At 44.3% G+C, this 72089-nt stretch overlaps 1 protein-coding gene across 1 annotated transcript; it reads right to left on the reverse strand.

The window, feature by feature from the left end:
• Positions 1–5820: 5820 nt before the first annotated feature.
• PCDH7 (protocadherin 7) lies at positions 5821–56245 on the reverse strand. Its single transcript, XM_086964003.1, has 2 exons — positions 51845–56245; positions 5821–6637 (listed from the first exon to the last, which is right to left on the reverse strand). The coding sequence occupies exons 1-2, from the start codon at positions 54908–54910 to the stop codon at positions 6602–6604; spliced, it is 3102 nt and encodes a 1033-aa protein (XP_086820129.1). The 5' UTR covers positions 54911–56245; the 3' UTR covers positions 5821–6601.
• Between the last annotated feature and the right edge of the window lie 15844 nt (positions 56246–72089).

The raw sequence follows: 72089 nt of genomic DNA on the forward strand, positions 1-72089 counted from the left end.
TCATTTAATTTTCTGAAATATAGGTAAGAAGAGTTTATAATCTGTAGGTTATCAGTGCTGATTGTCATGTCATGTGTACCTGCACACATCTATGACAAACCTAAGTCTAATAGGATACATTAGCATGGTGATGCAAACATAGTAAATGCTTAAGATGCAAAATTGTATGACCAATAACACATTATTTGTTTTAAATAAACAACAGATAACATTTTCTCCAAGTGGGATAGAGAGTAATTATTAGTTCAAGCAGTTAAATGTTAGAAAAGGATCAATAAAATCAATGCAAATTTCATAATTATATGTATTTTGAATAAATTATGTTTGCATTTTTATTTATATTTAATTTAATAAAACATTGTGGGGTATAAACAGAAATGTCAGTTAAATGGGTTACACATAAGTGGCCATTTTATTCAAAATGCCAGCAGTTGAAACTTAAATTGCTCCATTGCAGCTCAAAGATAGATAGCTCTTATTACGGTGTAAGGTTACACTTTCTAATGGGACCTTCATACCTAATTCCAAAGACTTTACAATAGATCATCTCTATGATGCCTTGAATATACAAGCACAGAGGGAATTAATTAGGAGCATTTTACACATACATATAGAAAACTCTTGTTGAACTATACAGTAAGAAAGAAGGGTATTGTGTGTCATTTAAAACACAGCTGAAATGAAATCGAAAAAAGCCAAACCATAACTTGCACACCAAATGCAGTGCTAGTAGGCTCACATTTGATATGACAGATGCGATCACAAATGTCAAAAAGCATCTTTCATATGGAATTACATGTCACTTTACCCTTGACACTATGAAAGAGTTGAGCATGAATGAATGTCATAATAATTAGTCGGTTCTGTTTATGTTGTTATTTAATTATGTTGAGGTTTTTAAGTATTGGTACTTAATGGCATAAATGTTGCGAAAGCATAAGTATGCTTTTGGTGTGCAAGCTATGATTTTAATGGCTACTCTGCAAACTATGGATTATGGCCCTAATCAGAATGTTCTAATTTGAGGTATTTTTCAGTTTTATTGTACAGAGATAACTTCACCTTAACTGCGTTGTTTTTTCAGTGAATTTCAAAAAACAAATTAAGCCTACATTTAGGTGTTATAACCAAAGCTAACTATGACTTCCCTTTACAACTTATTTATTGCCATATGAATTTTTGTTTTTTTATCATATATCACATTCAACTGCTTCATGCTCCAACCTCTTATGAATGAACAACCTCAGCTATACATAGGGGTAGGCAACAGAGCCAGGATTTTGCCCAGGCCTTACGCCCAAATGCCTTGGGCAGGTTATTTCCACTATGCACTGCTTGGCTGAATGCCCTTATTGTACTCCTGGCTTAGTTATTTGTCTGAATGGTACAAAGGCAACCCACACCTACTCTTAACATTTTGAGGAGTCATGCCTAAAGTACCTTTAGAGTAAGTGCTGGAAAAATACTTTGTACTACTTTAGATATAAAGTGTAGTCCCTTACCAGTACCACAGTCAAGTGTGAGAATATGTTTGTTTCTCAGGAGTGTAAAGGAAGATTTCTTATTTCCCTGATTAGTAAATACTTATTACAGACAGGAGAACTTTATTAGGCTGCGATTCAGTGGGTAAAATTCATTATGGTAGCTTTTTTTGCCAGATTTAGAGTTTGGCGGTCAGGTTACTCCATCACAAAAGTGACGTATATCCCTTCCGCTGGATTACAAGTTCCATTAGATATAATTCACTTGTAACATGGTGAATGGAATAACCATTGTGTTTGTAATGGAGTAGCTCATCCACCAAACTCTAAATCACATCCTTTGTCTGATTTATTTAAAATAGAAGATCTAATGTGATATTTTTAGTAGTGGGTAATTGTTGAAGGTAAGAGGTTTGTATGGAGTATATGACTTGGAAGTTCTACAAACAATATAGCTTATTTCATGAAAGAACTTAGGGATGTTGTTGTCATTTAAATGTAGACATGTGTCAATGTGGTTTCAAATATGAACATATAAATTGTTCTACCAAGATTTTTGCTTTATTCGGTGGATGTATGGTTCAAGCAAGTGAAATGAATGTATAAATATTAGAATCAAGAACCATGTTATCTTCTTTAATCAATGGCCATTTTCCAACAAAGGATCATTTAGTTTTAGTGATACCGTGTTGTGCTGCTTTATTTATCCTGGTCTTATTTTTCATTATTAGTGGATATGATGAAAATATAAGTTACACTAGATTGTATGATTGCAGGTGTGAATAAATTCTAAGATTAGAAATGCAACAATATGTTATGAAGGATGGTTAATGCATGTTTGAAGTGATCAATTTTGGTTTGTGAAAGTTATCCAGTTTATGGTATTATTTCCCTTCGGTATGGGTTTGGTATGGGCCGTGGCAATAATCGATACAAGGGACAAATTACACTAAATTATGAGTCTCAAATATGATGCAGAATGATTGATGATGATGAAATACAATTATTTGGCTGTTTAGCACTGTGCAGGACAAGATTTTAACAAAGTAGCACTGTAAATTACTTTAATACTGTATGATGTAATACATATTTCATAATTGTCCTTGACTCTCCGCTTGCAGGCTACTTTATTTTGGGAACTGTTATAGACTGTGCATTGATTAGACCATCAAATGTTAAGTCAATCAAGAAGATGACCAGGTCTTTTTCTTTTTATTTCCTCTCAAAGTCTTTGTAAAGTTTTCTATTTTTACCCAACAAGTCATTTAGCATCGAACTGTATTTTGTAATTTCCCAATATGAATGAAACTTCCTTTCCTGAAGTATTCAAAGGATCACCTGACATGCATTTGGTGTTTGAGGTATCCATTGGATGATGGATATTATTTAATACTTTCATGGCAGCCATATTTTGTGAGCAACTGTGAGAAGGAAGTTTATGAATCCACATTAAAAAATGTACTGTACTTTGTAGGTTGCATCTTAGGGCCTGCTTCACTTCTGCTTGCTGGTATTTAGTTTTTTTAGTACTTCTGAATGACTCCTGAATTTCATAAGTAAATCAGGTTCAAGCCAGAGGTACTTGAGATAAGACACAGATGCACATTGCAAAACATGTTGTCCACCCTACAGTCTTTGCTCTTCTTCTATATATCAAGCACCAACATGATGCATTTTCTTTTCATGCTTATGATTGTGGTATCATTATTGAAACTATAACATGTTAGACACAGCCTGTCTGGTGACTCTTTTGGGATGGGTAAATGGGTGTTGTTTTTAAACACAATGGTCCAGAAACTAATAGCTTTAGAGTCACAAAACACTTTTAGATTAAGGTCTCTACTATATTCTGTAGAGCCATATATGAACTGAAATGGTGTCCAACATCATAAATTTATGTTCGAAGATAGGTTTTGCAATATTTGACTGTTCTGTTTGGTTGTGAAGGGTCAGTTACACTGCATATTGATTACATGATCAGATCAATTATCTGTGGTGTGCTGTTGGCAAAATAAACACAAATGATGTACCACTAGATGAGAAATTATGTGTTTTACTCCAGGATGGACTGTTCCAAGATGTATTACATGTTAGAGGGTTGGGTCAATTCTGGCTGACAAGTGGAAGTTCCCTAGCAATGTCAGCAGATTAGGTTTTGCCTTAATGGCAATGGATCTCACTAACACATTTGCTCTTTTAGCACTAAATTCTGACAAGGCAGACACACAATCAGAAGAATATCAGTACACAAGCTGGTCATGCAGAGTTTATTAAGGTGCACAAAGGTCCATTTTCAAACCTGTAAAAAGTATTCAGTACATTCTCTACAAAAAATGTGCCATTCAACATAACTTCAAGGTACAGTCCAGCCAAAGTAGGTAGAATCCCAAAATGAATTCAAAATGCTAGCCCTACAACCCAAAACTTATAATTTCACCAGGAACAGGTCCATCTCAGTTCAAAATAGGAGGGCTAGACGCAACTTTAAAAGCATGTATGATGTATATATATATATATATATATATATATATATATATATATATATATATATATATATATATATATATATAAATTTTATGCTGTATTGCTGAAATATTAGAACCTATCCTTATTGATGTCTTTCAGAGGTAAAATCAGATTAATCAGTACCTCATTGGCAAGATCACAATTGTAAACAATCCTGCCACTCTCTTGGATGTTAAAGTCTAAACAACATTTTTCCTGTTTTACTCTTCTCCAAAGAAATTCTCTAGTTCTCTAGAATTGTTTGCTACTGTTGAAAAGACATTGCAAAACGTAGATGTTCATAATTACCATATTACTTTTCCCTTTTTGGTAGATTCTCCAGTCACATGGTAGCATATATCTTAAAGATTTGCAAGCATTTTGTATAACAAAGTGTTTTGATGTTAATTTCAATCAAATATGCAATCGTTTTTCTTCATTTTTCTAATGCTCTTGCTGGCCTATTATATACCGGACATGCTTCTGACAAAATCCCTCTATTTCATGCTTTGGCAATGTTTATGGATTATCAAATGATGCTCTCAATCTGAGAAATAAATACAGGCACAGGAGAGCATGTTTGATCTATAAATATGTTTATGACAGAAGTAATAACATAGTGTAATGTATGGTTTATGAACATTGCATGTATTTGTTTGGAAGGATAACTTTCATAAAAAGGAACATGCTTATGGTAAGCAATACATTTATAATGCTGATAATGAGTGCTGAATTTATCAAATAGTTTTGAATAATTCGTTTTGCAAAAGGTGAAATTGTCTCTACTGTATTGGTAAGCTGTGTTATTGGGGTCTGTGTACATTGTCTTCAGTAAGCAATTCTAAGAAAGTGTCTTAGAATGTAGAAATCTATCAGTCTGATTCACTATTAACAATCCTATTTCTCTAAGTGTGACATACTCTCAACTAAAATTTTTGTGAACTGGCCTCCCTACCATTTTAATACTTTTAATGGTTATTTCACTAAATGAGGCTACTTTTATTTTGGTTTTCATGCAAAGAAGAGGATTTATATGCAATATACATGAGAAACATGTATTCATCTTTTTTTATTTTGTTAAAGATTACAGTTACTTTAAACACATAAAATTTTGTGCTTAGTGCCTACTTAGTTGTATTTATTTCACACTTTTCACCTTTTAGAAAATTAGTTGAATGATTAGTGTACCTTCATGTGTGGTTTTGGGAGGAAGTTTGTACACATACAGTTGTCAGTGAAATAGTACTGTTTATCAAGGCAAATACTTACATTTCCTTATTTAAAGAAAATAACTTGTACTTTGGAGTTACTATAGTGTTGAATGTCAAATGTAACCTGATATTCAGTTCCAGAGATTTTCCTTTGGGCTAAATATTTGGGATATTGTTGGGTAATTGTCAACCATTGGGTAGTTCTGCTGAAAGGTCAGTAAGCCTAATATGAATGATCATTGTTGTAATAACATTTAATGATTAATAAAACAATATTATGAAGCCAAAGGGAAATCCTTACTAATGTTGTTCAATAAACAATTCACTAAATATGAATTTGAAGCTATTATGAATACATCAAGGCTTTTAAATCCTTAACATTGTAATAGAAATATTATAATCTGTCCTTGATCATTTGCATCAAAAGTGGATCACGCAGTCTCAGAAATATAAAAATAAAATTGTGGAACATATTTTGGTGGCGTAAAGTATAAAATACATGTGTGGCATTAATGGTAAATGCATAGTCACATTGCAAAGTAACCTTAAATAGAACTCTTATGGGCATTATAAATCCAATACTTTATGTATCTGTAAAATTCAAAACAATGTGGGAAAACTAAGCAATAAATTACCATTTTATTAATAAAATTCTGGACATCAAGGGATATACAGCAGAACCCATTTTCTTTTATTCTTTGCCATTAATTATCTATTTAGCAATACAGTACATTTTAAAAGCACAGTAATGCATTTCTTTTAACATGCATGCCTTCAGATCACATTTTTTCTTTTGTAATTTACCCAAGTGAATCAAAAACAGTAAATGTCCCATTCTGTTAAGTAAATATACACATATAGCAAATATATTTGTAAAGATATGCAAATTTTCAAGCACTTTTGGTAAAAAATATATCTTATTTCTGGAGAAATAGTCAAGCTCTCCAATTTGTGGTCTTTAAAGTCCAGTATGCAAGAGGGCATATGTAATAAATCACATTGCCATTACCATACAATAAAGTGTTCAGTAGCAATAGCACTTACAAACATTAACATAGATTGTAGATCTAATAAGACCCATAAGTAATAAATACAGAATATAGTGTGTTACCACATTTTAGCGTCTTTCTGCTTCTTTTGATTTTCCAGGTCTGATTTCCACTTCACAGTCCTTTTAATCAGCTTGTGATTGTTAAGTATCTCACTGTGCAAAAGTTATTAAATTTTGTTTTAATAAATGATTGGTGTCAAGGCTTCCCAGAGTTCCAGATGAAAATGACTTGTTGATCTCGTCTGAGCTCTAGACAGTAGTGTACAACTACTACCATATTTTATCGTCACTCCATATGCAAAGTTGTCCGAAAAGTACACTTTCTATCTCAGTGAGAATGATATCGTTCACGATCACGGCTGAGGTTGAAAGGTTGAGTGTGCAGTGACCTGTGAATAAATAGAGGTCTTTCAGTTTCAAGCGTAATTATCCTCAACAAATGAGGATTCACATTTTAATATAAGAATTATAACATGTCATGTAATCAATTATTGCCATTTCTGACAGTCAGTATTACATTTGCAAAATCACTCTTTAGCCATGAAAGCTGAATGCTGTTACTTAGCTCAAGCAGAATGATGTAAATATTAAATCTGTAGTTGTGGTAATGAAGCAACAGCCAGTATTTGCAGAGCCAACTTTGCAAATGGTGACAGATAAAGTTTCATAAACAGAGGTAAGTAGCGTACATGTCAGGAAACCAATCATCCATGTTATCTAATTTTACATTATCTCTGAAAATATCTGACCCTTGGTATTCATTGAATATTTTAAAGTACTTTACAACCTGAATGCAGTTGTATACAGTGCCCATTTTGAATTTACTAATTATCTGAATTAAAAATTTGAAACATAAAAGCCAAAGTGTTATATGTGACATGCTTGCAAATCCTCAGATTAGTCAATCATAATCAATTTAGAATCAAGGTATTAAACATATATAAAAAGAAATACAAGAAAAAGAAAACGTAGTGTTTACCATCCAAAATACAGTAAAAGCTAAAAAAGTGATTCTGCGTGATGTGGGTAATGGAAAAAATAAAACATGTTTTTCTTTAATGCTAATTATATATTTGATTTTTACATTTCTCACTAAAAAGATAGGTGCACCTTATTGCAGCATAAGATCGGTGCACATTGACAACATTTTTAAGAAAAACACAAAAGTAGCAATTTATTTATTGTTTAATCCGATTCTTAACTACTTTGAAAAATTTCTGATTTGTGTCTGTAGTGTATTCTAACTTGAATAATGTAGCAAACAATACAGCATTCTGGAAATTGTGAGCCACTTAAACATGTGCTTCTTATTAAGATGTATTTTTTCAGAAACATTACTAATTCATTCACTGTCCATCATTTTAGTTTCTGTTTTATTCTTTACCTTTCAAATAAGGTTTTCGATACGCAATCATAATTTCTGTAACTTATTTGCCCTACATTACCCAAACTCCTTAATTGCCTAAGTTATGCCTGTTGTGTTATTAAAAATCTCCCAACCTTAGAAACACTGCACTAGCCAGCAACACATATTAAGTCAACTACATAGAACAAAGTGCATTAGGATGTGTCGGTTCTCACTTGAAAGAGATTATCAAATGTATAGTTTATCATAAAGATGTGCTTTGATTTAGCTTCACATAGTCTAGCATGTTCCTTAATTAATTATTAAATATCATTATCATAGTTAAATCTGTTAGTTGGTTTCCAGGTGAGTGTACATCTCCAGCAGGAAGAGGATTTAAAATCTGTCATGTGTACCTGACACAAAAGAAGAAGCCAAGATCCTTTTAACTATATCATATATATATGTATATATATATATATATATATATATATATATATATATATATATATATATATATATATATATGTACTCCTTGCAAACACCCTCATCCGCTACTATACTCTTTCTGTATCTTATTGTGCAACTAGGATATTTTAAATAAGCATTGTTGTCATAAAGTGCTTAACAGCCTTTATGAAACTTTTATTTGTGCATTATGCAAAATTTCTCAAAAGACCAATGCTTCACATTATTTTAACCCTGTGAGGTCAACTCAACATTCCAACAATTTATATTGATAAAATGAAATGTCGCAAAGTGACATGAATTTTGGAATATAACCAGGAAAAAAACTTGTGCAACTGTCCTTTTTCTGGCATGCATGTCAATTTCTTGCATGGACCACATTATCCATTATCTACACCGAAATTAGCAGATTTTGCTCAAGTCTTTCTAACTAACATGGCTCAAACATTATTACATTTACTCCATAGTTCATACAACATGAAATACTGACATGGAGACGTAATAACAGTTAGTTAATCACCTTCAGTTGTTGTTTAATGCAATTAGCCCTTTAAGCCAGTGTGCCCTGATTATATAAACATTCCCATTTGCTGGGCTGTTGGAGGGACTTTTGTCTTCAGCAGGAAATACAAATCCTAAATAACTTAAATGCAATTTAAAAAGTATCAACAGAAAGATTCATTCTGTATCAATGGTCTCATAATCGCACCATTTCCACTAATTCATTTTCACATCACAGGCACTGCTCTCAACGCTTCAGTTATATACTCAGACCACTCAGACTCTACACTTTTTACATTGCATCTCTTTTTAAGACCCCAAGTCTTGAATCCCAAAGTATCTGCCATTGGCATACATACATGAATCTAAAGTCTAAAATCCTGTTTTCAAGAGCTATTTTAATGCAAAAGAGGTGTGGAATAGTTACAGTAGAATTTAGGAATGTCTGACATATAATTTGGTCCTATCCAGGTACATAATTCAATTGGCGCCGAGCTTATTTTTACACCACAAAATGGTATTGATGCAAGTGCTACCTTGATTCTGAATCAGCTCATTGCTAGGTGATACAAACTTATTTAAATTCTGACTGTGCTTAATACATGTCACTAAATTACACTAATATTGAGGAATAGTTATATTTAAGTATATTGGGAATTAAGGATTTAACAACAAATTAAAATACATACAAAGGATAACGGAAAAGATGGTAGCATTGGATTGTAAGCCAAAATAGTATTAATGTCCTTGTTATATTAAAGGAATTTGAAAAAACTCAGTGCATGATAATTGCAAACTCACAACTGTGATAAGACAAGTGCAAGGAAGTAAAGATATTGATGATATTATTCTTTCAAATCACCACAAAGATTCCAGTTTGTTAAACTATTATGAAAAGCTGGGGAAAGACAGTACTCGGAGAACGTAGAAGAAGAGTAAAACAAAATTATGGCACCAGTAGATAGAACATTGGTGAGCTTCATTAATATTTTTTCAAGTTTTGGGGGCAAGGTATCTAGAAAGGTAGATAAGTGAGAACCAAACAGATAGTGACCAATAATATATATAATTTCTACTGAGATTGCATTATGAAAAAGAAAGGGCTTGAACAGCATAGTTTGCCAAAGATCACGGAAAGATATTTTTTAATGAGGCAAAGCAGAAACAGAATTTTCAGCAAAAAGTGGGAATGAGTAATTAAACAATCATATATTAAAATTATACATAATATAGAGATTGTTGTATGTCAGCAGAAGTAGATACTGGCAGATGAGAATAACTTTGGCAGCTTAGTTGTAGCTGTTAATTTGAAATCTTATGAATAACTATAGAAAAGCATCTAATGTTACAATTATAAAAAGCTAATTGGAGTCAGATGGCGGCATAGTAAAGTTTCAGACTTTTCTGATTTGCCCAGTATGTAGGCTGTTTTTTATGTTTTTACCTTCAAGGTTGTGAAAGCAGTATTGATTACCAAATTAAACATTTCTGACAACCATGCTGGGTTGCCGACTTAAGATGCAGTATGTTGTTCTTGAAATGTTTGAAAATGCAGCAGTTTCCTAATCACATAGGCTTAAAGTTGAAACTGCTGTGATGTAATTTTGTCAACATTAAGTACCACATTCAGTGCCCCAAAGATCATTTTTTGTTTCATATATTCATACATTTTAAATTAAAATAAAGTCTATAGTTTATCAAAGGTTTAATGCTGGCTGAATATTGAAGGTATTATGTATGAGGTAAATCATATGTATGCAAAAAATGGAAACAAACCAAATCTCCAACTAGAGTTCAACCTGCTTTCAAAGAAAATTCTCACAACACTCTCAGTACATATGTCAATGTCTTTAACTCACTTTTTCAGTGATCTTTCATTTTCCTTTACTATAACACATGCCTATTGTTTTAAACAATATAACTATTTTTGTCAGTGATATGACATTTCCAGCATGCGCTACACTTATCGATTCTTTGTGTTGTATTTTTTCATTGAGACAGAATCATACAATATAAACACAGTTTTGAAATCAGACTATATAAGTACTAAGCAATGTAGTATGGTTCTGAACATCCCACGCATTAAAAAAGCTCGCATGGGTGGCAAAGCGTTCTTCCATCTAGCTCCCCTCTATTGGAATTAACTTCCTATTCACTTACGCCAATGCACCGACTACCTGGTATTTAGAAATCTGCTAAAAACCCTAATGTTTTGAGTCAGCTCTCCCTGGTTGGTTACAGCAGTCATAGCATGGAGATACCCCTGATGGGGTGATTTGTGCGCTTTCTACATTATTAAATATCAAATATCAAGAGGGAGAGAAGAGAAAAGAGAAATGGAGTATGGGGAGAAGTCAAGTTGCACATAGAACTAAGAACCATGAAGACCCACTAACCCATTGCAGTTCTTTCCTCCATGGGCAGGTGCTGATGGGGGTTGGGGCAGGGGGCCCTTGACTTGAGAGAGTGGGGCCCGGGTAGACAAGCCCTGTAAGGAAGGGGAGGAGGAACGTTGCTTCTCCAGTGATTCGGTGATGCAGACAGCAGGGCCAGAGGGAGGGATAGCCCATGGTAATGGAGGGAGAAGCCTCTTGTTACCAGGTCAGGGAGTTCTCACTCCCACTAACTAGAGGGGGTGCATCCCAGCCAAGCGGTATAGCTGATGATGCAGGTTATTTTGTTGGTTTCCCACATTGAGTGGGGCACGCAGGCCTACGAATCTGCGTGTACGCGGGAGAAAGGGAGAAGGATGGGGAATGGGATGGCGAATGGGTCAGGAAAGAGGGGGCGAAGGAAGGGGCAACATAGTGGTAAAAAAGATGGGGGGAAGACTAGGGAGGAACAGTTATGGATTATAATGTACCTTCAATAACAACAATGTATGAAAATCTGACTGACCTGAAAACCTAATTTTGCATCTGTTCAATTACAATTTGTGCATTTACAACTTTATTCTCCAAACTTCAACATATACAAAGTTGACCTTTGTTTTCTGATACTGTCTTCACATTAAGGATAGCAGTATCTCCTCAAAATATCTTTTGCAGCCTCACTATAACCTGACACCATCTCAGTTCCATACTGCATTAAAATGATATGCAATTTCATCACTTTAGCTTGTTAATGACTGAGGAATTTAATCCTCATTAACCATCACTTTACTTTCCGATATATTGAGTGCAGTCAATATGAACATAGTTGGCAATTCAAGCAAAATACACTGAAAAGCCTGCCAAAACAGACAAAATTTAAAAAGCAATACCCAAAAAACTGGTGGCATATATGAAGGACATTTACACAAACGGTTATTTTCATATCAGTGCCTATATTTCAAATTGAAATCATTTTATGGTTGTAAGAGATGATTCAGTAGCATTTCAAAATCCATATATATGTTTATTTAGTTGGCTAGGCCTGGAAAATTGGAAATAGAATGGATATATTTAGAAAAAGGAAAGACCACAAAATATGTATGTTGTTCCATGTTGATAATTAAAATAGATCCTCCGGTATGGTGGTCTTGTACAAAGGTAACCCTTTTCTGCAAGGAGAACCTCAGTCAAATAAAGGGGGTTTTCTAACAGTGAAGACAAGTAAACAGGTGCTATATGGCCTGCCATTGTCAAGCAATGAAAAACGTCTGTAAGCCTTATACTGGAAAATGACTTATGCCCTGAACGAGGCAGCATGGGACCGGAGACTGTGCTAAATCTTCAGAAGGATGTGATTCCTAAGATTTGTCATCCATTAATTGTTCAAACTTAGTAATTTGAGAAAGTGTCCATTCCAAGTAAGAGCATTACAACCACTTGATTACAAGGTATGTGGGATGGAGTGATTTAAGGGAACATTTGGCTAATGCTTGGTGGGTGGACCACTTTACATCTTTTTAGGAGGGCTTCTTGGAAGCAGGTGTTGGGAAGGCGGGGTTATGTTGATCAGTTCTATAGCTTGTTGATTGAGATCTTGCTTTTGTTTGAGTCAATATTTATTTTCTGTACAATAATGTAGTGAAATGGGTGCATTACTATTGACTGTACAGCATACAGTAAATTGATATGATAATAAGAGAAAAACATTTTGTTTTATTTTTTTGTTTAATATTATAAGTTATTAAAATTCTAAAAAATTATGTTCAACATGAATGCAGGTACTGTCACTATTGAAATGTGTGTTGTGTTGACGAGGACTTTAACTTGTGTATCTCCATCAGGTTTGACTAGGACGCTCATTAATTATAAATCTTCTATTCAGAAAGCATACCAAGTTCTACAATTGTTTACAGTCAGATGGGAGCTTCACAGTAAACATCACAGTTTTTTGTATTAAACAAAGCCAAAAACTACATTGAGCCTAGTGAACAAAAAACTAATTGTGGTCAATCATGGAAATATGTATTTTGAATATTTAGGAATGCATAAAAAAAAATAATGGATAGTCTCTCAGATATCTGCATCGGGTGTAAATGGACCCATGTTTTTGTAATTTCTGCCTATGTGTAGAATGGTTAACTGTGTGCTTCTTCACAGAACATAAACATCTTCGGAGCCGATTACGATCTCGTCTAGAAAGCATTCCTACCGAATATGTCCAGGAATGCTTTCCAGATGACTCAAATCGGGTGATTCGAACGAGCGATTTGAATGTATCCGGATGCTTCCAGATACAATTTGGTCGGACTCCCATTGACTTCAATGGGAGCCTTTGTTCCAAAGGAGGGTAACAGGCTCCCATTGAAGTAAGGGATGGCTGGGGAAAACGTTTCACCCTGTGCAATGCACACCATTATGCCTACCACACTGTGGATGGTTGGAAAGTGTGGTTCCTTGGGTACCCCCACAGGCCCGATTTGGAGGGCCCCACATGAACGGGGGCCTGCTATCGGCCAGATTCCGGCAGTCGATTCATTCGAGAGAAACCGATTTGGAACGACTGGCCAAATCGGTCATCGCTTGCTCGGAAAGCAACCAATGGAGCTCTATGGTTTGGCTCCGAAAGACGCAACCTATCTGAATGCCTTTCGGAACCAATTCGAACAGCCCTACTGGTTTAAGGGCATCGTAATCGGTTGTTGGAAACTGTGTACGATTCAGTCCGCAACATTGGTTCCAAACCAGATTATGACAACCCAAATCAGATTCAAATCCCTTCCGAACAGGATTGTAATCGACCCCTAAGTGGGATTTCAGCTCTGGTGTTAATGTGTACTGGAACTGTGCCCACCAAAAAAAGCAAGCTGGTTGTGTCATAGTGCAACTAGATCTGTTTGCACCTAGGGATCTGAAAGACCATCATTGGAGATCATAATAACTTATGAAGCCTCTTGACCCATTTTTCAGAGTATAAATTAGAGTTTGTGTCAACCATTTCCTCTGGACACATTCACTATTCATACATATGCCGCTAGCATTATCTCGCATGGGGAAAATGGATTTCACCAGTAGCTGTTATCTGCTGCCACCTTCAATATTACAGCATGAGTCTCAAGGACCTTTTTGCAATTATTATATATTCTGTTAGGACACAAGGCGATGCAAACAGTTAACACTTTTTGTGCAATGGCACACATTATATAATGACCACACTGACACCATTGCCTGAATTTGAGAATCCCTTTAGTGTAGAAATGAGAATGAATAAGAGGTTTGTGCTCCATTATTATTAGCTTTCTATCAAAAACAGTGATCTTCAGAATCTGTCCAAACACTTTGAATTGGTTTCAGGTAAAAACACAAGTTTGTCTGTGAGAATTCAATCAAATCGAAAGAGGACACTTTGCTCAATAACAACAATATATACATAGATAAGCATTGCCGTTTAACCTATAAATAGGTATATTTGTGAGAACAATATTGTTCATCTCAGATTCGTTTGGCATCTTTTCACATTTTAAAACGTTCCATTTTAAATCACTGTCATTAATGTAATCTGCATTCCTAGATTCAAAACTTTTTATCAAGAATGAAAAACTAAAAATATGACTCCATCCAAAATCAATCAAAAATACTTCTTCACAGTTAAAAATCAAAAGCAAAATGTTGCCTCTAAGTCTGCAATATGGTTTGTTAGTGTTGAATGAAGAAGTAACATTGAAAACGTGGGTGAACAGAGAGGCCTACATTTATTCTGCTACGTGGCTAAAGAACAGGTACAGATATCAATTCACTTTATCATTACTTTTTGCAGAGAACAACAGAAAATATCAGCACCAATAGCAAAATATTATTGCACCAAATCACATTTTACAGATAAATTTTGTGTAGGCCAATTTCAAGTGTTTTATCAAGTTATTTAAGTTTTTTGGTCACAGAATCTAAAATACATACTTTTAAGAAGAAGGGACGACAAATTCACACATGGTCCAGATAGTTTTTATGTTCTCCAAAATCTAAACCATGCAAAGTACACACTTACTTCCAAATCAATACCTACACTCAAATATCGCAGAGCCCAAGTCATTTCCCCTGGCTCCCAATTATTTTATGACACTTGCGTTCATATAATTAGCAATAAGCTGTTCACTTTTGATTTTAAAATGATGTAGGAATGGGTTTGCATCTATTAACTCCCACAATCAGTGCATCCAACTACAGATGATAGAGCTGATTAATCAAGGTATTCGACCTATGAAGGGCTTGTTTAGAAACACTGTTTAACATAAACACTCTCAAAGTGATAAAACCAAAAATCGAATGTGTCAAGTCCTACGACGAAACCAAAGTAAGTATTTAGGGCCTCATTTATGAAAAGTGACGCATCGCTGCGTGAAAACAGCGATGCATCACTTTTCACTGTGCCCTCCTTGCGACAACAATGATGCGTCATATGCGTCATATTTACAGTATGACGCATCATGGCGCAAGGAGTTACAGATACCTCAGTATTTCTGGCGTATCAGTATGGCGCAAAAGTGACGCATTCCTGGAGTGTGTCACAAAAGTGACGCAACTCCAGCAATGTGTCCTTTCACATGGGGCAAGCCCCATGTGAAAGGGCCTGCGTTAGTCTTACGCCTGCTGTGAGGCAGGCGTAAGAAATTGGCGCATTTGTGTCCTAGAAGTGGCGCAGTGAAATCTTATAGATTTCACTGTCACTTCCATGACCCTTTCTTGCGTTAAAACACCCCCCTTGCATACAGTACTCCTGGCGCAGATATAATGTGGCGCAGGGGTTTACAAAGTGACGCATCTACCTAGATGCGTCACTTTGTAAATATGGCGCAACAAGGTGCATTTTTGACGCCACTGGTGAGTCACAAAAAGTGAATACTTTGAAAGAAGGTCTTTCAAATAAAGACAAACTAAAACCATGATTAATTTGCCGCTTATTGCAAACCCTTGGGGTTCAACAGAACATTTCTAGAAAACCTGCAAAATAAGGAACACATGCAAATATCTACGTGCAACAGCAAGTGACCAACCGGCCAAAAAACAGGAAACCCTAATTTGAAGAAAACTTCAGTTGAAAAACGATCAGCGGCGTCTGGCACAGACAAGTGTGGTGAGCACCGGGAGTGGGGTGGAAGTCAACAGATAACGGAATAGGTATGATTAAATAAAAAAAGAATACCTATTCCATCGTCTGTCCGCTTCCCCACCTCTCCCTGCCCTGCCCCACCCCACCCCACTGCGCACCGCACTTACCTGTGCCAGCCGCCTCTGAACACAATACCACTTTAATTGAAATAGATGTAATTCCTGCCAGTATACAGGCACCACATGAACTCTCCTTTAAAATACTTCATACCTATACAATAGTTAAATAGCTGCATTTCTGGGAATGCATATATACCCCAAATATAAATTATATCTCATGGTTCATGGAAATTCTAATATTTCCTTGAAACATTGAGGATTGTACACTGAAACACTGTTTCAGTTCATCAGGCAGGTATGCAACCGAGGGTACATGTCTCCCAAAAGTTACACACGATGCTCACCTCCCAGAGCTAAAGTAAAAAGATACGTATAAATGTGATACACAAATGGTTGTGAAACATAAGTATTTAAAGTTACTAGAATCTAAGAACAACAATAACCTTACCCTGCTAGTAATTCAAATGTATGGTACTTGATCGTGATGTTAAATTGTCTTTCCCTGGTAAGTATTTCAAGGATAGATTTGTGTGCTAATACAGCACGTGCTACAAATACTCCTACCTAAAGCGAAGCATGTTGCTTGTAGTCTACGGAAATATATTATTCAAACTGGAGTCTGAGAAAGGAAAAGCAAGAGCATGAATAATGGGACCCTAATCGCATTATCAAATAATATCAGATCACTCGAAGCACAATATTTTCCATCAGCCAAGATAGGTTTTTGGTTCCAATAACCTCCTGTTTTTCAGGGCTTGCATGTGTGATCATAACATTTCAACTAGAGTTTAATTTAGCCATTAGCTTCTATTCTTATGCAGTTGACATATTTTTTGTTAGTATGATAATATTCCCTTGGCCCATGCCTTGATATGTAGCCACACAAAAAGATGATGGACCGAATGGTGAACACTGTTAAACATTCACCCACAGTCACAGATCTGGTTTGAATCCATGTTTTTTTACTCACCATGCCACAGCAGTTTTGACCCAGGCCATGTGCAAATCAGGTCTTGACCCTGATTCCCATTGGAACAGTCCAGCCTGAACTGCCAGGCCAGGTCATCCCTGGACCTAAAAGCAAGAGTCCTGGGACCGGTTTCGGGATATCACCCCTCATCAGCCACGCTAGCTTGAATCCAGTGGCACAGTTCGAATGCGACCCACGTCTTGGCATACACTTCCCACTTAGGGCGAGTATAGCAAAACAAATCTCTGTCTATAATACTAAGACATTTATGGCTGGTAGAAAATTAGTTACTTACCTGTACACTATGGTTCTCCAGTATTATCTTTCATAGATTCACATGCTTGTATCTTCCCCGTTATCATGGTGGGAGTCTCACGGTAACAGAATGACCACAGCAGTACCATAGAGAGAAACTGCATAGAAAAATCCCATACTGAATGATCTTAGTTGGTAACCAGACCTCATTATTGTTTGGTCCAAAACTCAGCCAATCAGTTGCCAGCCCTGACATCACATTCCCCAGCAGAGATATCCTACTTCAGGTTTCCAGCCCCAAGTGAGAGACAGGATATATCCGGAGGTAAAATGTTCAACCTGAGAAACTAGGGAAGTGGGCGGGCGTATGTGAATCTATGAAGGATAACACTGGAGAACCATAGTGTACAGGTAAGTAACTCGTTTTTTCTCCAGTATTGAATCTTTCATACATTCACATGCTTTTATCAGATTAGCGAGCAGTACAAATACCCCCTGCGTTTCCAGGATAGAACCCTAATATTTCTGGGCTCTGCTCCTAAACATTGGAATATATATAGCTTTGGACATCATACAGTATCAATATATAGTCCCTGCTAGCAAAGCATATGAAAAAAAAACAGTACTCACAGAAGAGGACTAAAATAGCGTCTAAGTTATAAATATATATATATATATATATATATATATATATATATATATATATATATATATACACACACACAAACTATAGAAAACATATAGCGGGAAAAATACCTTATTGAAATACATGATGAAGGACTGCTTGTCCCACGGCTGCATCTTCTTTCCATGCAGTATCTAGACAATAATGTCTAGTGAAGGTGTGTACGCTTTTCCATGTCGCTGCTCTGCAGATGTCTACAAGTGACACTACTGCAAACAGAGCCATTGTAGTCGCCATCATTCTAGTAGAATGAGCGTGCACTCTGGAGTGTAGAGGGTTTCCAGCTTTCTTGTGACATATAAGAATAGCAATGTTATCCATCTTGAGATACATGATCTGGATAAAGCTAGGCCTTTCCATGGCTCGGAAAAGGCTACAAAGAGCTGCTTTGTTTTCCTAAACAACTTTGTTCTGTCAATGTAGAACTTCAAGCTATCCTGGCTGATGACGGCTGATAGCCGGAAACCTGTCCTAGGATGCTTGATTTCCGGTCCAGGGAAGACATGGCTTGGCAGATCAGGCTGGACTGTTCCCATGAGGCACAGGGTCAAGACTGATTTGCAAATGGCCATGTCTGAACTGGGGTGGCGTGGTGAGCAAAATAACAATGGATTATACCCAGATCTGTGACTGGGGGTGAATGTTTTGCCAATGTGCAACATTCCATCCATCACCTTGTGTGTTTTAATGTAGAACTTCTAACATAGTTTAATGTCCAGAGAGGGTAGGGCTCTCTCCGCTGCTGTAGTAGGATTGCCCAAAAATGTGGGCAACACTACATGTTCATTGAGATGAAAGATTGTAGAAACCGTAGGAATTAATTTTGGGTTTGTTCTCAATATGACTTTTTCCTGCCAAAACTGAAGAAATGGTTCTGCAATTGAGAAAGCTTGAATCTCGCGGACCCTCCTAGCTGATGTGAGGGTCAACAGCGAAGCTGTCTTCCAAGATATGAACTGTAAGTCCGCTTTATGCACTGGTTCAAACTGTGGTTTCATGAGCTGTGAGAGCACCGTATTGAGGTGCCATGGGATCAGAGGATGCTGAATCGGGGGAAACACTCTAAAAAGTCCTTTGAGAAACTTTTTTATCACTCTTTGTGACCAAAGCGATGGTTGATCAAGAACCCTCCTATATCTTGAAATTGCTGCCAAATGTACTTTCAAGGACGCATGAGAGAGACCTGCTTTGGACAAATGCAAGAGATATGGAGGGATTTGTTCCAGAGAGGTAGTGAAAGGATGTAGAGACTGAGATGCACACCACGGGCAAAATCTCTTCCATTTTGCTGAATATGTCTTGTTTTTTAAATAGCCCAAGACTGAGAAAGTATATCTCTGCATTCTTGAGAGATGTTTAAGGATCGGAATTCATGTTGGTGAGGTTCCATGCCGATAAATTCAAAGATGTCAAATTTGGGTGGAGAATTTGCCCATTGTATATAGGGATCAGATCCTGTGAAATCGGAAATTTGATTCTGGGGGCTATTGATAATTGAAGAAGCTCTGAGAACCAAGCTTGCCTCGGCCAAACTGGGGCTATCAGAATTAAGTGGCATGGCTCTGCCCTCATTTTCTGAGGTACTCTTGTTATCAGAGGGAATGAAGGGAATGCATATGCGAACATTCCCGTCCAACGCAGATGTAGTGCATTGCCCCATGATCCTGCCTGTGGGAAGCTGCTGGCGAAGTGTTTGCATTTTGAGTTGTGCTGGCTTGCAAAGAGGTCCAAGTTGGTGTGCCCCACCGACGAAACACTTTTAAGAGTTGAGAATGAGCTAACTCCCATTCGTGACAAACACTGACTGATCTGCTCAGGGTATCCGCCCTTGTATTGCTTATGCCTGGAATGTGTTGCCCTTAAAGAGAGATGTTGTGAAGTAATAGCCATTTCCAAATTTCTTGTGCCTGTTATGATAGAAGCTTTGATCTTGTGCCCCGTTGTTTTAAGAGGTAGAACATTGTCATTGTACTATCCGTTCTGATCATTACTATAGCATTATGTTTCATGGGGAGGAAAGCTTGCAAACCCAGGAACACTGCCTTCAGTTCCAACATGTTGATATGTAGTTGGGCTTCCTGTTTGGACCAATGACCCTGTATTTCAAGGTCTTGAAGATGTGCCCCCCAACCTTGAAGTGAGGCATCTGACATCATTACGTAATTTGGGTGCTGGGGCTTGAAAAGCATGCCCGTTACTAAATGTTTTCTGATCTTCCAGCATGATAGGGCTTCTCGAATTTGAGGAGAAATGGTGATCCGATCTTCGATTGTATCCATTGTTTGTCTAGGAGTTCCTGTAGAGGTCTCATGTGCAGTCGGCAATTTGGAATCAATGGGATACAGGAAGACATCATCCCCAACAAGGACTTGAACTGAAGTGTACTTTTTTGACTGCAGGATTGAAGCCAGATTTAAGATTTTTTGAGTTTGCTCCTCCGATGGATAGGCTTTCGCTACCCTTGTGCGAAGCTTAGCTCCTAGGAATTGAAGGGTTTGCGAAGGAACAAGAGACAACTTTTCTAGGTTTATTCGCAGGCCCAGGCAATGAAAGAGATCTGTGCAGCATTGCAGGGAGATCTGGACCTCCTTGTAAGACAATCCTATTATAAGACAATCATCCAAATATGGTAACATTTGGTGTCCCTGTAGCCTCAGGTAAGCTGCTACCGGTGTCATGCCTTTTGTAAAGACCCTTGGAGTCGATTTTAGCCCAAAGGGCAACACTTTGAATTGGTAGTGGTGCCCTTCCACTACGAAATGCAGATATTTTCTGTGATGCACATGAATCAGAATATATATGGAAATAAGCATCTAAAAGATCCAGGGATGTCATGAAATCTCCTCTCCATAAAAAATAAAGAACATTTCTTGAAGAGATAGCATGCGAAAAGGAATTTTCTTGATGAATTGGTTCAGACCTCCCAGGTCCAATACCTGCATACATTTCGAAGTTTGTTTTTTCTTTATCAAAAATAAATGTGAGTAAAAGCCTTTCCCTTGCTGAGGAAATAGGACTTCCTCTATTGTCCCTTTTTCTATCAGAGATAATACTTCTGCTCTGAGAGCTGATAGATGCTGTTGCTATCAGTAAACAGGGGGTCGTTTTGGGGGCTTTTACACAAATTCCAAGGTATGGCCTTGATGAATTACATCCAGTACCCATCTGTCTGTTGTTATCGACAGCCATTGTTGTGAAAAAAGAGAAAGATAATGGTCGTTGCTGATGTCTGACCAAGTGATTGGCGCCTTGATAAAGTTACTGGCGTCTACGGGCTTGCTGCGCTTTTCCCCTCGCAGCGTTCTTTTCCCTGGATTGTTGGTGATAAGATTGGTTTGAGAAACAATATTGCTGGTTACTGGAATACTGTCGTTACCCCTGCTGATTGTAGGGCTGGTACCTGTTAGACTGGTTTGAAGACCTTTGGTTATATTGGCCTCTAAACCCTCTCTTTTGAAAGGACTGGAATCTGCCCTGTTGAAGAGACCCCAGCGCCCATACAGTGTCTGTGTCAGCCTATATACCCTGGAGAGCATCATCAATATGTTTATCGAATAGATTCTCTCCATCGAAAGGCATGTCAACAATTTTTGCCTGCACTTCCGGTCTAAAGGAAGTGGCTTTCAGCCATCCTTGCCGTCTGAGAGCTACCGCTACCGCCATCTGACGAAATGCCACCAAAGAAATGTCCATGGCGATATCAATGGACTCGAAGGCCGCCCTAGCTCCGTCCAGTAAAATAGCTGATGCTTCTTCTTTTTTATCATCCGTTAGGTGAGCCAACAGTGGTGCTATATCTGACCACATCTGTCTGTTAAATCGACTAATTAAAGCCAAAGCATTTGCCGCTTTAATGGAAGACGCTGCCATCACTGCAAAACGCTTCCCTATGACGCCCATTCTTCTTCCTTTCTTTGTCAGGGGGAGCTAAAGATGTAGAGACAGGATTGTTTGATTGTCTCTGAGCGGCCTGCATCACCACTGATTCTGGCCACGGATGTCCAATCAAACACACAGGAAAAGATTCCAAAGCACGGTATTTCTTTTCAATCCTGGGTACCGAAGCCGCCACAAAGGCTGGTGTTTTTTAAATCTTCAAACCTTCGGTCCAGATGTGCTGAATAATCAGTATTGATCTTATGGACTTTCTCGAGTCCTCCTTGAAATCATATAGGAAACATTCTGTTTCCTGTACCGGCAGCGGGAATTCAAATCTTTTAGCCGCTTTTCCATTATATCATGGAATACTCCAATGTCTTGTGGCGGAAAGTTTGCTGGTGAAGGAGATGGAGATGGAGTTGTAGGTAAAATATACTCATCCCATTCCACACCCACCAGAGTATCTTGAAGAAGTTCTCCTTCTGGCTGGTCATCTCCATCACTCTCCGCAAAATCATCCCTTATTATAACAATTGGAGGAGATCGCAATTTTTGCACTTTAGGTTTATGTTGAACTACCGGCCCTTTGGTAGGAGTATCTGAAGTATTTGCAGCAGGAGCATTAGCCTTGGGAAAACGACAATAGTGGTCATTAATCATTTGACGTAAGTCAGTCAACAGAGAAAAAGGCATTGAGATGGATTCTTCCCACTCTTCAGTATGCTGTTATTCTTCTTCCTCATAATCATTAGACTGATTCATATCCCTTAGGTTCTGCTCCTGAACAATCTTTGAAGGAGTAAACCTCTTGAACCTCCTGGCACTCTTCCTCATCAGTCTCCTGACTCTTAATCTGCAACTCAGAGGGGCTGTAAGCCACGCCTGTAGAACTTCATCATCCGATTCTTGTAGCAGAGTTGATGGAGGAAGAGGAGAAATTTTTGCCCGCGCCGTATAATCAGTAAATTTCTTGACTGTCGATGAGCCCATCGATGATTGAATAGATCTTATAGAGATTAAAGTCTTCAACTTCAGTGATTAAAAAACCATTGTCGACGGAGCTCCCATCGTCGATGCTCCCGTCGTCGAGATTCGAAAGGTCATCGACGAAGTCGTCAAGGGAACTGTCGTCGAAGGAACTGTCATTGTCGACGAGGTTGTCGTCACTGGGATCGTCAACGAGGATAATGCTCTTCCCCTCGACGGAGTCGTACTCGAACCCTTTGTCGACGGCGTAGTATTGGTCTCTGCCGTCGACGCTGCTGTCGTCGTCGAGATTGTTGTCGTCGACGGTGTTGTCGACGTCTTCACAGAAACCAGTACTGGGGACGTCATAGTCTTCGTCGACGGAGCTAAAGACACTAACCTTGCCGCCTAAGGGTTTCTCTAGAGGAGTTTGAGGGAGAGAAGATGTTTCTTTTCCCTTAGATTTTTGCTTTTTAGGATCCACTAATTCCTCTGAAGTAGAAGACTTCTTCTTTCTAGAAGCCTGGCTAGTGGATTTTTCCTCTGAGTCTGAATCTGAGGTGGCCTTCTTCTTTTGAAGCCACAACAGAAGACGTGCCTCTCTATCCCTCAAAGTTTTTACTGAAAATGTCCTGCAGTGTTTGCAGTCCTTAGCCACATGCTTTGGATGAAGACAATATAAACAGTCTTTGTGAGGATCCTCAGAATAAAGTCTAGCTTTCCCACAAGATCTGCAGGGCCTGAAAAGCCTCTTTTTAGAGCTTTCAGACATGATTAGATACTAGATGGAGCACAGTACCTTAAATCCAGAAAGAAAGTTGTCAGTTGGAAAGGTCAAAAGTTCACACAGGAACAGAACTGAGCAAGGCTCAGGGAGACTCCTCACACAAAGGCAGTTGGAAATCTGAGGTAGGATAGCTCTGCTGGGGAAGGTGATGTCAGGGCTGGCGACTGATTGGCTGAGTTTTGGATCAAACAATAATGAGGTCTGGTTACCAAATAAGATGATTCCCTATGTGATTTTTCAATGCAGTTTTTCTCTATGGTACTGCTGTGGTCATTCTGTTACCGTGAGACTCCCACCATGACAACGGGGAAGATGCAAGCATGTGAATCTATGAAAGATTTCATACTGGAGAATCTGTGTCATAATTGGACTATGTTCATTTTTGGCTGTGAGTGGACCCGAATAGTGCAGCTGGAAGTTAAGCTGTAGGATGTGCTGCAGGGAAGTAGCACAACAAAGTTCCAATGGTAATCAATGGTTGCTGTAGACTAGGAACTGTGCACGATATAAGGCTGACTGGGATGGAACACGTGTTAGATATACCAAGTAGCTTGGCCCCGCTTGGGGCATAAAAGAAGGGGAGTTACAAAACGTACCAGTCTGAAAAGGGAATTTATTGTTTTTCAGAAGAAAACCACTTTTCTGAACTGGGCAAACGTGGACTTCAGTCTAACACCATGGAACTGCCAGTCGGACTCTTTTCGACGTAAATGCCCTAAAATTAATGAAAAAGAACTTACCTTGCATGCGGCGTCCGGGGCTCCTTCTTCCCGTTGATGCACCGACTTCTTCAGACGAATGCGCATGCGCTGACGCCCGCGCATTTCTCGCAAAAAATTTGCATGCGCGGGCGCCCGCGCATGCGCATTCGTCTGAAGAAGTTGGCGCCTCAACACAGGTAACACAGGTAGAGGGAGCCCCGGGACGCCGCATGCAAGGTAAGTTCTATTTCATTAATTTTAGTGCATTAATATTAAAAATGGGATTGTAGAAGAGGGCGGGAGGGAGGCGGGCGGCACATAGTGGGCTATGAGAAGTGTGTGGGTGGGCGTAGCACCCACCCCACTTCGCGGAGCTTCGCGTAGCCCCACTTCGCGCACTACGCCCACCCCTAGTTAATTTACTTTGAGGCGTTTTGCTCCTCGTGGTCAACCGCCATTCTGTGAAGGCGTATGAACCTGCTATTTGTGAGGCTCCCTGTTTTTGGCAAAACTGAAGGTTTCCGTTTCCCCATAAACGGTGAGGCTGTGTCTCTCTTGGGTGGGAATTTCGGGGAGTAGATGGGCTCTGCGTCTGCATTCTGATGCCCTTGCCTACTGCCTGAAATGTACTCACAGCATTTTGCAAAGTTCAAATATAACAACATGCAAATACATTTTTAACTGCTTTGCGCTGGTTTGTGTCCATTGGTCGTGCTTTCCCCGTGTGGTTGTGGGTTAGCGGCTGGTGTTCCCTGGTTGGGGATTTGCTCCTTGTTCGGCTCTGCTTTGGTTTGGGGCCTTGCAGGGGGCTTCTTTTGGGCCACTACATGAGGTGTCTTTTCGGTTCTTGACGTTCAGGGTGCTTTCCTTTTCGCTATTGCCTCGGCTCGGATATTTGGGGGAGTTGGGCTCCATAGCTTTGTTCTGGGTCCTTTTTGCATTTTTTTCCTGTTTGGGTTGTTCTGCAGCCTGATCCTTCCTTTGTGCCCAGGATTCCTTCCTTGTTTCACTCCTCGGGGGATCTGTTTTTTTCTATTTTTCTGTCCAGATCGTCTTTCTGGGGTTCTGGTGCGGCTGCTCTGTTTGGCGAGCTCTGGTGGTGTGCTTCCTTTGTGCTGTCTTTTCGTGGGGTGGTTTCCTTTTTTGTGACCTTTGGGCTGGCTGGTTGAGGTCTAATGCCTTTTGGGGCTACTATGTGTCACTGCGTTTGCTGTGGGGCCTGGGTATGCGGTTTGTAGTGTGTTGGCGCCTGGGCCGGTTCATGGGTGATCGACACGTGGCGTGGGCTTGCTTCCAGGGGGCTTCCATGGGCGTGTTCTGCGGGGTGGTGTTCTCCTCACGCTTTTTTGTCCCTTACTTATTGGGTGATGGGGACGCGGTGTAGCATTCTGCTCAGGTTGTGTGACTTTCTGCTTGTGCTGATAAAGTCAGTTTTTGCTGCTGAGTGAAGCTGATTCTTGCTTTGGTATCTGCTCATGTAGTTAAGACTTGGACGGGGACGGCTGACGGCTGATGAGGAGGTAATGACTGGTTACTTACCGGTAATATTCATAACTCTGAGTCATAGCCCTCCCCGTCCCTGTCCAGGTTCCCATCCCTCCCTCCCTGTTCGGCTGCTTGTGCTTGGTGGTACAGGATGTGGATAGGCGGATCACTTGATTATATGCCTCAGGGTGTGGGTGGGGCCTGGAGGGAAGGGATGGGTTTTTAGTTGCCTGGGAGTTTCTGGTGGGAGGAGCTTTGCTCGTGTAGTTCAGACTGGGACAGGGGGGGCTACGACTCGGAGTAATGAATATTACTAGTAGGTAACCAGCCATTATTTAGTATGCAGCTTGTATTCATTAGAATTGGCTTAACTTAGCACCTCATAATCAAAAACACAGATGTCACAGAGAAAAGAGACTCAGCACTTACATATCGAGAAAAGCATGAAGATGTTCAAGTGCCTAACAAAACAGCACTACAAAAACTATAATATGTAATAGTGATATTGGTCTTTGAAATACATTATTCCAGGTATGATCTGTATGGTCACTTGGCATTATATCCACTTTGGAAAAGGCACACCTCCTTCAATGGCACCTAAAACCATGCCTGCTTAGCTTTTGTATGCTGGATTCAATTAAGCAAAACCTTTAGGTCAAAATCGCAGGTCAAAAAGCATAAAAAGCAACCAACAGCACTTAATATGCAGTGCCAATGAAAAGCGACCTGAGTAAAAGGACATAGAGAGCTTTGCCCTCTATCCTCACTGTTCATGTAAAGGAATTACTCAACACATGCACACCTAACCAAGAAACCATTGTTGAATCCTCTAGGCAGAATACACTATTCAATGGGGCATTAATGGCGGGCTGGCTAGTAAGTATGTTGCATTACACTGAATGCAGAACTGACACAGACATGCCTAAGCCGTGGATATCCCCAAACCACACGTCATAGTCTAACTCCAATGGAGAAATAGTCTTTTCCAAGCAACGTTAGAGCCCTAAATCGGCCCTTCATTCATTAAAAAAAACAGAAGCACAAAACATTGTAACTCAGGTCCCGCTTCCAAGAGAACATGAAAACAAAGCTGAAAGATAAATCTAGATATATCTTTAAACTACTAAATACACCCCTACTGACTGAGTTAATCAAGTTTATGCTTTGTATATGCAATACCATAAAATAACATGATAAATTAGATATTAAGGGCAGTAAAGAGGATTTCAGATGCAATGAAACATTGATGGCATCAGTCAAGGCCTCTCTGGAGTTCCGATACTCATTAGGCTATGAAGGCTGCATGTACGTGGCCATTGAAATAGCTATTACAAATGTAGTACAGCTCTAAAACTCTTATGATTTACATTATAATTCTGCATGACTGATCCTTTATTACTTCATCCTGAAGGCAACTGGTATGGCCTTATAGCCCTTTAGTCCAAGACAAGGTCATGCACACAGGATGCTGCATCTGCTTCATGCTAGATAGAAGACTAGATAAAGCTATATCTTTTGTTGCCTTCTATGTAAGGTATTGATAAATATTTACAATGAACAACCTACAGATGCATATTCATTAGCACAATGTATACTGACTGCATCAAGTAGAAGACTGCAGAACGATGTAAGTTGTTTTTGTGATATTGTTAACTGGCGGATGCTGCCTCCTGTGCACTTTTGATTGGGGGGAGGGTCATTCAAATTTAAAATTACAAAGAATGAATTTTTAATTGATTTTGAGACTGTGGTTGGACACAACCTCAGCTGCTGATAAGTATAAAAGATTTTACAGCTGCACAGAGGTCGGCTTATGTTGAATGCTTCCATACTCGATATCCCACAGAGGAGGCTTACTATAATTCACGGGGCTGTGGAATGTAGGAACTCCCCTTTACATCCACTGCTATAACAACACCCAATATCAGATTTTTCATAAGACAAAACAATTGTTTAAGTGTTTTGGAACATAAAACAAACTAGGCTGATATGTAGTAAGCTTAATGTTTCATGCAAGTAAGTCAGATGTAGCAAGATACACATCTAGGATAGTTTTGTTAGTTACTTGGTGTACCAATGCAAGCAAACAACAAAGGTTAGAAGTCAATGATATTAAAGGTGCAAACCAAGCTGCATTAAAAATATATATTAATTATTCAATGCAACAAGATGCAGATTAAAGTTTAAATTAACAAAATAATGAAAACAGTTCCTAAAATGATTATGAGTGCTTAATCTAATTGGTCACAAAAATTTCAATATAAAACAAAAATTCTCAGAAAGCACAAGAAGAAGAGAACATACTCAACAACATCTTATTTAATAGATGAACGGGAAGGATAGATGAAGTTAGCAGGAAAACTTGAGCAGATTTACTTGCCGCTTGCAACACTTTTGCGCAGCCATTGCATCACTTTTGTGATGCAGCGGTGGTGTAAACAATGCGCCACGTTGCGGCCAATTTACAACGTGATGAATCTACGGAGATGCGTCACCTTGTAAAGCCCTTCATCACATTTTACCTGCGTCAGGTATAATGTATGCCGAATGGGTGTTCTCACGCAAAAAGCCATGTAGAACAGATGCCGTGAAATTTACAACATTTCACTGCGTCACTATACGCCTTCACTGCGTCAAAATCCTTATGCCTGTTCAGACCAGAAGTAAGGAATGACACGGGGCTCTTTGAATGGGACTCACCTATCTGTTATGGAGCATTGCTGGAGTTGATTCACTTTCATGAGCAACTACAGCAATGCTTCACTGATGCAGCAGTAGATGCATCAGAATTTCTGATGCATCTGACACACCTTGTGCCATGGTGCGCCGTATTGTCAATACAGCGCATCCATGGAGTGACAAGGGTTTCACAGGCTTGTGCAGGGAAACTGACACATCTATAAAGATGCGTCAGTTTCTTGTAAATCTGCCCCCATGTTTTATAAAAAGTGAACGGGCAGATTTCCAAGCCCCTTGCAACACTTTTGCGCTGCCGTTGCATCCCTTTTTGTGACGTAGTGCCGGTGTAAACAATGCACCACGTTGCGGCCAATTTACAACATGACGCATCTAGGGAGATGCGTCACCTTGGAAAGCCTTACACCCCATTATACCTGCGTCAGGTATAATGTATGCAGAGTGGGCGTTCCTATGCAAAAAGCCATGTAGAACTGACGCAGTAACATTTATAACATTTCACTTCGTCACTTTACACCTTCACTGGGTCATAATCCCTATGCCTGCTCAAATTGGGCTTACGGAATTATGCAGGACTTTTGTGAATGGGACTCACCTATATGTTGTGGAGCAACTCCAGCAATGCGTCAATTTTGCTCCAACAGAAATTCTGATGCATCTGTCAATCCTTGTGCCATGGTGCGCCGTATTATAAATACGGCTCATCCATGGTGGCGCAAGGGTTTCGCAGGCTGGCGCAGGGAAACTGACGCATCGACACAGATGCGTAAGTTTCTTGTAAATCTGCCCCAAAGTATCCACTGAAAGATGAGCGCACACAAAAATATTCACTATTTGGCCTCAGGAATGCCAGGGATGCTCAAAGATGCTGATGAGATGGTATGAAGTCTGTTACCTTGAGTGATGTATGCTGCGTCTCTGTGACACCTGAAGACAGAAGGAACCGCAATGCCACCCTCTCGCCCTCCCCTCCGGGCCTGTTGCATCTTTAAGACAAGCTGTTTCCCCTACAAGGTCAACAGGAATAATATCCAGACATATCTGGCAATGAAATTAACCACTTTGGGGAAAAAAGCATCACAACATGAGCCAAAACATCACCAGATAGGAGATGATGCAAGAAGGAAAATACAAGGTGCAGGCCTTCACCATCCATGCACACAGGATTTGGAATAGCAGCCCCATTTCAGGATGAACCTAAAGACGCATCTCTTTATATAACATTGCCACCATGCACACTAGTTTTTACCATTAACTACTTTCCAGTTTTGCCACTCTTTTGACTCTTGCTCTTGGTCAGTGCTGCATGGATTACCTCCTAGATTCATGCATACATATTCTTACCACTAAGTGGGAGGAAGTTGATAATTTCACTTCCAATTCATGAAATAAGGCTTAGGAAGCTGACCAAATTCAGAAAATGTTTCAATCACAAACAGTGGGCACAGTTTCCGATTAAATCTTCTAAAGATGTAACCCTTTGATTCATTGTGATTAAACAACAGCGAATCCTTGTATTTGGTCCTTATATTGTCTACAAATGTTATGTTTTGAATATTGTTTCTTTTTAAGGAATTTGGACTGGGACCCTCTCTCTATGTAATACATTGAAAACATACAGCAAGTGGAAAAGGGTGCAAAATGTCACTACTCAACAAAATTAGGAAGGCTGGGAAAAAAGCCAAACCAAAATAATGTAAAATAAATAATCTCCTGAACACAATATCAAATTGAGGACATTTTCCTCTTCTAAATTCAAAATTGTCACATAAGGTATTTGTATAATAATTTCTTTCAGAACATTCATTCAGGGAGAATAACATATTGTATAGGATCCATTCTATATGTTTTATGACTAAATAAGAGTTGTTTTCTACCGAAAGACTAATAATTTCATCCTGCAATCAAATGACCCAAAAATTGTTTATAAATACAGCCGAGCCTTCGAAATCTCCGCATGGCTTATTTTTATGTTTACAGCGTTACACTTGCCTTTTAAATTGCCCGTGCAGCAGCATAAATCAGGAAAACAGCACTGTCTTTTTGTGGGGTGAAGATAAATCCTAAATCAATTTCAGTGTGTCAATATGCTGATTAAAATGATTAAACACAAAGCAGACCTCACAGTAGACAAGCACGCACTCTGGATTCACACCACTGCATAAATACGCCTTTGTTGTTTGCATTTGAAATAAAAAGAAAACGAAAAAAACTGGCGTGAGATAAGAACAACTTTCAAGCACCTGACGATATAAAGAGCTAAAGTGACCTGCACCCATTGTGAGGTGAAACTTTATCCCTAGCCTGGAATAGCGAGGCTACTGAGACCTATCAATTACCTAGTCTAATTATATAAATGTGAATGTTATTACTTTCAGCAGCTGAATTGCAGGTCAGGAGCCCTGATAGTTGCCTATTTACTAGTCATTTAAACAGCGTGAACGTATTCCATTACCTCTACACAACAAAACCACCTGTCAATACTGAAACAAGATGACTGCCCAAGTGCTCCCTGCATGTTCTCTCTAATCGTGAATGATCTTTTTACTCTCTTTCTACAGATAGAGAAACCATGGAGCCTGGGCCAGCCTCAGCGCAGGTGGCACCCGGTGCTACAATCTTTTTGGTACCCCCCATCTGACCTCCTCCTCGGATTCCCTCACTACTGCCCTGCAAACATGCCCCTCGTCTCGCCCTAGCCCCTCTCTCAAACTAATTTTACTTATTTTAAACCCTTGCATGCTTGTGACGGAACCGTTCCGTCACAAGCCTCGGGTGAGCTGTGCTTGTGACGGAACGGTTCCGTCACAGCCTGCTCGCCGCACCTGCGCGGCGCGAATTCCGCGCCTGCGCTGATGAAATAATGGGCGGGCGGGCTCGTGACGGAACCGTTCCGTCACAAGCACAGCTCACCCGCGAGCCGTGACGGAGCGGTTCCGTCACAAGCATGGAACCGCCGTGCGGCCGCCCCACCCCCTTAGCGCTGCGGCAGAATAGCCGCCGCAGCAAAGGGGTAAAAGCGCTGGTAAAGGCTGGCTTTACTAATCCAATCAGTAATTCACATAAAATACAGATCTGTTCTTTGCAGCAGGCACATTGACCCTCTGCTCTACCTTTATGGAGAGCCGAAACATTAATTACAATAGTTATCAAGACATTTGTATTGCTGCCTGAGAGGTAGACCTACAAGGAACTCTGCCACCGGTGCAAATCCTTTATTATTGCATAACACAGCTCCCTCCCTGAGGCCAGGGCACTCCCTCCATGCCAGCGCCCGGTGCACCACACCCTAAAACTGATCCTGCACGAAGCCAACACCATGCTATAAAGCATGGCTGCGTTATTGTAAACTTTTACCAAACTCCTCATGTTGATCAATAGGGCCTTGTACAGGAAGTTCGTAATAAAACCTCCACCCACTCAATTGCAAAATAGCCCTTGCATTTCCATATGATGCTACTTCTAAAGAAAATAAAACGAGTCAGTAATGTACCTTGATGATCGGCTCACTAACAGAATGCAGCTTGAAGATGACTAAAGCGCATCAACAAAGCAGACAACATCAAGGCAGCGACACATACTACAAGATAAAAAACTGTTGAGGTTATATATTAAAATACATTCTATTTCCGGAACAAACGTATTATTATCTGCCTACGGTACGGCTCTTTCTGTGATTGCTCGGTTGAATTATAAACCGGTGGAATGGTCCCCTCCTCAAAGTAATTTTGAGTAGTTAGCAAGTAATAGCTCAAGATTTTGCAACGTCGCATTATTATTGCTTTATGAAAATCCCAAAGTGGAAGGAGCTTTACCAGATGTAGATCCCTTATTAACTGTGCCTAGGTACTCAAATTGCACCTCACCAATGATAGTAAACTAGGGCAAATGTATCTGGAGTTCATTTGTACCTCTGCGTGAGGTACAGAGAAATGTTCACAGGTTATTTTCAGTGTTTCAGTGAAGGTTGCTCAAGCATTTTGTTCCATCACTTTTTTGTTTTCACACTCCATATTAGCGCAAAGCATTCGCAGCATCCTGTTAAAGACAACACAGTTGCAGACCATATAGAGTTTGGCAGTCAGGTTGTCAAGACGTCATTGTTTTAGAGGCCACGCCTTCGTCATACCGGCTGCAATCCGGCTGCCAGATTAAAACATGTCCATCACTGCATGGTACGAGCTACATTAGGGAAAAAGTACTCTGGTGGCATGTCTGCATGCCATCATCACATGGTGGAACTGTTGCTGCTTATGTGGTTCCTCGAGATCCCAAAATGTTGATCCATTTCTAGGAAGCACATAATAAATGCCCCAGACATGCTGGGGGTATTTTTTATGCACATCCTGGATATTTAAAATATTTACTTTCTAACATTGTCACAGTGTCAAGTCAGTCCTAGACAAAAGGCCTGCTGAAACAAACAATGTGGCACTCTGGGGCGGCTTCTCCATGTGAGCGTGAGAGCATCGCCCATTGCTTTCTCGAGGCGCAGGAAGCAGAAACATAAAATGGTATTATAAATATAATTTTATATTTCTGCTTCTCGCTCTGTGAGAAAGCTGAAGGGTTTGGTTGGGGGTGGGCAGGTCTGCTCAATGGCAGGGGAGGAGTGGCTTGGAGGGGAGGGAGGCTGCCTGCTTCTCCTTCAGGAGAGGAGGAGAGTAGCAGAGACGACGCGGGACCGAGCAGGCGAACATAAGTTAACTTATGTTAACAGCTATGCTGCAAAAACGGCCCTGTAGCAAAAATGGCCCACACGGCCCAAAACCGGCCCCCACCCTTGCGGCGCACCGGGGGATTGCCGAGTGCCCGCAACGGCCAGTCCGGGCCTGCTGCTGTGCCTCCTGGAGCTAGGACCCCCTAAAGTATGTTTCCAATTACAGAGGTGTCAGTAGCTCCGCCATCAAGAACATCTCAAACTGCCACCCTCTGAATGTGCCAGCAGATCAAAAAGTGGGTGCACCGGGCAACTATTTTATATAAACCTTCTTTTAAAATGTTTAATATTTTTCATGTGCCACGCTAATGGCCTACTATCCCACAGGCTTAAAACAATCTACTCTAAAGTCCAAGGGGCCGGATTCACAAAGGTAAAACTGAGACAAAAGTCTACGTTTAGGGCTTTTGGTATTGACAAAGAGCATTTACTACTCATAAATGCCTTTTGTCAATACCAAAATGTGAACTTTACGACTTTAGGTATTCACAAAGGGCATTTAGTAGTAGTAAATGCCCTTTGTGAATACCGAAAGTTGTAAAGTAGACTTCCGTCTCATTTTACCTTTGTGAATCGGGCCCAATGTGTTTCCCTTGATAGAGCTGCACACACAGGGCCTGATTCACAAAGGTAAACTTACACATTTGTGCAAGTTTACATTTGTTTTGGAATTCACAAAACAGCATTTTATTAGTAAGATTACAACTGCAGAGACACCACAGCCGGGCAGAGAACTGCCACATAAAAAGATCCAGCATGCCTACCTTTTTATGTGTGGAATTCTGTTACTGCGGAGTCTCCACACTCATAAATTTAATATAAAAATGCTATTTTGTGAATTCCAAAACAAACGTAAGCTTACAAAAGAAGTGTAATTTTAACTTTGTGAATCAGGTCCTCTGCAGTTGGAGACCAACTCCATTTTTATTAAAGACTCTTTAAAGATATTGTTTACTATTCTTGATATTTTTAATGTATTAGTCATTCTCTTTTGCAGTGAAAAATCAATTTTCTGACATATTATTTCATCTGGCTTATTTTGAACTATACTATTCTTCAGGAGACCACACTGAATAACCCTGAAAAAATATTGAAGCTTTGTCTTCCTGTTCAAGGAGCTCAGAGGCACACTCACCTACCCCCCCTTCCCTCCCCACTGACAGTCACAATGCCCCTTGGACAGGTAGGCCATGCTCCAAATATTTTTCTGTGCTACCCAATGTGCCTCCAAAAGAAGAGCATAGATTAATTGGATGACAACTCCAATTGAGTCCAATCAATCCTAGACACTGCTACTACACTATGCCTAGTGATCTTAAGAATGCAAAATGTAATTTTATTTTAAATTGGCAAGCAACAATCAAAGACTGAAATTCCATAACACTCTAATCACTGAACAAATAATGTAATCTGCTGTGGAAATATTTTAGGCTAATGATCACTACATTGAGCTTTACTAGTATGAATTAAACGCTCTAGTCAGTAGTAAGTCCAAGCAAAAAAACAATATAGACTTATGATACATGAATGTTTATTCCAATAATATTCTTAAACCAAAGAGAGGGACTCCGTATAACCCAAAGGGAAATGGAGCTCCACATAACTGTTAAGTAAAAAGAAGGAGGCCACAATCATCAAGGGTCTCCGAAACGTGTCGACGCATTAAAAAAGGCTTAAATTTGGAGTTGTCAACCAATAGTTGGGTATAAGAAATGTATAACTTCCCAATGTTGCCAACAAAGTGTCCGAATTAACAAATACCAAGACAAAGTTTAATGTTTCGGTTTATATTTCTCCTAATCCACATTAGGTGGTTTTAACATGTATTGTGTAAGGTTTTAATGAAATTGTAGAACGATTTATGTTTTTTATGGCAAATAAAATTGTATATTTTGTATAATTGTTTTTGTTTTAATTGTGGAGCTTTTCCCAAACTAGTTGACAATATATAATTGAGTGAGAGTTAGTGACTGAATGAAGTGAGTGTTTGAATAGGTAAATATTTTTACCTCCCAAAAGGAAAACTTTGTTTTACTTAACAGTTATTCCAATAATATACCATACTGGTTAACGTGAAATATGTAAGTTACTGAAAACATGTAAAGACTAGATAGTTGAAAGCTCATTGTGGATTATGAAGTTGCACACGGAATAGTTGGTATAAATTATCTGCAATAATATTCTAAAGTGTAGCTTTGATCCCTCCCCATTTAAGTATAACATTTCCTCCTCAATTTGTGAAATGTTGCAATGGTATTACAGCGTTTCTATTGAGGGCTTTACTAATCATTTCTTGCTCTGCTCCTTACAGCATTTAACCATTGCCAGTAGAATGAAGCGATATTGCAGACACCTCGATTTCTGCATAATTATGAACTTCCACATAAATAATCACCTGATGCATAATTTGAAGTAATATCTGTTTCTATCTCAAACAAATCAAAAGTTCCTAAAAAAGCACCACTTATGAGATTTGCTGAGAAGTACTATTTGCGCAATAGGAATCGCAAACAAGGCGTGTTTATCCACACTTTCCATATTGTATGTTGGCCAGCGCTTTCATAATATGCATTCCTTTCGGTTGGATTACAGAGTAGCTAGAATCTAAATTATATTTTTTTATCCAGGAACACAATATACCCTTTGGTTCAAAGTCTTCTAAATTAAATATCTTTCAAAAATCACCGGGCATGTGAGATATGCTATTAGTGCGATGAAAAAAGCTAACAATGCTATTCAAAATACTTTTTCACAAAAAAGGTTCAGTAAAACTAAATGGGATGGCAAAGCTACTAGATCCCTGATGATTGCAGAATGAGAACATTAGGTCACAATTTTAAAGAGCTGCATTCACTCTGAATTCTCTTTTGGACATTGTAATAGACCTCTAAGTGTTATCTTGTAAGGATTTAAATCTCATTTATTATCAAGCATTATCAAAGATGATTGGGAAATGAACTTCACTGCTTCTTTCGTAAAATGGTAGAGTTAATATACCAAACCCCCTGGTCTTACATAAAGAATCCACAGTCCTGTACTTGTCAACTCTGATGTGAAAAAAAAGAAATTATATATATATATATATATATATACACTAGTACCTGTGGTGTACAGTAAGGCAAAGAGCATTGTTGTGTTTATAAATATGACAAAAGTCCCGTATAGCACCAATGGAACGGCATTCACTGTGTGTATTATTTTATTTCTTTAGCAGAAAAGGGGTACAATAGGTCTAGGAAGGTGGTGGACCATTGATCATGTGATTACAGGTAAAGTATTGAGGTGTAATGATGTCTCAATGAACGTTGAGTGGTCGCAAAGAATGGTACAAAATGCAAAGTCAATTACGCATCACTAAATGTATTTGTAAATGTAATGATTTATTTATTTGAGGGTATTTTGACCATAGACATGGTGCATGATAGCAATTTAGGATAAAAAAAGATTGCTAATAAACTTTGTTGAACGTATAAAATGTATCTTAAGTTCAGAGAAGACAAATGACATAAAACATGCAAAAGATTTGAGTACTTTATATATTTCGAATTAATTACAGAGATATTCCCTGTATCAATGAGGGCTTCATTGAAGTATATTTTGGGGCAGAATTAGTGGGTTGAGAGGTGACACGTGCCAGAGAGAACATGCCTCTGGGTAGAGGAGATGTGATTTCAAATCTATCTTAATTCTGGGGGGATGGGGTGTATCTTGTTTCAGCTGGAAGGATGTTCTGGGAGGAAAGCAAGGGCCCGATAGACAAAGCCCTTCAGAGATCGAAAGCTGTGTGATTCACATCACAGTGTCTGCAACAGTAAAAGGGCTCTTTACAATCTACAAAAGTCATTTCAATTCGCAGAAAAGTCATTGCGTCTCGAAATCGGTTTTGTGACCTGTCGGAAATCACAAATACAATACAAAGTGGCATGTAAGACGTGTTCCCCTAATATTTGTGATTCATAAAGGTGTGTCTGAATGGTTTGTGACTGCAACTGCGGTTGCAAACCACTGATCAGTTACAACTCTTGAGTTTGAATGGGAACTGATTTGTGTAGGTGAAACTTTGTGGGACAGCTTCCCCTATGAGAAATGTGTGCGGTAGCCTCAGGGGTGCAGGCAGTAAGAGTGGACAGACATTCTGGGTACAGCTAAAATGATGGCCTGAAGTCTTGACAATATTGTGCTTTGGATCTCATAGGTGCAGTAGTGAGACATGTAGATACGGTTTGTGCTGCTTAATAAGGTTGATGTGTGTTTTTGTAGCCTGCGAATTCATGATGGTATGCTAGTGTTAGAAAGCACATATATAAATATATTCAGGACTGACAACTCGGGGGGAGATAGGCTGCTTTAAATTCTTGAAGTATGTTGAGAAGCAACATTCGCTCCTAGGCAGGACTTTGTGGATAAATGCGGATGGAGCTAGGGTACATTTTCTGCTGGGAGATGGTTGTAAGGTAGTTGACAGGACTTTCTGTAACACAAGGAAGTTCAGTTTATTGTCAGGCTACTGACACATCTGGAGTCTGATGTATTATTCCTTCACACAACGCAGCAAGGGAACTTGCTTCACTGTGTTGCATCAACGGGAGAGAGCAGACATATGCCATATCTACTACGATATGGCACTCTTCTGTTCTCTACCAGCACTAGTGCACTTCAGGCAACTTACTGCCAAGCCAGGCACCATGGCACCAAGGCACAAGGGTGCGTACATTACAGACAGGATTGTTTTTGTGCAAGAAGGTACACCGTTCCGCACAAAACAATTGTTAGAGGCATATTCCATGTGTGCTGCAAACTACAGCACACATGAAAAGATGAAGTCATGAGGTGAAAAGAAGACATTTCTCTTTGTTATGCCTCTGATGGATAGGCGCATTACCTTGGTGACACCCCTGTTTACAAGTCTTAGTAAATCTGGAGTTTGCATCAAATTACAGGGCTGGATGCATGGGAATGCCCATGCCCCCCCTAATTAACACCTACCTGATGCATAGTAATGCAATGCGATTCTATGCACGGCTTTGCGTTAATTTGTATTTACTAAACAACGTAAAGTCAAGCAAATTGACTTTGTGTGGTCTAATAATGGGAAAATGATTTTGCAGCAGGGCTATGCCTCAAAGGTAATGCAACCCCGATGCAAAATGTTAATAAATCTGGGCATGAATTTTTATTTTGTTTTGGAATTGTTCTAATGAATAAAGGGCTGTGTAACATAAGTCTGCCTTTTGAAGTTATAAATAGCATACGTGCTAAGCTGAGATTTTGCTGTAGACATTTTGAAAGTTTTACTGCAGCTGAGACTTTACTCTTCGGGAGGTAGTTAGTATAATGGAAGTATATTTTGGAGTTTACAGGGCTTACCTTTTGTTTGTAAGTACTACTTACTGTGAGAAAATTCCTCTGTCAAAATATTCCTTTTAACAGAGGAAAACCCTACCTTTTAATTATTCATAAGACATCCCTGTGTAGGCCTTGTAGGCCACACGGGTGGGTGTGTGCAATTTAAAATTGGTACATATAGGAATGCAATGCTAGCATGTCTCTGCAGTGATAAACCACCTAAAACTGGTTTTGAGCAGAAGGCTGTGAATGTCCAATGAAAACACTAGAGTACAGATTAAAATAATAACTCTGCTATATTGAGTTTGGGGCCAGCTAGGAAATAATCCAGACATTATTTTTAATATTAAATGAATGCCCAATGCTACGGTAAGGTTCAACTTTTATTACATACTTAGGAAAAATAACTTTTAGAAAGTTACTTTTTCCCCTTCTTGAACTCCTGGAGGCTAATCTATACTAACAGCTGTTAATCTGGTTCGTGACCTTAACGAGGTTTAAAATTCCTCCAGGAACTGCACTATTGACGACTGTGAATCGCAGGCTGGACTTAATGGGCAGAGAGGAATTGTGTGTGCTAGGCTGGATCTTCAGGGTGGGGGCACTGCCCCTTACATTGGAAACCCATTGTCAAGTCCTGCCTGGCAGATCTGTCTGATACACATGTAAAATGTTGGTGCCTTTGTAAAGGATCAAATAGAATCAGAACACAATTCTTATGACTTCCCTGTCTGGTTTCTGAAGGACTCTGTTTTTGCCATACCAGACATCTGTCTCCTGTTTTTGTGTGGTTCCAGCATGGCTTCAAACTGGATGATTTTAGTGTTAAATGTGGGAGGACACTGGCGAGTTCCATAGTACCTGCCCATATACACCCCACCCAAGATTAGTGTGTTTGAAGACTTTAGCCACCTATGCATTGCCTTGGCACGTGGTAGTTTGGGCCTATTTGTAGTAAGGCAAACAGCAACTCCTGGAAATAGGATAGGGTTGCTTCTAGTCAAAGTCAAAGTCAAAGTCAAAGTCAAAAGATTTATATAGCGCGCTACATACCCAGAGGGTCTCAAGGCGCTTGAAGAAGGGTGGGTAGTTACTTGTCGAATATCCACGTTTTGAGTTGCTTTCTGAATGCTAGGTGGTTCTGAGTAAGGCGAAGGTGAGTGGGAAGTGAGTTCCAAGTTTTAGCTGCTAGGAAGGAGAAGGATCTACCTCCCATGGTGGTTTTGTTGATGCGAGGTACAGTGGCAAGGGCTTGGTTGGAGGATCGTAGCTGGCGGGAGGGGGTGTAGAAGGATAGTCGTGTGTTGAGGCATTCGGGACCGATTTCGTAGAGTGCTTTGTGTGCGTGGGTTAGGAGCCGGAAAGTGATCCTCTTATTGACGGGGAGCCAGTGGAGGTTTTTCAGGTGATCAGAGATGTGTTCTTTACGCGGGATGTCTAATATGAGCCTGGCTGAGGCGTTCTGGATGCGTTGTAGTTTTTTCTGGAGTTTTGCGGTGGTGCCGGCGTAGAGGGTGTTTCCGTAGTCCAGTCGGCTCGTGACCAGAGCGTGGGTGACTGTTTTTCTAGTTTCGGTAGGGATCCAGCGAAATGTTTTTTTGAGCATGCGAAGAATGTTGAAGCAAGATGAAGAAACGGCGTTGACTTGTCTGTTCATCGAGAGTGAGGAATCCAGGATGACGCCCAGGTTCCGTGCGTGGTCCGTCGGGATGGGTGCTTTTCCAAGGGCCTCTGGCCACCAAGAGTCGTCCCAGGCGGAGGGGGAGGTACCTAAGATGAGGACTTCTGTTTTGACGGAGTTCAGTTTCAGGCGGCTGTGCTTCATCCATTCGGCTACTTCTTTCATTCCTTCGTGTAGGTTGGTTTTGGCCGTGTTAGGGTCTCTGGTGAGTGATAGGATCAGTTGAGTGTCGTCGGCGTAGGAGATGATGTTGAGGTTATGTTGGCGTGCGATGGCCGCGAGGGGGCTCATGTAAACGTTGAAGAGGGTGGGACTGAGTGAGGACCCTTGAGGTACGCCGCAGATGACTTCAGTGGCCTCTGACTTGAAAGGTGGAAGGCGGACTCTCTGGGTTCTTCCGGAGAGGAACGAGGTGATCCATTCCAGTGCTTTTCCTTGGATTCCGATGTTTTTGAGGCGCTGTAGAAGGGTGCTATGGCAGACTGTGTCGAAGGCTGCGGAGAGGTCGAGGAGGATGAGGGCGACTGTGTCTCCATTGTCCAGTAGAGTTCGAATGTCGTCTGTTGCTGTGATGAGGGCGGTTTCGGTGCTGTGCTTGGCTCGGAAGCCGGATTGTGAGGAGTCGAGGGATTTGTTGGTTTCGAGGAATGCGGCGAGCTGGTTGTTGACAGCTTTCTCGATGGCTTTGGCCGGGAATGGAAGGAGTGAGATAGGGCGATAGTTTTTGAGTTCGGAGGGGTCAGCTGTGGGTTTCTTCAGGAGGGCGCTGAGTTCGGCATGTTTCCAGCTTTCCGGGAAGGTTGCGGAGTTGAGGGAGCAGTTGATGACGTCTCGGAGGTGCGGTGCAATAATGGAGTCTGCTTTGTTAAAGATGTGGTGAGGGCAAGGGTCTGTGGGGGATCCTGAGTGGATAGAGTTCATCAGACGGATGGTGTCCTCAGTGGAGATTGGCTTCCAGTCATTGAGGATGTTCAGGGGGGGTGGGGGTCCTGCAGGGGATTGGGTGGGTTGGTCTCCGGGTTGGTTGTCGAAGCTGTTGTGGATGTCTGCAATTTTGTTGTGGAAGAATGAGGCTAGGGAGTCGCAGAGGGCTTGAGAGGGGGTGATGTCGTTGGAGTTGGCTGAGGGGTTGGTAAATTCCTTGACGATGTTGAATAATTCCTTGCTGTTGTGGGCGTTGTTATCTAGACGGTCCTTGAAGGCTGCTTTCTTGGCATTTCGGATTAGTTGGTGGTGTATGCGGGTGGCGTTTTTGAAGGCGTCCTTGGTGCTGGTGGTTGGGTCTTTTTTCCAGGCCTTCTCGAGGGAGCGACAGAGTTTCTTGGATTTCTTAAGGTCATCGTTGAACCAGGAGGCCTTCTTGCTGCCTAGTTTGATTTGTCGTTTTTTCAGTGGTGCTAGGATGTTGGCGCTGTTGGATAACCATTGGGTGAGGTTGGTGGCTGCTTGGTCTGGGTTTGAGGAGTGGGCGGGGGGCTTTTGAAGAAGCGATGAGGAGATCTGGTCGATGGTGATTTTGTTCCAGTTTCTTTGCAGAGTGGGTTGGGGCTGGTTGTTGGATGTGGGCTTGTTGTAGGTGAAGTGAACGCAGCTGTGGTCAGTCCAAAGGAGAGCTGTGGTGTGGCTGAAGGAAACATGTTTGCTGGAGGTGAAGATAGGGTCGAGTGTGTGACCTGCGACTTGGGTGGGGGTAGTGACAAGTTGTTTAAGTCCGAGGTTTGCGAGGTTGTCCAAAAGGGTGGTGGTGTTGCGGTCGTTGTTCTTTTCAAGGTGAAAGTTGAGGTCTCCCAAAAGGATGTAGTCCTCGGAGGGGAGCGCGTGTGGAGTGATGAAGTCCGTGATGTCTTCACTAAATTGTGCGCGGGGTCCTGGTGGCCTGTAAAGGAGGGTGCCTCTGAGTGTGGTCTTGGGGTCGATGTGGATCTGGAAGTGAAGGTGTTCAGAGTTGGCGAGATTGACGTCTGAGCTGGTTGAGATGCGGATGGATTTCTTATGGACGATAGCGATGCCTCCTCCTGTGTGGCCGGTACGGTCCTTGCGAATGATCTTATAGCCTTCCGGGATGGCAATGGTGATGTCTGGGGCTGAAGAGGCATTCATCCATGTTTCTGTTAGGAAGGCGACGTCCGGAGAGATGGTGTCGAGTAGATTCCAGAGGTCGATGGCGTGCCTGTGGACCGAGCGGGTGTTGAGCAGGATGCATTGTAGGTGGTTGGGATCGGGAATCTGTTGTGTGTTCGTAGATGAGGAGTTGTTCTTGGTGCCGTCGAACTTGCAGGAGTAGCAGGAAAAGGGTCCATGGGTGTGTCCAGGAGCAGCTTGGACGCAGTTGAGGGAGCGGCCAGGGTTGAGGGCTAGGAGGGTGGTGGCATCGTAAGTAATGCGGGAGGGGTGGACTTTACGAGGACCAGGGGTTCTGGCGCTGGGCGCGGTCCAGGCGCGGACGGGCGTAGACGGGCTTACCTTTGGCGCACCTTCGGCGTGGCCGTAGCGCGTGGACGCTGCGCGTTGGAACATCTGGCATTTAAAGGATAGTGGAGGGGGCGGAGCGTGGGCGGGTCAGCTGGGAGGCGGTAGCGGGGAGGCGGGGCAGGGGAGAGCACAACAACAAAATGGTGGGAGGGATAGGAATCGAAACCAACACAATACAATGCCAGCTATGAAGGAATGCACTGTAAGCAGTGAAAGCGCAAAGGACTGAATACTGCTACAAATATGTAAAAAGCGCTACCAAATGCAGCTACGTTAAAGCGCTACCCAAATGAGCAAAGCACACAGCACTATGAAATAACACGAAGGCTGATTGAAGGTGCCTCAGCTGTGGGCAAAAGCATTAACTTTTAAAGCGCTACCCAAATGAACAAAGCACACAGCACTATGAAATAACACGAAGGCTGATTGAAGGTGCCTCAGCTGTGGGCAAAAGCATTAACTTTTAAAGCGCTACCCAAATGAACAAAGCACACAGCACTATGAAATAACACGAAGGCTGATTGAAGGTGCCTCAGCTGTGGGCAAAAGCATTAACTTTTAAAGCGCTACCCAAATGAACAAAGCACACAGCACTATGAAATAACACGAAGGCTGATTGAAGGTGCCTCAGCTGTGGGCAAAAGCATTAACTTTTAAAGCGCCACCACAATGAGCAAAGCACACAGCACTATGAAATAACACGAAGGCTGATTGAAGGTGCCTCAGCTGTGGGCAAAAGCATTAACTTTTAAAGCGCCACCACAATGAGCAAAGCACAGAGCGCTAAGAGCTACGATACCACACACGAGGATTGCAGGCAGGAGCCAGGGAGCGTGGGGGAGCAACCGTTCGGGACGAGGTCCAGGCGTTCTAGGAGCTTGCTGGGCATGCATTGGTTATAGACTGCCCATGAGTCACCCCCACCCTCTAGCTACTGCCAACTATAAGTGTGACACAGCAAACCATCCTCTTTAGAACACTCTCTGGACCTGATGAAGAACATAAGAAGGACTGTACCTGCTGTTTCAGATCTGTGAGGAGATCTGAAGGGTTGGACTCCAAGGTTCAGTTTGGGGACCTCTTGTGCATCGAAAAGCAAACACCAAACTGCAATAGACCTTGTCCTTAGAGTTCCTAGCTGACCCGCAGCAATGGGAGCAGAACTGGCGCCTTCTGTAGGCCTTTGCCTGATACAGTGAGAGCTTCTATGTGCCTGCCCTGCTGTTCTGGGAGCCATAGAAGTGTACTACTGTGGTGGTTTGGGCACTAGACTACAGTATGGTCATTTTTAAAAACTCTCCATCCAGAGCTTCAGGGAACCTGCCTGTTTAAGTACCTGACGAGCAGTTCCAAAGTGCCGAATTGAATTCCTGCTTTGTCCAACTCAAAGGTTCTGCACCTCTGAAAAAAAGAGTAAATCCCATTCTGCATTGGGAATCAAAAAATTATCAGTGAGAATTTCTCTAGAGCTCCAGGGGGGCCGTCCTGCTGTAGTTATCTGGGCTTCAGTGGTAGGTTAGCAGCAACTATTTGAGTGGCAGCCAGTACTGGGAGCATTTTTCTTCTCAAAAAGAGAAACAGTCCCAGTTTGAGTTTTGACTTTGAAGAACTTTCATTGTTTTTCTTCAAAAAAGTAACAAAGTCACTTCTGAAGTGAGACTTATAAACCTTTTGGACTTTTTAACTTTCAGGCTTTCACCAAGACCAATCCAATTGGTATATCCGACCTGGGCTCTATCAAGGTCGGCCTGTAATTGTGAATTGGTCCTAGTTTACGCGACCACTGACTTACACTGGGCACTTCATTTGTATTGGTGCTTTTTCCACTTAAATCTTCAAAAATGTCTCTCTGCTTACCTTATTGGATTTCTGTTTACCCGTTTTGGTACTTGTAAATAGATTACACATTTTCTCTATGTTAAACATGCTTGCTCTGCGCCACAGCAACAAGGGGTTGAGCTCAGGTTTACATTTTTAAAACGTTTGACTGGACCTAACAGGTCAATGACTTCCTTACTTGTGGTGGACTATCATCCATCCCAATTTGTGGTGGACTATGATCCATCTCAACTAACAATTTAATTTCTTACAGCTAGAGTGTGTAAAGTATCTAGCTGCATCGCCAAAAAACTTACAGTATATTTTGTTTTTCTGTACTATGCTTGTTGAATCAATCAATCAATATTTAAATTCTTTATTTTGGTCAACAACCATAAAAGCAACATAAAATGACGTCACATTGAATTAATAGGAAAACAGTCCAATTTTCATTTATGATTGCATATGAAAAATGCACATGAGTTTCTGCCCACCAAGAAGTGTTAATTTTATTTTAAAAAACACCCTTAATGCAATGGCTATGACCAGGCATGGGTCCTGTGCTCACTGTGCAACTCAAGTGCATCGAACTGATGAAGTCCAAAAAGGTTTAAACAAGTATACGACTACTTTTATTCCATTTAGAATGGACATGTGTCAGTTATGATTGGGCTATCTCTACTGGAGCAATTCCAAAGCTACATTGCATACAGAAGGTCCCAGTCTAAAGTAGCATAAACAAAACAATGTCCATGCGGTCTAGAGCATTTTCCAGTGGCTGTGATTAAATAAAACATGTAACCCATCATTATTTTCTTTTATGCTTCATCAGTGACCAGACCATCAGCTTGTGTAGTCTCCTCCTCCATAACATGTTATCAACTCTTTTGTTGACTGTGTCTAATGAGGTGGACGCCATTTGTGACCGGGTAATACCATTTGTTGAGTGACGATTGATGATCTGATACTAGACATTTTATAGTGTTCCACGTGCTATTTCAACATATGAAACTCTATGAATTTATTTTGTTTCCCATGGTATTGTACCAGAATGTTGAGTATTGAATACTGTGGTACAAAACCACAATACCCAGAGTTGCAACTACCAAAATATTGTAAAGGTAAGTATATATAGATAAGCATTTACTTCCTATTCCAAACTCCATGTACATGTACCTGGACAATCCAAATAACTAAAGCTACATAGATGTTGGCTTAATAATTATAAATCTATACTAACCTATATAAAATTACCTTCATGGCATTTTGGTAGTCAATATTTTGAATATGATATTATTGTAGTGCAATACGTTTGTGCTCGATGTGCTGACATTGACTTGTTTCCCACACTGTGTGTTCTTCAATTGTGATTTTGATCTTCGGATGTTTTTGCATGGATGTTCATGATTATATTAATGACAGTGGTGGGTGATGGATTCCATTCCCTCATTGGTTATCATGTGAATGTGAATGTTTTCAATTGTGTGTATCGCTTTAATGTCAGAATTTCTATAATATAACAGATGCCACTGATTTTCTTACATTTGGCTACAGGAGATTGCATTTTGTGAGTTAAATTTCACATATTTGTTTTTTAATCTTTGAGGACCATATTTATATAGTTTTTTCCTCGTCCTTGCTCCGCGCAAGGGAAATGCAAAACCTAAATGAGATTTATCAAGCCACGCAAGTCCACCTTGCGTAGCTCTGGCTGGCTTGGTAAATCTAGAGTAACGCAAGATAATGTACCTCACTGACTTGTCTTACTATGCGGCAGGGAAGCTTGCGATGGGTGGAGAGTGGGTGTTCCCATGCATCCACCCATGGATTCCGAAACATTCCCAGATTTACGAACATTGTTAGACCTGGGGATGCATCAGAATTGTACGCCTCTCCAACAGATGTGCCACGATGATATATATCTTTATTTCTCCTCATTGTTTCCTCTTCCTAAGTGTGCTGCATTTTGCAGCACACTTAGAAAAAGGAAAATTCCTCTGAGGGTTTCTTTTTTGCTGAAAGGTGCCTCTTCCTGAACAAAAACTATCCTGCCTACAGTGCAGGCATCCTTGCACGACGGTGTAAGGCTGCTTGCGTTGGTGCTAGGCAGCAGTTTGTACGCCAGTTCAGACAGAGAGCAGGAACGCACCTTATAATGTTGAATACTGCTCAATCCTGCCCTCTCCCTTTCACGCAGCGCAGCAAGATGGCTTGCTGCATTGCAAGAAATATTGACAAATATAGGCCTTAGTGTTTACAATGCCACCTGTCCAGAATGGAGATGCTAGCAAGGAAACGGGGACAGGAATGTGATACTGATGCAACTTTAAATGGAACGGCTCAATTGTAAGAAGTACCTGCCGGCATTAATGGCTCTTAATTAGCCACCGCTGGTGTAACTCGCCCGCGCCGCAGGGGAGGACCCCTAAGTACGGGCGAGTAATTAACTGCTTCTATTGCTTAGTAAGTAGATACAAAAAACTATTATCATTATCTCCTCTGACCCAAAAAGGGAGAGCAGAGGGAAGAGGGGGTCCACCCCCCTGGACCTAAGAGTGTGTAATCCAACAAACCTTGGTCAGTACTGGAAATGTATTTTCTGTAACACAGCAAAGTTCTGGTTCTCTCTCTGGGTGTGCAAGTCTCAGAAAATCAATTACAAATCAAAACGGAGGTGATGATCTTTGGGAAGCGGACGGACCTATGGGGAGATACTTGGTGGCCCTCTGAGCTGGGGCCGACCCCCACTCCGGTTGCAGAGATCAAAAATCTTGGTGTCTGGCTGGACCCTTCCCTCAACTTCGTTGGCCACACTAAAAGGACGGCGGAGTGTTGCTTCGGCATCTTGCGCAATCTGCGCCCTGCCCTTAAATACTTTGATGCCGCAACTCGTCAATTGGTGGTGCAAGCAACGGTTTTGGCCCGGCTGGACTACGCCAGCTCCCTTTTTATAGGATTAAACCAGGCCGCGTTAACCCGACTTCAAAGAGTGCAGAACGCTGCGGCCAGAGCAATCGTAGGTCTTCCTAGGTTTTGCTCGGCCGGTCCATCTTTGCGAGCCCTGCATTGGTTACCCGTTAGGCAGCGGATCCACTTTAAAGTTTTGTGCCTTTCCTTCAAGATTCTGAAGGGCCTATCGCCTCCCTTACTGCGCCAACTTTTGTGCCCTTATATCCCAGGCCGCACTTTGCGCTCGCTGGACCAAGAATTAGCGGTAGCCCCTCGGTTCAAACTCAGCCGGGTGGGGGGTCGCTCTTTTAAGGTGTGGGCAGCCGCACTCTGGAACGCTCTCCCTTTGAAACTTCGGACCCTTGGTGACCTGCTTTCCTTCCGCAAGGCCGCTAAAACCCATTTATTTTCTGAGCTCTGTTAAATCCATCTCTCCCCCTTTTTTTTAGTAATATTTTCTGTTCCCCTGTTGTGTTGTGTTCGCCACCTTGTCGGTGCGCCGGGACGCTCCTTCGCTGGAGCAGCCGTGCGCAATACAAATAGCACTAACATAACATAACATAACATAACAGTGAAGGTACAATAGCAATTCTCTATTTGACCACCTAGACAGAGAGTGCAGTTATACAGCAATGCAGAGACCTTGGATGGTCTTTTCAGCCACGGTGTGCTGGAGTCGTCCTCCCTTTGCCAATGGTTCTAAAGTAAAGCAATATTAATGAGGAAGAGGGTAAAGAGAAACCCTACAAAGCAATAGTGGTTGAATTTGAATCAAACAAGACAAGCTGCACCAGGAATAAAGAGGGTCGGCAGCGACTGCTGCTGATGATGATGGTGAAAACATTTTATAGCGCACAGAGCTACTCCAAGGAGTGTCCGAGCGAGAAAACAACTACACCAAAGATGGACCAAGATAAAGGGAGGCTTAAGCTTCTGCAAAAACCCACATTTTCAGTGTTTTCTTAAATAAAGCCACATCACTTGTAGCCTTTAGGGCTACAAGTGGGCAAATTCCAGGTTATAGGGTGTGCTTTTATTTGCAGTTACTGGCTGCAAAAGCAGCATTCTCATTGGTTGGACAGCTTTTAATGGTCCATTAAGAATGCAAATAAAAGTTATTTCCATATAGAAGACGTGGTTGGCTGGGCATTATATGGCTGAACTCCTATTGAGGGATTGGTGGAGGCCAGCCTTTTATGTCTTCAGCCCAAGAACACCTTACTTGTTCGACCGCTGTTATAGTTTGACAACTTTCCATACATTAAAGATGTTGTGGGAAGATTAGCAAGAAGAAGAGTGTGCAGATTTTTAAAACAGGAATCTGTCTTGATTTCGCGTTTAACTATTGTAAGCTACTTTATGTATGTCTATAGTTTTAATTGTAATGTGGTTGTCTAGCATGTGTTCAGATTTCATAATCCCATATAGGCAAAAGAAATGAACACCATGCCTTGTCTTATATAGAAGACAAATGGCTAAAGCAGAAAGCGAAGAAAAAAAAGTTCTAAACAGAGATTTGTCTTTGCAAGAGGGGGTACAGGTATGATTTTATCGTGTTATGCATGTATGCTCTCTCCTGTTCCTGCGTTTGCACAGCACCTATTGGAGATTAAACATGACAGCCCATCAAGAATTGTTGTCAATATTGAAAACCATTACCTTTGGTTCTCATGAATCGGTTTAGGGAATAACGGTCTGTGACTCAAATGTGTAGCAGCTTTGAGTCACAATAGACACGTATGAGGATGTGTGGATCGACGTGATGACAGACTGCTGACTAAGACACATGTGGCTCGAGAGGCCTCTTCTTCGAAGTGTAAAGTATGAAGCAAAGGCGAGATTTGGGATATTGCTCAATGTGACTACCGTTGTGACCACAGTCCAAGTACACCGTGTTAAGGGAGCTTGAGACATTCACCTTCCGAGAGAGGGGTCTGTTTACCTGCATTGTGCTTCAAGTGTACTTCAAGTTCCTTCCAAGCAACAGAGAGGAAGGCGCCCCTTGGCAACTTCTCCAAACAGGTCAACTGCCCTGTCAGCCACAAGGAAATAAAGCCCAATCCCACTGATAAATGAGGGCATTTCAAAGGTGGTCAATCTCAGAATAAGATTGAGTTTCATTTTTTTCTAAGGGTTTACGAATGTCAAGCGTTAAATACCCCATACCTATAATATAATCTGTCATGAGCACTCATTAGCCGGGTGGGGCTGCATTAATAGACAAGCATAGCTACTACTTCCCCTGTGACCCCAAGCTTAGAGAGTGAATCTAATTGCTTCACCTGTGGTTGAATTTCAGGCCACAGGGAAGCCTGAATGTCTGTTAGGCTACCTATCTGCTTGACTATCTATCTGTTCCATCTGTCCTCCAATGTGCCAACTCATAAGCAAACTCATCCGCACATCCATTAACCCACCATCCACCTATTCATCAATCCAATGGGCCATCCTTCCCTAATAGAAACCAGGCACCAATTCATACACTCACAGAAAAAGATCATTCGATTCATCTATACATCTGTCTATCAACTATTTCGCATCCAACCAAACATCTATGTATCTCTTCATCTTTGATTCATCCATCCACTCATTCCTCAATCCACCCTTTCCTGCATCACAGTCACACTCAATGTGCAAGACTCATATTTCTAGAAAATGTTCAATTCTTCTTACTGCTCACAATTGCTCTTGTCCATCTGGCTACCATTCTTGTCTCCACTGAAACATCCACTAATTTATGAACCTTTCCATCCCATCAACCCAGTGATTTAGTCTTCAGTCTATCATCTGTAGGTCTCCCCTACCATCAGCTGGCAATCCATCCATCCATCCCCCAATCTATCCAACCATTCATCTGTCCATCCATTATTTCACCTAAACCATGGCCCTTTAGCGTAAGTCCATTCATTTGCCTACACACTCTCACTCAAAGTAGTGCAGTATTACTTTTGAAAGTCTGTTCCTGACTGAGATAGGGTACCTCGCTCCTTTGGCACTGGAATGCAGGCCCGCTGCTGTGCAAGCTTGTGTTAAATAAACACCAAAGACATGATCTGTGAGCTGGAGTGCTTCACAATACTAAGGAAAGTTTTGAATCAGACACACAAAAAGTAGTGTGTAATGACAGTAGAACCAAAAGAAAAATACGTGTTTAAAAAAGTGGTGAAACAAGCTGATGTCTTGGAGGAAGTCCCATCTCTGCAGACAGCTTGTACAGTGGGTTCTGTGTGGATCTCTCTTCTGAGGCGAACAATTCTTAACCAGTATCATCTTAAGGACCTTGGGAACCCGAAGAAAGATATATTTTGTGGGCCCCTGTTCGAAACAATTTTAAATGTGATCACCCATATCAACTAATTTGAGCCATTTATTGTAAAACAATATTGATACACTGAAGGTTGAGATACGGAAATACACTTAAGATAAAGTTCACCCAGGTAGTGGAAACTGGGGGGCCTTGGCAATTACCAACCATGCCCACACTTTTAAACATATCTGGAATGGACACCTGGCAACTTTAACCAAAATGGCCACCCTTTAGGCAAAAAAAGAATCTCTGTGGATTTCAGACTAGATTTGTCCTCAGTCTGTTGCCTTTCCTTGAACCGGTACATTGAAGAGTAACATATGTGCTTATGCTTTTGGGGCAGGGGGGGGGGTTAACTCTTAAAGCCTGTGCTGCTACAACTCACCAAGAAACCGAAACAACGTAGTTACAGGACGTCGGTCTTACCCAGGTGTCACAGCATTCGGGTGCCCTTTTAGGACTGAAGTTGAATTTTAAATGTGCTTATAAATGTTTCGGATGTGTTCTTATAACATCAACTACCTGTCCAAACTCACTAATTGACATGTGTGCTAAGAGCACGTGTTATGATGAAAATATACTGTGAGCAGCCATGTTGTGGAATGACAGTTCGAGTGATTTGCATAGCTGTTACCTGCGTGTAGTGCTCTGTTGGTGTGCTTGACAAGACAAGACATGACAGAACGTCAATCCTAGTTTGGAGAGGTGGGGGTGTGAGTCACCACCACTTTAGAGCTACCTTCCAAGGTCATGCTGCTGTCTCTAGATATGAAAACTAAATGGTTCACATGACATACTTTTATGTCGCAGAATTGAAAAAAAAACAATTGTCTCCTTTTAAATGTGCCTTTATCTGATCATTTGCGGTTAGAGATTAACATTAGCAATGTGTGCAACAGGTTAAATCAGCATTTTAGTAAAACATATTTCGATGGGGGCTGGGGTTAGTATTCAGATAGCGGTGCTTACCTGTTTGCTGTACTTGTTATTAGTTTGACAGCTGTACTCGGAACAGTGGTCTGATCCGATTGAAATATTGTCTCCTGCGCCCACAAAAGTGTTGGCCGGCGGCAGTTCCTGCACGGCCTGGTGTTTCTTGCCCGCCGTGGGCGACTGGGGGTGCAGCTGGACCGTGGGCAGCGGGGAGCTGGACTTGTAGTGCCTGGCGAGGTCCGGGCTGCCAGGGCCGCCGTTCACGGACCGGTACCTGCCCATGCTCGGACTGTCCGACAGCTTCTCGTTGACGCTGTCGTACCGCTGCCCGTTTGGCTTAGAAGCTTCCACAGTCACAATGCTGCTGTAGAGCGGCTGTTTGGACTTTTTGTTTTTCTTGTCCTTTTTGGGCTTTTTCGACTTGTCGTGCTGCTGCGGGGTGAAGAAGTCCTCGTGGTCCTTCTTCCCTGCCTCGTAGCCGTTCTTGTTCTTGGAGCGGCAGTACCTGGCCACCACCACGATGAGGATGATGAAGATGACGGTCATGATGCCGGCCACCACCCCGATGACAATGCTGAGCCTCTGCTTGATGGTCTCGTAGCTGGGGTCCCCGGCGATGTCCTGGGACAGCGGGGTGTGCAGGCTGCGGGAGATCTGCGCCTCCACCACCGTGGCGTTGGACACGCTCTCGTTGACGAACACGTGCACCAGGGCCGTGGTGCTCTGCGAGGGCTGCCCGCTGTCGTTCACCTGCACCACCACCCGGTGCAGGCCGTAGTGGTTCTGGGCCAGCTTGCCCACCAGGGACACCACGCCGCTGGAGGCGTCGATCTCGAAGAGTTTGAAGGGGTTCCCCCCCACGATGCTGAAGTTGAGGTCGGCGTTGACGCCGGTGTCGCTGTCGCTGGCCAGCACCGTGGCCACCACCGTGCGGATGTTGCTGGTCGGCGGCAGCACGGTGTAGGAGTTGTTGTTGGGGAATGTGATGGTGGGCGCGTTGTCGTTGTCGTCCATGACCGTGAGGGACACGGTGGCGGTGGCGGACCTGGGGGGCTCCCCTCCGTCCACGGCCTTCACTCTGAAGGTGTAGGTGGTCTGGTGCTCGCGGTCGAAGGACACGGTGGAGTAGATGGTGCCCGTGTCGTTCTCGATGGAGAAGATGTCGCTCTCCTCCTCGATGAAGAGGCTCATTTCCGCGTTGCGCCCCTTGTCCGCGTCCATCACGGTCACCATCCCCACCGCGCTGTTGGGCTGCAGGTTTTCCTTCACGTAGAAAGTGAACACGTCCTGCATGAACTTGGGCTCGTTGTCGTTCCTGTCGGCCACCTGCACCACCACCGAGGCGGTCCCCTGCAGCACCGGCACCCCTTTGTCTTTGGCCACAACTTTAAACTCGTACCTGTCGGTCTGCTCCCTGTCCAGGACGATATTGACGGTGATGTCCCCCGAGTCTTGGTCTATGGAGAAGACCCCGGACACGGACGAGTCCAGCGAGTAGGCGATCTCCGCATTCTTGCCGCTGTCCGCGTCGCTGGCCAGCACGGTGGCCACCCTCTCCCCGGGCACGTTGTTTTCCGGAAAGGGCACCTCCACCACGGCCTGTCCGAAGATGGGCGGGTTGTCGTTGGTGTCGCCCACCTTGACGATGAGAGAGTTGTTGCTGGACAGGCTGGGGCTGCCCGAGTCCACGGCCACGATGATGACATTGTACTCCTTGGTGGCCTCGTAGTCCAGGGGCGCCGAGGTGTGCAGGAAGTACTTTTTCTTGTTCTGCTCGCCCTCCGTCTCACTGGCGGGCTTGAGCTGGAAGGGCACGTCGCCCACCACGGTGCAGGTCACCACGCCGTTCTCGCCCTGGTCCCGGTCGGACACTTGCACCAGCGCGATGGGGGTGTCCACCAGCACGTCCTCGGCCACGGTGGCCATGCCGTCCTTGACGGGGATGCGGCCGATCTTCCGGATGTCGATGAGGGGCACGTTGTCGTTCTCGTCCTTGATGTTGAGCACTACGGTGGCCTTGTCGCTCTTGGGGGGCTGGCCCCGGTCCCGGGCCGTGACCGTGAAGCGCAGTTGGTTCACCTCCTCCCGGTCGATGCGGTGCAGCACGCTCAGCCAGCCCGAGGTCTCGTCTAGCCGCAGCAGGCGCCGGACCGACTCAGTTGCAGCCCCGAACACATACTCGATCTGCCCGTTCACCCCCACGTCGAAGTCGGTGGCGCGCAGCTGGAGGATGGGGGTGCCGGGCACGCTGTTCTCCGCCAGGTCGGCCTCGTAGACGCTGCGCTCGAAGCGCGGGCTGTTGTCGTTCACGTCGGTGATGAGCACCCGCAGGATGGACTGCGAGGAGCGCGGCGGGTCCCCTCCGTCCCGCACGCGCAGGGTCAGCTCGTAGGAGTCCCGCAGCTCCCGGTCCAGGGCGCCCTTGACGATCAGCTGCGGCTGCTTCTCGCCGTCGGGGGTGTCGGCCACCTGCAGCTCGAAGACGCTGCTGCGGCCGGGGTCGGCCTCCATGCGCCTCTTGCCCCCGCTCTCGGACACCCCCCGGCGGCCGGCCAGGTAGGAGCCCTCGCTGGGCTCCTGGATCAGCTCGTAGCGCTCGATGCCGTTGCGGCCGAAGTCGCGGTCGGTGGCGGTGGGCAGCAGGTAGAGGGTGCCCACCGGGCGGCTCTCCTCCACCGTCAGGGTCAGCACGGGCGACGGGAATGTGGGCGTGTTGTCGTTGATGTCCAGCACCACCACCCGGCCCTCGAAGAGGTCGACCCAGCTCTGCAGCGGCCCGATGACCGACACCTCGAAGTCCAGGAAGCACTCGTTCTCGTCGAAGATCATCTGGCACTGCGGCAGCTTCTCGCGGTCGATGCGGCGCTCCGTGGTGCTCAGCTCGCCCGTCATGTTGTCGATCTTGAAGTACTCGGAGCCGGACTCCAGGCTGAAGGTCACCTCCCCGGAGCCCGTGACGATGCCCAGGTCCGAGGCCACGTTCCCCACGCGGACGTCGGCCGGGCCCTCCTCGGCCAGCCGGTAGCGCAGCACCTGCTTGGCGGCTGCCAGGGTGAGCGAGACCCGCAGGAGCAGCGCGTAGAAGCCCACGAAAGTCCGCATCTTCCCCGGTGGCCCTGCTCAGGGGGACAGGCTGGAGACCAGGGACCGCTGACCTTCTCTGCGCCCCTCTGGAAACTTATTTCATCCTCCGGGCAGGGGAAGAGGATCGTGACGGATGCTTTCGTCGGGGTTTCAGTTCACGGGACAGCCCTGTGGTCGGCGATGCACCCAGTCGCGCCGGAGAAAAGCCCCCCTCTTTCAGGGGCTCTAGGCACTTCTCAGCAATGTGAGTAATAAAATGAAGCTGGTCCGCAGGTCGCCCTGTGCGCTCCGCTAGGGTTACGAGCCGCTCACTGCTGCATGTCAATAAGGTGGGAGCAGAAGACAGCGGAAGCGCACGCAGAAAAGGGAGCTTGCCAGCATCCAATGGCTCACGTGAAAAGCTATGTCAGCTGAAAATGCTTCTTGGCAAAAAGTGATATTGAAGCAAAATCCACATCTGTACAGATCCCCCTTGGATCATAAGCCCGCTCGTGGACTCAATTCCCTTCTCAGAAGAAAGCCATCAAATCCCTCCTCGGGAAACGATAAAAAACATTTCAGATGTTTCTCGGCGATGGCTCTTCGCGCATCACTCCCAAAGATCACGATCAAATAAAAAAGCCCGGGGAATTGGTGCTTGTGCCCAGCGTGGTGGAGCTGTACGTCCCCAAGTTTGTCCTGCAGTTTGTGCCGGCTACCTGCATCCGCACTGCATGTTAGTAATCTGTCTGCAGTACAGTGAGCGATCCTCAGCTGATGTTGCAGTCTCTGAGCTCAGCTCCTCCCGAGCCTGTCCCACGCTGCAGGTAGGTAACCGGAGCCCTGAAGCCGAGCCCTGTCACTCAGTCCAGATGGGAGCTACCCTGGCTGTCTTAGGTGATTATCCTGCAGGTTAATGTAACCTGCGGCAGCGAGGAGCAAGCTGCAACAGGATCCGGCGTGAAAGGACTCATCCGGCAAACATCCGCATGCGACAGGGGCAGAGAAGGAGCAAGCGAGGGGAACGGCCAAGATGCGTAAAGACGCCCCAGTCCGTGTGGTGTCAAGAGCTCGGGTTGCAGCACACCTCACCGGACAGATGTCACGCCTGTGTCAGGAGCCCAGCTAGCTGCTTCTGGCGGGGTGGCAGAGGGGCACTGCGACTGCCTTCACCCGCTCTGGGAGCCCGGCGAGCTGCAAGTTTCCTCTAAAGTGGCCGTGCTGGTTCTGCTGCCTCCGTGCGCTTCCTGACGCGGCAGAGGCTGGCTGCGCTGCTGCTGGCTCTGCACTAGCTGCCAGGGGGTGGGGGAGCCGTTTCACTTCAGGAGCCCTCCTCCCAGCCTGCGCGCGCTCTCTCTCTCTCTCTGCTGCTGCGAGCGGGATAGAGCTGAGCTCAGTCTGAAAACACCAGCGGCTCCCAGCCCTCCATACTGCAGGGGGGCTCCTCGGCGCCCCTCCCCGCAGGCGGGCGGCGATTCGCCAGTGCTTCCCCAATTCCCAGGTTCGGCTTTTAGCGCACACCTCACCCCACCGCACACTCTGAATTTTCAATGAACAGTGAAGGGGAAAAAAACATATATTGGAGACTCGTCTTACACCAGTCTCATCTTCATTTCATTCCCAGCATTGATTTTCTTCCTCCGGAGGTTCTGGGCTGCTACGGCGTGTTTCATTCACTGACTGAGCTGTTGTTGTAATGAAAACCAGAGCAGCGTGCGGTGCCCTCCGCAGCACACTGCCACGAGTGCTGCGGCACACTCACAACTCCGTGCTACGTGCGAGGGTTTTGTTGTGGAAACGTAACGTTTTGTATGTATTACTATTTAATAAAACGCGATCTGTGCTTCGCAAATAGAATGTGCCCGGGACAGTAGTCCCGGGCGAGGCGAATTGCTGATAATGTGTTCATTCATGGGGGGTGCGAGGAGTCTGGGAAAAGCACCTTTGCGATGGCCCATGTGAACTACTGCCCCCTCCCTAGGGCAGCGCCCCCTCCCTCGCGGCCGTGCTGCTGATGCAAAGTTTGCCCGCAGAGCAGGCATCTCCTTCTGGCTTCCTCTCTGCATAACTTCCGCATCCTTTCCCCATTCCAACTCAGCAGGTACTGCGGGCAGCGCCACGCACAGCACTGCATGCGCATCACAGCAGCACCAGGGCGATGAAAAGGTAATGTGCACGGTGCAGACTGGGCCCTTTTGATAGTGTTGTTGTGTTAGTGTGTGGTGTAGGGGAGAGGTACCCCGCAGCCATGGGAGCATCAGTCCATAAAATCGACTGTGCTCTGCAGATAGACGCTCGGGGTTCATTTCACAAGATGAAATCAGCATGTACAACAACTGCTCGGCACATACGTCTAATGTTGTGTACCTGATTGATGTGTTGCACCCCTCACTTTCTTATCACCCTATTGTGGGGGTATGGGAGCTGCTTGCTGACCGTTGCACATACGGTGTAGAGTGGGGAGCGTGTTGGGGTAGGGAAAGGGGGCTCTGCGGCTGGCCAGGGGGCGGCCCGCGCGCTTCAGCACGCGCCTGTCGCCTCGCCACCGCCGGTTTCCCCCCACTGTGTCGGCGCGAGGATCAGGCGCGTGGTTTATATCTGCAGCATCTGCTGCTGGAAGCCGCGCATGCTCAGTGCCCACAACCGCAGTACAGGACGCGGGCGGAGGCGGGGCTCGTGCACTCACCGGTGGCAGAGGGTTAAACGGAATTAATAGAAAATCCTCATTATATATTTTTTTTCTAAACAACGCCAATTGCTTAGAATTCCGCCACATTCCCCCGTGAGGTGAAGCTGCCTGCAGGGCACTGCAATAACCAGAGCTTACGAAATGCAGCCCCTGCACGAGGGCAGCCGACCTGCACCACTGGATGCAGCCTGCTGCAAAGAACGGAGGGGACCGTCGCAAGCGCAGCACTCCTATGCACCAAACATTGATTACAGTAACACATTCCAAGACGGATGGGTGCGACGGCCGAGACCCTCGCCCGTCTTCCCATCAATTCCAACCTCCATCCATTTACAACGCCGAGTCCCCGCTCTCACACAGCGCTGATTCAGCCCCGGTGCATTTACAACGCCGATTCCCCATCTATCTGCATCGCAGTTTCAATCTCCATCCCTTTACAAGGCGCATCATCCGCCACATCAACAACGCTGATTCAGCCTCCACCCCCGTACAACGCGATGCCCCCACCCGCTGACAACTCGGATTCCCCTCGAGGAGCCGAAGTCCCCGTCCTGTCACTGTCTGAACTCGTGTCCACTCGCTGCCACCTTGACGTGTTGTCTGTGAGCTCCCACCCCCACCCCTCCCGCACACAGACACCGCCTCGTGGCGGCAGGGCTGCTGCTCGAGCAACCGCGAGCGGTGTCTTCCCGGATCCGAGTCCGCCCTTCACAGAGGATGGGTCCGCTCTCCTCTCCGCGGCGACCGTGGGAATGGGCCGGACGTGAGGCGCATCCCGATGGGGCGAGAGTCAATGAGTGATCGAGGAGCTCCCGCCAGCCACGGCGTGAGGAGGAGAGGGTTGGGGGCCGAGGGCGAGCAGGCACAGCCAGAAACTAAAGGGGGGAGAGAACAGAGGGAGGACCGACAGGAATGGAGTAAAGCCGGTTTATAGTACGGAGCATAGACCGAGATGGATGGGGCACTGCAGGGAGAGAGTGCAGAGAATAGACCGAGAGGGAAGGTACACTGCAGGGGAAGAGTACAGAGCACAGACCGAGAGGGAAGGGACACTGCAGGGGAAGAGTACAGAGCACAGACCGAGAGGGAAGGGACACTGCAGGGGAAAAGTACAGAGCACAGACCGAGAGGGAAGGGACACTGCAGGGGAAGAGTACAGAGCACAGACCGATATAATGGGGCACTGCAGGGAGAGAGTACACAGAATAGACCGAGAGGGAAGGAACACTGCAGGATGAGAGTACAGAGCATAGACCGAGAGGGAAGGAACACTGCAGGGGGAGAGTACAGAGCATAGACCGAGACTGCTGGGACACTGCAGGGTGAGAGCACAGAGCACAGACCGAGAGGGAAGGGACACTGCAGGGTGAGAGTACAGAGCACAGACCGAGACGGCTGGGACACTGCAGGGGAAGAGTACAGAGCACAGACCGAGAGGGATGGGGCACTGCAGGGAGAGAGTACACAGAATAGACCGAGAGGGAAGGAACACTGCAGGATGAGAGTACAGAGCATAGACCGAGAGGGAAGGACCACTGCAGGGGGAGAGTACAGAGCATAGACCGAGACTGCTGGGACACCGCAGGGGGAGAGTACAGAGCACAGACCGAGAGGGAAGGGACACTGCAGGGGAAGAGTACAGAGCACAGACCGAGATGGATGGGGCACTGCAGGGAGAGAGTACACAGAATAGACCGAGAGGGAAGGAACACTGCAGGATGAGAGCACAGAGCACAGACCGAGAGGGAAGGGACACTGCAGGGTGAGAGTACAGAGCACAGACCGAGAAGGAAGGGCTTCTGCAGGGAGAGAATACTGACCATAAGCCGAAGAGGAAATGACACTGCAGGGGGGGAGTACAGAGCATAGACAGAGATGGATGGGACATAGGAGGGAGAAAGTACAGAGCACAGACTGAGAAGGAAGGGACACTGCAGAAAGAGAGTACAGAGCACAGACCGAGAGGGAAGTGACACTGCAGGGAGAGAGTACAGAGCACAGACCGAAAGGGTAAGGACACTGCAGGGGGAGAGTACAGAGCATAGACAGAGATGGATGGGACACTGGAGGGAGAAAGTACAGAGCACAGACTGAGAAGGAAGGGACACTGCAGAAAGAGAGTACAGAGCACAGACCGAGAGGGAAGTGACACTGCAGGGAGAGAGTACAGAGCACAGACCGAGAGGGTATGAATACTGAAGGGAGAGAGTACAGAGCACAGACTGAGAAGGAAGGGACACTGCAGAAAGAGAGTACAGAGCAGAGACCGAGATGGATCACAGACCGAGAGGGAAGGGGACACTGGAGGTAGAGAGTACAGAGCACAAACCAAGAGGGAATGGGGCACTACGGGAAGAGACTAAAGAGCACAGACCGAGATACAAGGGACACTGCAGGGGAGAGTACAGAGCATAGACCGAGATGGATGGTACACTGCAGGGGAGAGTACAGAGCATAGACCGAGATGGATGGGACACTGTAGGGAGAGAGTACAGAGCACAGACCGAAAGGGTAAGGACACTGCAAGGGGTGAGTACAGAGCACAGACCGAGATGGCTGGGACACTGCAAGGGGTGAGTACAGAGCACAGACCGAGATGGCTGGGACACTGCAGGGAGAGAGTACAGAGCACAGACCGAAAGGGTAAGGACACTGCAAGGGGTGAGTACAGAGCACAGACCGAGATGGCTGGGACACTGCAAGGGGTGAGTACAGAGCATAGACCGAGATGGATGGGACACCGGAGGGAGATAGTACAGAGCACAGCCGAGAAGGAAGGGACACTGCAGGGGGAGAGTTACAGAGCATCGACCGAGATGGCTGAGACACTGCAGGGGAGAGTACAGAGCATAGACCGAGAGGGAAACGACACTGCAGGGGGAGAGTACAGAACATAGGCCGAGATGGAAGGGACACTGCAGGGAGAGAGTACATAGCACAGACCGAGAGGGAAGGGAAGGTGGACACTGCAGGAGAGAGTACAGATCACAGACCGAGAGGGAAGGGACACTGGAGGGAGAAAGTACAGAGCACAGACTGAGAGTGAGAGTGAAGGGGGCACTGCAGGGAAAGTGTACAGAGCTCAGACCGAGACGGTAGGGACACTCCAGGAATAGAGTACAGAGCACACAGCGAGAGGGATGTGACACTGCAGGGAGAGAGCACAGAGCACAGACTGATGAGCATCGACATGGAAGGAAGGGCCGCTGAGGAAGAGAAGGCAGAACACACATCAAGAGGGAAGGGAGAACGTAGGGAAAGAGTACAGAGTATAGATGGTGAGAAAAGGACGACTACTATAGGGAAAGAGTACAGAGCATAGACCGAGATAAAGAGAGAAGGGACACTGCACGGAGAGCGTACAGAGCACAGACCGAGAGGGAAGGGGGCACTGCAGGAAGAGAGTACAGAGCACAGACCGAGAGGGAAGGGGGCACTGCAGGAAGAGAGTACAGAGCACAGACCGAGAGGGAAGGGGGCACTGCAGGAAGGGAGTACAGAGCACAGACCGAGAGGGTAGGGGCACTGCAGGGAGAGAGTACAGAGCACAGACCGAGAGGCAAGGGGAACACTGTAGGAACATAGTACAGAGCACAGACCGAGAGGGTATGGATACTGAAGGGAGAGAGTACAGAGCACAGACCGAAATGGAAGGGGCACAGGAGGAAGAGAGTAAAGAGCACAGACTGAGAAGGAAGGGACGCTATCGTAAGAGAGTACAGAGCTGTGTGGGAAGAAACGAAGCAAGAGCAAAGGTGGTAGAGCAGGAGATAGAAGGCAATGGGAGGCAGAAATAAAAGGAAGCGAAGAAACAAAAAGAGCAGTTGAGAAAAAAGGCCGGGGCAGACAGAGGGGAGGCGTTGAATGCCTTCAAATTCCCCTCACGGAAGTGCTCCTGGCAGACGGTGGCCGCTTGACCCCCCCTTGCTGCAGATGTCAAGCCTTCATTCAGCAGGGGTGAGGCTGCAGGGCACACCGCTCACCGGCGTATGGTAACGCTGAAGCCTCCCTGACACCCTTCACTTAGACTAGACAAAAGCCGACCAACATAAGAGAAACGCACACCGTCGGGTTAAACAATGTATTTAACGGGCGATTAATACCTGCTTCTGTAGAATGAAAACACATTCACACAACAGAGAAGCCGCGGACCTGCTGCTACCACAGACAGGCAGCCGATAACGACAAACATAAGAGCGGTGTGCGTCTGGACTATGGGAATAATGTACTCATCCCACCTCGGATGTAAAAAAAAAAGAGTCACTTTGACAACTGTCCTGCTCTACAGACAAGGTTAAATACAAATACACTCAACTGTTCACAGAAGCAAGCAAAAACTGAAAGCTGGAAACAGGAAATGTAACTCAAGAGCTCCACCTAGGGACTGACTAACGAAGTGGAGGGGACGCAGTACTTTCCGATGACCTTTCATCCCCACAGAAGAATGGACTAGTAGTACGTTTGCGTTACCTACACATTGTTTAGGTTTAGGGAATAAAACGACTGCGAGGAGGGGACTTTCAATTCAGCCTTCTTTAACAATGGGCTGGTGTACTCGCAAAAGCTGGTCTTCATCTCCGACTGCATTAACAACCTTCTGTGGTTAAAGCCAGACTGAAACAGCTGAATTATTAATCGCAAGAGCAGCCTTGTTGGTGGAAAGTAAAACCCAAGAGTTTAAATACGGAAACCACTGACTTCCTCTTAACCAGGAACAGCACTACCCACGAAGGTTTTTTTATGTATTCAAACGGCCCTGACGAGCATAAACGAGCCTTCGTGATCCACTCGTGCAACTTTGCATGAGAAAAAATAAACGCAAGAATGTGTAACCAAAAAGCCATAGAGCACTTGCAAAGCAACAGCTGTGTACCACACTCTTTGTATGCCAAGGAAAACACGAACCTCTCTTCAGAGGGCCGGGTTACGTTACACGTCGATGTGGAAATAGAGATGGGGGGGTCAAATACCTCGTGCACTAACTAGCCCATAATTTACCAATAGCAGAAGGGAGCATATATGCCAGCTGCATTTCTGCTTGAACTAAGATTAGAATATGTAAATTAACGCCTGTTCTTAGCCAATTGAATTTAGCGTCACTCACGAAGACCTTTAACCAGGGCATAAATCCTAAAAAACAGAAGTGAGGGGAATAACCAAGTTAGGCAGTATGCAAGTGACATCATGGTGCATGACATCGCATGCAGTAACATCATAGCTTGTGACATCACAGGTGGCAGTACAGGAAGAGGCATCACAACTCATGAGCTCACAGGAAGTTAGATCAGAGCTTAAGACCTCACATATGTTAAGCAGGTCTATCATGAGTTCATTTGAGCGCATTACAATATTTAACTAATTGAATTTTGCATTGCGATTGTGCCAAAAAATGGACACAACCCAGACACAAAATCTGGGCCTCAATTTACACAGTTAGGGGCCTTGTGCCGCTGGTGCATCAATATAACCATGCGAAAAAGTGACATACCGACGATGCAAGGTGCTTGTACATGAGCACCTTATTTTTTAAAACCCTCCCACAAAGAAATTGGCAACAAGGAGAAATGAGGCAGTAATCTGTTCTGCTTAATTGGTTGCAAAGTCTGTGTTTTAAAATATATTATGGGGTTAAGGCATCTGCTGCAGAGATTTTTACATGCCAGCTAAATCTCAGGGAATAATAATAATGGTACAATAACTCTGGAGGATAACACATTTAGAGCCGCATCGTACTGGTGCAGTTTGTTTTTGTAAGGAGAGCGGGGGACGCCGCGCACAGGACTCCATGCCCCAGGAGGCTGCGGGGTGAGCAGCGGACCAGCAGACCCTCCCCCTTGACATCTGGGACTTTGAAAAACTCCTCCAGCCTCCTGCTTCGCGGGAGACGCATCGTACCAGTGAGTTTGTTTTTGGCAGGAGAGCGGGGGACGCCGTGCACAGGACTCCACGCCCCAGGAGGCTGTGGGGCGAGCAGTGGACAAGCAGCCCCTCCCCCTTGACACCGGGGACTTTGAAAAACTCCTTGTGCCTCCCGCTTTGCGGGAGACGCATCGTACGGCGCAGTTTGTTTTTGGCAGGAGAGCGGGGGACGCCACAAACAGGACTCCACGCCCGAGGAGGCTGTGGGGCGAGCAGCGGACCAGCAGCCCCTCCCCCTTGACACCGGGGACTTTGAAAAACTCCTCGTGCCTCCCGCTTTGCGGGAGACGCATCGTAACGGCGCAGTTTGTTTTTGGCAGGAGAACGGGGGACGCCGCGCACAGGACTCCACACCCCAGGAGGCTGCGGGGCGAGCAGCGGACCAGCAGCCCCTCCCCCTTGACACCGGGGACTTTGAAAAACTCCTCGAGCCTCCCGCTTCGCGGGAGACGCATCGTACGGCGCAGTTTGTTTTTGGCAGGAGAGCGAGGGACGCCACAAACAGGACTCCATGCCCGAGGAGGCTGTGGGGCGAGCAGCGGACCAGCAGCCCTTCACCCTTGACACCGGGGACTTTGAAAAACTCCTCGTGCCTCCCGCTTTGCGGGAGACGCATCGTAACGGCGCAGTTTGTTTTTGGCAGGAGAGCGGGGGACGCCGCGCACAGGACTCCACACCCCAGGAGGCTGCGGGGCGAGCAGCGGACCAGCAGCCCCTCCCCCTTGACACCGGGGACTTTGAAAAACTCCTTTCGCATCCCGCTTCGCGGGAGACGCATCGGACCAGCGCAGTTTCTTTTTGACAGGAGAGCGGGGGATGCCGCGCACAGGACTCCACGCCCCTGGAAGCTAAGGGGCGAGCAGCGGACCAGCAGCCCCTCCCCCTTGACACCGGGGACTTTGAAAAACTCCTCGAGCCTCCCGCTTCGCGGGAGACGCATCGTACCGGCGCAGTTTGTTTTTGGCAGGAGAGCGGGGGACGCCGCGCACAGGACTTCACGCCCCAGGAGGCTGCAGGGTGAGCAGCAGACCAGCAGCCCCTCCCCCCTGACACCGGGGACTTAAAAAAACTCCTCGCGCCTCCCGCTTCACGGGAGATGCATCATACCGGCGCAGTTTGTTTTTGGCAGGAGAGCGGGGGACGCCGTGCACAGGACTTCACGCCCTAGGAGGATGCGGGGCGAGCAGGGGACCAACAGCCCCTCCCCCTTGAACAGGAGGCAAGCTCTACTTCAAACCCTTGATGATCTTCCTCAACCACATTGTTGGCTCTCAGATCTTGAAAGAAGATTATGCTGTTCTTGCCTAAATACAGTCAGCAAACAGTCAGCAACAGTTATCACTGCATTATCCAGGTCCAGGCTGGACTATTGTAACAGCCTATATCTCAACATTTAGGAAAAGTTTATGTATAGACTACCGTTCCTACAGAATGCAGCTGGCAGATTGCTCACTGGCATACCTAAATATGCCTCATTTTCTGGGGAAATTAGAAAGCTTCATTGGCTACCTGTTAAGAAGCGAGTACAGTTTAAATCTTTATGCATTGTATACAAAGCCCTTCAAGGAGTTGGTCCTTACCACTTGAAACAGCATTTTAGTGGTATGTAACTAAAAGATCACTTCGCTCCTCAGAAACAAAACTCGTGACAGTGCCTTCTGTAAAAAAAGCTAGTTAGGGTGGTAGAAGCTTTGTGGTCTTTGTAGCTAAGACATGGAACGGTTTGCCTTTCCATCTTAGAATCTGCATGACAAATCTACTGCCATTCAGGAAGGCCTTAAAAACCTGGCTTTTTGCGCTATATAAATCGAAACACATTTACATTTACATTAGCAGTAGCGCTCTATAAATGTCTTTAACATTAACATTAACATGTTATAGCTTTCTAAAAGTGGTATTTTCAGTATGATGGTTTGAAATCCGACTTTACTGTTTGAGAAGAAAATAAATTACAGTTAACCTAAGCAGAAACATGATTTCTCCTAAAAAGTGGTTAGTTCTTACATTAGGGTTGACCTCTAAGCATTGAAAAGGAATGGTTGGGCCTGGAAACAAGTTTTTTTTGCCAGGTTGAAAGTGAAGTTTAAAAACACACCAAAGGCTGCAGTGATAGGCTGGGTACAGGTTTTTTACAGTGCTATTTTAGTGGGTGGCACATTCAGTGCTGCAGCCGATGAGTTTTATAACGAAACAACTGCCAGTTCTACCAATTTCCTCCTGCTTATGATTTTGAAAAACACATTGATCTTAAACAATATGTATCATATGTTATGTTATGTTAAGTGGGATTTGTAAAGCGCACTGACACCGTGGGTTTCCTGGCGCTGTGAGACAGAGGTGGAGCTGAGGTCGGAAGAAGCGGAGTTTAGCTGGAAGGGGGAAAAACGAAGGTTTTGAGCAGTTTCCTGAAATGAAGGAGGGAACTACTGGATTTGATGGTCAGGGGGAGAGAGTTCCAAAGTTTGGTGGCCAGGAGAGCGAACCAACGGCCACCGAATTTGTTGGTTTTGGGGACAGCAAGCAGTTTGAGGTGAGCTGAGCGGAGGTTGCAAGTTGGATGGTGTGGGTTGACGAGTGATGTAAGGAAGGCGGGGCTGGTACAGTGGAGGGATTTGAATGTGAGGCATCCCAACTTGAAAGCCGCCCTCTGTTCTATAGGTAACCAGTGCAGTTTGTGTAGCAGGGGTTTGGCCGATTGCCATTTGGGAGTTTTGTAGATGAGACGAGCTGCTTGGTTCTGCACGACCTGAAGGCGATGAAGTAGTGATTTTGGGAGCCCATAATACAGAGAATTGGAGAAGTCTAGGCGGGATAGTACCAGGGAGATGATGACTGGACCAGAGCGGCTGGTGGTAGTAGATGACAGACTTTGCGGATTTTTCGAAGCTGGAACACACATAATGAGATCACGGTGCCGACTTGGGGTCTGAGGGAGAGTTCGGCATCGATGTTCACACCGAGGCTTTTTACAGATTTCACAGGGATTGGGGGGCCTTGTTTGTTAGGCCAGAAATGTGAGCCCCAGTGGGAGGAACTGGAACCGGGGAGAAGGAGCTCAGTTTTCCCGGGATTTAATTTTAGTTGATTGCCGTTCATCCACTCCTGGATGTGTATCATGGCAGAGTGGAAATTGTCCACAGCGTTCGAGGAGTTGAGTGGGAAGATGATCTGCAAGTCATCCGCGTAGTTGTATACTGTGATGTCCCAGTTTTGAAGCGAATGGATCAGGGGCCGAAGGTAGAGGTTGAATAGTAGTGGTGACAGGGAGGAGCCCTGAGGGACTCCACAGGTCGTGGGTATTTTGGGCACTGTGTATGGGCCCAGGCGGATGGCTTGTGTTCTGCCGGTCAGAAAGGACTGGGTCCATTTGAGGGCAGGACCCTGGATGCCAGCCTGTTCGACACGGTGAAGGAGGATGTTATGTTCAACCGTGTCAAACGCGGCCGACAGATCCAGGAGTACGAGGGCCTGGGGGGTCCCTGAGTCAGCGTTCCTTCTCAGCGAGTTAAGAACTGCTAAAATGACGGCCTCGGTGGAGTGGGCTGGTCTGAAGCCGGCCTGGTTAGGATCCAGGTGGCAGGAGGTCTCGATGAAGTTGGAGAGACACCGGGTGACGTGGGCTCCCATTAGTTTAGAGAAATATGGCAAGAGTGATATGGGACGGTAATTAGAGGGGTCCGCCGGGTCCACAACCAGGTTTCTTCAGGAGAGGCACTAAGATGGCCTCTTTTAAGGTGCTGGGGACAATACCGGTGCTGAGGGAGTCATTTAGCAGAGGTAGAATGCAGTCGGGTAAATTGAGACAGATGTTCCGTAGGATCGAGGGGGGGCAACAGTCATTCGGAGAGCCTGATTTTACCCAGGTCGCAAGTTCAGCTAGTGAGTTGGGGTTGAGGATGGGGAGGTAGGTAAGGGTCGATGAGTTGTTCAAAGGAGTGTCTGGGGGGAATGTCTGGGGGGGGATGGAGTCCTTCATTTTATTGATTTTCTCCACAAAGAAAAGATTGAGAGCATCGCAGGTCTCTTGGGTGGGGTCTGAACTGGAAGAGTTCTGTTGTCTGAGGTGAGTTCGTTCATGATTTTGAAGACCTCCTTTGATTTATTGTCCGCGGACTAGATTCTGTTGGAGAAATGTTCCGATTTAGCTGAGAAAATTGCATTTTTGTATTCTCTGCGGGCTATAGTGTATTGTAGTCTGTCAGGCTCGGAGTAATTGCGTCTCCATGTCCGTTCCATCTGGCGCACCTTTAGTTTATATTTCTTGAGGTTGTCAGAGAACCATCTATGGGAGTTGTGGTGTCTGGTGGGGGGGAATTTGGTAAGGGGGGCAAATTGGTCGCTGGCCGATTTTAGCCAGGTGCCAATGTCGCTTTCCATCGTATCGATATTGGTTAGCGGATCGAAGGCTGGCCGGGTGTCGGCTAAGGTCGCGAGGAAACCTTGGGAGTTGTGAGAGCTCCATATGCGTGAGAGGCCGCCAGCCATCAGAGGGGCGGGGGTTCTAACAATGACAGTGAAGGTGGTTTCGACTAAGTGGTGGTCGGACCAGACACAGCGGGAGACAGATGGCTGGGAAAGTGTTAAGTTCTGGGTCCAGATCTGGTCCAGGATATGGCCCTTGATGTGGGGGGGGCAAGGAGATTTGTTGGGTCATAGACTTCTCTTTCTGTCTAGAGTGAATCTTATCCTTTTATTCAATTTTTTACATATCAAAATTACATATTCAATCCAATTCTAACACATAGTTGACATTTGCACCTCATAACATCATCAAATTAGCTAAAACATTATTTACTCTATCATTCTCCCATATTTTCTGCACACACGCTTACATTACCCACTCAACTTTACCACACACTCAATCTTTAATTAAAAAAAAAGACATTTTTTGCTTGTAATATTTACAACAAACAGCCATGGGAAATCGAATCACAATATATCAGACATTTTTTTTCAATTAAACATCTTGAACATTTCTAAGGCTGCAAGAAAAACTGGTCTACACGTTTCGAACGCTCTAGAAATTAAGGAGTTGTCATCAGGACCACGTAGCTGGAAGACAAAATAATAATAGTATTATGTACACTCTGGATGCCTTCGATCTCTTGGCTCTATTTAATGGCAGATTGGGAAACCGCTTACCTTAACACTGTTCAAATCAACGAACTCTCAGATGGAGAAACTAAAGTAAGAAACAGAAAAGCACACTTTCAAAAAAACACTTTTTCCAGCTATACCCGGCGCTGAACATATCTAAAAGTCATAATCAACTTACAAGAATATGCTATTGAGGTGTCCGTGTCTTTAGAAGTGAAAAATGGATGCCCTCGAACCTACAAATAGAAAAGATTCCATCTAAACTTTAATCAACCTTGTATATGCATTACATCATGGCGATTCTTTGCAAGGAGTGGAACTTACTTGACTGTGCCTTCTCTCGGAGGATATTCCTTCAGTTTTTTGGTGTGAATCACTTTCTTTGAATATGTCCCCGGGGTGCCTGTCAACATGCAACTGGCCCGCCACCTGGAAGACAACAACATCTTGGACCCGTCCCAGTCCGGGTTCAGACGAAACCACAGCACCGAGAAAGCCCTCATCGCCGCCACAGACGACATCAGGCGCCAACTAGACAACGGCGAAACATCAGCCCTCATCCTCCTGGACCTGTCAGCCGCCTTTGACACGGTCTGCCATCGCACTCTAAAGACACGCATCCTAGGAGCCGTAATCCAAGAGAAGGCTCTCCAATGGACAACGTCCTTCCTCGCCTGCAGAACCCAGAGCGTCCGCCTCCCACCCTTCCGATCCGAAGGCACCGACATCATCTGCGGCATCCCCCAGGGCTCAGCCCGACGCTGTTTAACGTCTACATGGCCCCCCTTCCACAAGTGGCCCGCCATCGCAACCTCAACATCATCTCCTACGCCGACGACACCCAGCTCATCCTCTCCCTCACCAAGGAACCACACACCACCAAAACCAACCTCCTTGAGGGAATGAAGGCCGTCGTCGACTGGATGAGGAGCAGCCGTCTGAAGCTGAACTTGGACAAGACAGAGGTCCTCATCCTTGGACCCACCCCCTCAGCCTGGGACGACTCCTGGTGGCCGACCACACTGGGAACAGCACCAACACCCACCGACCATGCACGCAACCTAGGTTTCATCCTCGACTCCTCCCTCTCCATGTCTAAGCACGTCAACGCCATCTCCTCCTCCTGCTACTACACCCTCCGCATGCTCCGCAGGATCTACAAGTGGATCCTGACCGAAACAAGAAGAACAGTGACACTGGCCCTCGTCAGCAGCAGACTGGACAACGGCAACGCACTTTATGCAGGAATCCCAGCCAAACACCTACGACGACTACAACACATCCAAAACACCTCAGCGGACTGATCATCAACGTCCCCCACCGCAACCACATCACCCCCCACCTGAGAGACCTACACTGGCTCCCCATCGACAAGAGGATCACCTTCAAGCTCTTCACCCACGCACACAAAGCACTCCACAATGCCGGACCAGCCTACCTGAACAGTAGACTCAGCTTCCACACCCCGACCCGCGAGCTCCGCTCCGCCAGCCTCGCCCTCGCCGCTGTCCCTGCATCCAATGGATGAACTCCGGTGGCAGATCCTTCTCCTACCTCGCCGCCAAGGCCTGGCACAACCTCCCTACCCACATACAGCAGACCCAAGACCTACTCACCTTCAGAAGGCTCCTCAAGACCTGGCTCTTCGAGCATTAGCCAATAGCAGATATGATGGGACCCCCCTCAAAACACAAAAGGCCAGGGAGAAGAGGGGAATAGAATATCACAATGAAGAGAACAGATTTCCCTCAATGGCCACACAACTCTGATATAAATAAATCTATAATTTATAGTGTAATATTGGTGACACATGCACAACAATCTATTTCATTTTCTTCAAAAAGTATAAAGTTTATTTCATTTTCTCTAAGTTATCATTTCTTTTTTATATGAGAATCTCTTCTCTTATTTTTTCACAAGTAGAAAATTACTTTTTTTTAAAAAAGAGAGTTTTTTTCAAAGACATTTGATTTTTATTCAAACAAAGATAAAAGAAGAAAAAAACATGGTAAGATACATACAATACATGACTATATACCAACAAGTTTATTCTTATACAGTTCACTCAAATCATTACGCCCCTGGTAATAAACAATCTGTCGCAACATTCTTACACATTCACACCCTAACTGCATACATCATCACACCATCTGGAAAAAGGAAACTGAATCCAAATTGGTAGAACCACCCTGCCAATATACAGGTCTCAAAGTTTAATATGAGACCCCGCACTTGGTCAACGCGCGTTTCGGCGGCGCAAGGCCACCTTCTTCAGGACCTCTTCCAAATAGACAGCCCAAATATCCAGGGGACGTTAAAAGAGTATATATATAGATTCAAAAGGGGTTTCTGTGGTTATATTCTGTACTTTGTCTGTGCTTCCTAAATCATATGTGTTCCAATATGGCTTTCCCTAGAAGATGCTGAAAGGTCATACTGAAAATCTTCACAGAAATAGGTCATAATGTTCTCATCAACTCTTTAAGCAGGCTGGTAATTCCATAATCGTAAATTCTCCTGTCCAAAACTTGTATCTGTTCCAGTCGTTTGTGAGGCAATGCTTACAAATGTATCCGAGTATCTTGATTTCAAAGACGGATCCGGGCGACGTGTCTTTCTGCTTTCTAACCCGATAACTTCGAGCATTAGCAACACCCCGCCTCCCCTCAGCGCCTTGGGACCCTCACGGGAAAGTAGCACGCTTTACAAGTACTCTGATTGATTGATTGATTGATTGATTGTAACCAAAGTCGGTATATTAACCAAAACGTCACTAGACGGCCGGTTGTTTTTGTTATCTTGGGTCAAGTGCTGAGATAATCTATTCAAGTAATTACCTTAGTTGACTTTCGGGGATAGCTTGAAAGCGCTGAACTTGATCCTAACTTCCGCGTTCTCGCAGGACAAGCGTCGGTCGGCTCAACGTTGGTGCACGTAATAATGGAGGCGATTCCGTCTCAGTGCTTGCTGGGAAATGTGGTTTCTCAACTCTAAATCGATTGTAAACAGTGAATTCAAAACAATAAATGTGGATATGTCATAATGTTAATTTTTTTTTTTTTAAAAGCAAGAATGTTTTTGCCAATATCTTCGTAAAAAATCCGGTCTTTTTTTGACTGACGAGTGAACTTGTAGGTTCAGCGTGGTGAGTTGGAAGTTGTAGTTTATGCACATCTTTATCGCTATGGTGTTTCCGAGCAAGAGCCATCTGTGCATTAGGAATTTATATGAAATATCCTTATAAATATCATGTCGAATGTTCATCATGATTTTAGATGAATTACTAGCAATGCGGTATGGATGGTACATGCATAAGTCTATTGATCAATTGTAGGCAAATTAATGGAGTATGCTTTCTGAGGTCTTAATTTTTCATACGAGGGGTGTCTCTGTAGATGTAATGAACCACCTCTTAGTAAGAGCATAGACGGGTACTAGTGGTTATTGTTTTTTAGGCAGAATAGAAGTCCTTCTCATAGGAAAAGAACGTAAATATTCTCACGTTGCAGGAAA

The sequence above is a fragment of the Lissotriton vulgaris genome, chromosome 3_2 (assembly GCF_964263255.1).
Source record: "Lissotriton vulgaris chromosome 3_2, aLisVul1.2, whole genome shotgun sequence".
Lineage (NCBI taxonomy): Eukaryota > Metazoa > Chordata > Amphibia > Caudata > Salamandridae > Lissotriton > Lissotriton vulgaris.

Bases quoted from the DNA above. Each gene is read 5' to 3' on its own strand.
- PCDH7 (XM_086964003.1), bottom strand. From the start codon at position 54,910: ATGCGGACTTTCGTGGGCTTCTACGCGCTGCTCCTGCGGGTCTCGCTC. The intron at 6,638-51,844 runs GTAAGCACCGCT...ATTTATTCACAG, and splicing joins ATAACAAGTACAGCAAACAG to GTCACTGCACACTCAACCTT.